Here is a 55,075-nt window from a genome sequence, read left to right as displayed (position 1 = left end):
AACAATGTAATGATGTAATGACAATGTACATTTTTTAAAAGTCAACAACCACTAGGGGGCACTGTAGGCGTGTGTATCCGTATTTGCTACAGCTGGCAGCAACGCAGAAGAAGTAGTGCGTACAGAAGATTTCAAGTGTTATAGTTTGGTCGACTTGTTAGCGTGTTCTATGCTGGTTGTCCGAATAATTGTTGCTTTAATATTCTTGATTCCTCCGATTTCATGAAGCTAAAGTAGCATCAATGTGTTAGGAAAGTGAAGTGTGCATATATTCAGTCTATAATTGTTATCTATTCCAAATTGTGATTTACTTTTTGAGATGAAGCGTCAATTTTTGTTCCCTTATTTTGTTAAATACATTTTTCCCTAAAGCCTAACTTATACCCCAGTGCGACTTATATATGATTTTGTTTTTGATTTATGCTTTTTGTACTGCTGCAACTTATACTCCAGAGTGACTTCTATAGTCCAAAATATATGATGTATATCTAGACTTCTATTAAAGCAGGATTCTCAAACTCAATTTACCTTGAGGCCACTGAAGTCTGGCTGAGTCTGGGCTGTATGGGGTTCCATTTGTGCCAAAAATATGTTTTTGTGTCCACTGTCTATATTTTTGGTCCACTGTCTATGTCTACTGAACAAGTTTATTGAACATTTGTTCACGTATGGACTACTAAGTAATATCTTCCTGTGAAATGACAGGAGCTAAAGACGCTAGCGACTTTTCTGACGACCAGATCCAACAACAAAAGCAAATGTATGCTTAAACGTTTTAAGCATAGTGTAAGCTGAAACAAACCAAAGCTATCATTAAAGAAGAGTGGAAATACTGAAGATATTGCTTAGTAGACATTCAACTTTCATTTTAATGCGGGGGCCACAAAATATTTGGGACACCAATTTATATATATATATATATATATATATATATTTTATTATTTTTTTTAATTCAAAAGAAGCAACATGAAGGAGACAAGATGAGAAATGCAAAAGTCCAATCAGGAAGTTCCACATAAAGCAGTGTTTCATTGGAAGTGTTGTGATCCTGGAACAGGGTGCGTTGTGCTATCACAGTGGGACAGCTGCAAAGCCATTTCACTGGAGCATGCTACCCCTGTGACATCATGCTAATTGGACTGTCAGCATGTTCATTATAACACCAGTGAAATCTAGACAGTAGGAGCACAGGCGCATTCTGCTCCACTAAAATGGTGTTTGTTGCACTCAAACGCAGAGCATTACAGAAATGACTGTGCTTTCAAATCGCACAGAGAAACGTTTGGAGACCGCTGGCATCCAAACCTGAATGACTACAAATCAATTCTCCAAGTTTCTTTGTGAGGCTCATGTGGGGTTTTCAACAGCTCAAGCTGAAGAAACTTTTATTTTGTCAAAGACAAACATGATTCACACCGTTTGTTTCATGCATTTGAGAAGACAAATGTGAATTGTCAATAACAGAACTTCATGGATTCAAGCTCCAAAGCTCCTAAACTGTGATCTGCCAACTGTGCAATTAGAATACAGGATATCCTGTTTACCTGCTGTGTTTTTGTTCTTTCTGAAAATTACTTAGAGTTGTCAAAATTCCCAAAAATTGAATTGTGTGGTGCATGACACACAACTTTTTTTTTTTAGTTGTGAATTTTGCTGTATTTATATAAACTTCTTATAAATACATCACTTGTGTTTTGGAGCAAAACCCTTTTAATCCGTCTGCATTTTTTTTAAAGATTTATCTTGATATAAAATATTAACTATTCTATCTAATTTTCTTTGGGATTGCCCTTCTGTGATGTTATTGACTTCTTGTCAATAAAGTTTTCTAAAGATATCAAGATTAATGTCCAGAATTCCTTCACTTTCACCACATAAAGTGTGTTTGCCATTTTCTAGTGCCGTCCAAATCTACAATTCCAAAATCAAATTCCCTATAAATTTCCCAGAAGTTTCGGCGAAAAGCCAGTGTGCATTGATGCTCACAAGATTGGCAAATAAAGACCATAATGCATTGCGTTTGAGCTATTTTTGAAAAAAAATATATATATATATTTTGTACACACCATCCATTTTTTTTAATCAGAACACAGTGGAGTCATAAATAATATTTGTAAAAATTTCATATCTATTAATTAATTATTATTAATTCAGACCTAGCTTATGTCTATGTTTAAAACAGCTTGCTAGCTTGGTTAGCATTGAGTGTTTTGCAGATACTTGGTTAAATTCTGTCCCCAAACTACTAATAATGTGAATATGATGCTGTTGTCTGTAAAGTTTATGTATCCTATTTGTTTTGTTTGTGTGTTTTTTCTAAGTTAGACAAAGCTTAGTATACTTATCTGCAGTTCTAGGACCTAGCCACTAGCATTATGCTAAAGGGAGATTTATCACCAGTTAGCTTACTTTTGAAAACTACATTTTCTGTTCATCCATTCAGTATTTATTTTGGCAGCACCTAGACAGATATTGGTTAATTAATGATGGAATGATATTTAAGCAACGCACTAAATCTTTTTGCAAAATTGGCATGTATTTGGGATTTTTAAGCAATTTTAGTACAAATTTTTCAGAAATTTAGGTCAACTTCAGCGCTCTTTCGTAGATAAAATAATTGCCAGTCTTTTATCAAATTTAACATTTTGCAAATAGTTTTTGCATTTTCTGCAAATCCCCTCAACAAATAAAGTAAATTGCGTCACCATTTTTACAAAGCATTCACACTAGCATCTAGTTATTTTTCTTTTATTTCTTCTAGCCTTGAGCATGTAAAAAAATAAAAAAATGAACTCTTGACAAGAATATGCCATGAAGTGTAGCCCACCCCTTCCTCCTGCTGCTGGTGCAGGACTCTGTTAATTTAGGGGATAGATGCCTACAGCAACCAGTGGGACTCCATTTTGCAAGTGTCACACATGAGACTCAAACAGCAATTCTGACTCTGTAATCTAATCACTGGCCACTGTAGTAATATCCCACACAGCGCAGGGCCTCAGGAAACTCTTGGGCATACAAGCTATTAATTATGTTAATTCTGTGGCTCACTTAATTGATTACCTTGTTACTTTTGCTAGGTGATAAGGCTCCACTGCACAGAGAGATAATGTCGACACAATGTGAGCATTACCCCACCGGCGCCAGCCGTTTCAGGGATCTTCCTCTTGACTCAATCTTCGAAATAGCAGCATTTTCTGGCTGATGAATTGATGCCAATTTATCTTTCTTTTTCTCGTAATAAGGACCCATGTTTATTAACCATTAGCTGGGCGCAAAAAAAAAAAAGACATGCATGACTGGCGCTAACAGAGCCGAGATGCATTAATAACATAAAGATAAAGGCGACACAGATACTTGAGAGGAAATTTATTTTTCACATCAGCCAATAATGGTCTCCTGTTATAGCCAATTCAACAGTGATAGATTACAAATAACTTATCTAAGACTGTAGCAAAGAGCTGGGTCCCTCACATAGAATAATAAGCAGTGTGCACGCACCCCTCTGCGTAAAGGTCAGCTGAGCAGAGGCTTTTATCAGTGGAATAAATTGATATCAGATTCAGGCTCAGACAGCTGTTATTGGAACACAGCTTCAGGGTGCACATCCTGCTTCTTTCTTCTCATTTCCCTCCGTCTGCTCCTGTTGTCCATTACCTTCCGTTCCTGTCTGACTCGTCCCATTCTCCCTTCCTGGCCACCTCTTTCTCTTTTTCCCAACATTTCTTTTTCTCTGGTTTTCTGTCAGTTGTTTGTAAAAAAAAAAAAAAATAATGACTCTTCCGTCTTGCCTGACTACTTTAGTCCCCATCTCACTCTTTTTTCCAACAACTTTGACCTTGTTAGAGTTGGAGAATGAGGTGTCTATAGCAGCTGTAGGGGGAAAAAAAACTAAAAATAGCTTTTGGTTTGCTTTTTATCTTTAACTCTTAAAGGTATGTTTATATTAAACCTATGTTAAAACGAGGGGAATCAGGGTCCAATTCCCAGGGTCCGTGATGAGCTTCATCCAGTGTGGGTGCTTAGACCAAACCAAGGGGGGCTAAGTCTCCCTGTGCAGGTCCCCAGCCCAGATAAAGTACAGGGTTGTGTCAAGCCGAAAAGTGAACTCTTACTGTTTTATTACATTACACCAGACTATAGGCCAACTGAGAGAGTTGTATTAATTGTAACTTGCATGTAGACAAATAAAAAAAAAACGTTTTTTCTGATTTGTTTTTGTTGTAATGCACAAATCATCAATCAAAACAAGACAAAACCATGACCTAAAAATTAAAACCAAAACATGAAGAAAGTGTATCATTGCATTACTAGTTTTTACACCTCTCCCTCCAAATACTACCAATTTTAAGCACTAAAACCATCCTTATTTCTGAACTATGATTAACTCAAAGTCCCTCTTCCATCAATGTGAGCAAACACAGGTGGAGCCACCATGGAATCTGTAGAAAAAACTAACTGAGGTCCACATTTTCTCCCCACTTGGCCTTCCTGATTGGTTTATTATTCCAAACTTGTGATGGATATTCAGCGTATCAGTGCGTTACAACTGGTTCTTTTACATCATTTGGTTAAAAATAATCTTGGTTGAAATTTTTGGGGTTTTTTGACATGAAATGTGAAACTGAGAAGTTTCAAGCAGCACAATTTTTAGACTCATAGAATTTTTTTAAAGGCTTTTTTAGGTTCAATACCTTTAATGCTTTTGGAGTGGGAGTTGAACATTCTGCTTAAAACCTAAAACTCTGAGTTTGAAAACTTTTTCTTTAAGTTTCCTGGGAAAAAAAAAATGTGTTTATGTTCCATTATGGCTCCTAGAATAAAGTAGCACCACCCACCTCACAGGCACACCTTGTTATTTTACACATCTTATAAAAGCCAATTACCATCCTCCATCATGCTCCATGGCACCATTAAATGAGCTCATTAAAAACCTTTAGGATTACAAATCAAAGTAATTGCCCATTAGGATTTACCTAATTGTTAAAATCTTCCAGGATCTGATGCTTTCTGGCAGAGTTTGTGGCTCTGCGCGGAGCTGCGGCGCTCCGTCTTTGTGGCGTTGCCGGGATGATTGATGCAGGCGAGCTGAGCAGCCGGGATCAGATTTTGATTTACCAACCAAGGCTGGAACAGACGGCGCAGGACCTCACGGAGAACAAGGTTTGCACTTCTAGTTTTAAAGTGTGAAGCAGAGAGACGTTTCATGTGAGTTACTAAAATAAGATGATTCTGCACGACAAAGAAACCATCAAATGGAAAGTTTCTATATTAAAAAATCTGCTTATTACTTACTTGATTCTGGGTTTCTTTGCATTTTTTTTGCATAATTTTCCCGCTCCGACTTGTGTTTTTGTTGCTCACTTAGAGTTGAGCAAAAGTCATGCAGATGGCCTTACTGATAATTTAAGCTTTGGAAACTTTGGTAAAGAAGAGCTCTTAAGAATAATCTTTTCAGCTTTAACAGAAAAAAAAAAAGCAAAACAAATACAAACCATGATCCTTCTACCTCCATGCTTACATAGCCACTCCTTTCATCTTTTAATCCATTGTAAAACTGTTTCCAGTGCTCTTTTTGGCCAAATTTAAGGTTTTCTAGGACATAGTTTCCGCAGAGTGATATTCAATTTGTGGGCGGGACTGATGGTGTGGAGCAACCCCATCCCCTTTTCCCTTCCATGATGCTGAGAGTTTCAGAAACTGTGTCTCCATTACATATGAAACACCGTTTCTATTTAATTATATTTATGCGAATAAACACAAACCAACTCACACAATACGTCATTCAAAAACACGGTGACTCTTTATTTACGTGATCAAAATCACGTAAACTTACTCAAAGTACACGTGTAGTTACACAGTGTTGCGTAACAGCACTTGTCTCCACTTCAGAATCCACTGATTATAGTTGCGTTAACGGTTAAAGAGTTACGGTAGTCAAAAGAATGGAAATACTGGGGCTAAAGTTCTGGTGTTTAAAGGGTTAAAAGTTGCAGGTAAGCTTCTAAAGTCAGCTTTACATAAAACTTTTGAAGCCTTTCTATAGAGGGGAGCTTTTTCTGGATAAAAAAATCATAATAATAATCCTTCCACCTCCATGCTTCATTGTTTCCATGAGCTTATTTCAGTAAAAGCTTTGCTTCACTAATTCTAAGAACGTTCGATCTAAATTTGAAAGAAAACTCAAATAATGTGTTGGGTGTTCGGTCGACCCGTAGTGCCACAAACTTTGATGTCAAACATGCTGAGGCTGCCGTCCTCTGAGACAAACAACACGGTTGGATTCATCTTACAGTTTCTCTACATCCACAGGCTTGACCCTTGACTCCCGTGGAGGCACTTACTTTCACATGCATCATTTATGAATTTTGGCTTAAAATAGACCTCTGCAGTGAAAGAGTGCTTGCTTGTAAAAAGCCATTTTCTCTATAACCCACCCCAGACACACACAAAACTACCCCTAATGCAGAAGTTTGCACAGAAGCAGCCGCAGCTTTGTCTGGTTTTACAGATTCATAGAGATAAATACATCTATTCACTTTGTGTTCACTTTATTCACTGAAGATAGAGGTAGATGGCTCCAATACATGCTGAAGGTCCAGGGTTGATGAAGCCAACAGGACAACATCGTCTGCAAAGAGCAGAGATGAAATCCTGGCTGTGCCTAGAAGTCCTTAAAGATTATGAACAGACCCGGCGATAAAGGGCTGCCCTGCTGGAGTCCAACATGTACGGGAACAGGTCTGACTTACTGCCGGCTATGCAAACCAAGCTCCTGCTCGGGTCATACAGAGACCCAACAGCCTCAGTAAGGCTCCCCGTACTCCCAGAGCACCCTCCACAGGACAACACGGGGAACGCTGTCAAACGCCTTCCCCAAATCCACAAATGGACTGTCAGTCAGTCAGACTTTATCAAGTGTTTTAACATGCTACTCATTAGCCATGTTAGCTGCATTACCATATTCACAATACTTGCAATTGTTTGTAATATGTAATAAAAAAAAAAAAAAAAAAAAAGACTGATACAGCTAAAACAAACATTACTGTACTACAGTAACTAACTAGGGCTGGGTTAAAAAAAAGATTAATCAATTTGAATCAATTTAAGTTTAATAGATCAATATTCGATTCACAAAATATATAAATCGATTTAGCACATAAAACTAAAGTTTCTTATAGGACAGCTAATGCTAACACTCGGTCGACCATAAAAATATATTGCTGACTAATTGAACATCTTTATTGACTAACAGGCATTCATTTTTGAAACTCTTTTAAAGAAATATTTTTAAACTAACTATTTGTGGTCTAAAAAAATGTTTTTTTCCCCTCATACTGTTGTCTTCTTCTTGAATAAAGTGTACTTCTATAGCGCGATCGCCACCTAGTGGCCAAACTGAAACGCCCTCCAGGAGAAGCAGAACAATATTTACAATGTTAATGATCTGAACATTTTGTTAGAACTTCTCCTTTAGAGCAACACTGTATGCTATTAACAATCTCATTATTTCACTAATACATTTTACAATATGTGAACAGTATCAGAATAATATAAATATATTCTAATGACATAGTAGATTTTTGTATTTCCAGATGTTTTTCTAAACAAATGTGTAAACTTAAAACTGAATTGTATTGAAGAATCAAAAGATTTAAAAAAAATTGGAATCAAATTTTCCATAATTGCATAATAACAATGCCGGTTACTCCTGACTTTGCTAGCAACACATAAAAAAACAGACTGATACCTCTAAAACAAACGTTACTGTGACTACGCTAACTCCCCAACCGTGTTAGTAGGAGGTAAAAAAAAAAAACAGTCACACACCGCTACATGTTAGCCACACATTAGTGTATTAACAATGCCTGCAACTTCCAGCCTTGTTTGCAAAAAGTAAAAAAACAGACAGATACCACAAAAACTGTTAGGCTATGCTAATTTTCAATTGCTACACATAAAAAACGGACCGATACTGCAGAAACAAACGTCACTGTGACTACACTAACTCCCAACCGTGTTAGCAGGACATTAGTTTGACACTTCAATACGTTAGCCGCGTTAGCAATCTTTACAATAACACCAAACCTTGTTAGTAACATGTAAAAATACACGGTATGACACCGCTACATGTTAGCATTTTAACGCCTGTAACTCCCATCCTAGCTTGAAACAAAAAATAGACGGATATGCTAACTGTGATTACGCTAACTCCTAGCGTTTTGAGTCAAACGTAAAAAACGCCGTAGGCTATGACAACGTTACACGTTAGCGTATTAGCAATGTTTGTAACATTTATTGAACTTAAAATTAGCATTCTTAAAAAAGAACCAAAAATTAGATTTTTTTTTACAATATTTAGTAAAAATTACTGCAAATGAAGCCACTTTGACTTAAGACATTGTTAGTTCATCTCTTGCTCTGTTCACTCCTTTAATCTATTGAAGTTAAATAAAGTAAAGTTCACCGAATCAAAGGTTTTAATCAAACAATATAGTGAAACTTAAATATCTTTAACTGTGAACAAAATCTCTATTTTGTGGGTTCTTTTATTTAGCTTGTGACAAAAGGCTGTGATTTATCTGACCAGGAGCAAACTGCAGGGTCTAAATATAGAATTTAATTACAGAGAGCCAAATGCAGTTTTTTTTTTCTTTTTTTTATTGCACCTCCTGTGGTCTGAGTTAAACGTCTTGTTATTCTGCAGCCTTACGTATCTAAATGCCCTTGGGATTAGTTATGGAGGCACTAGTTTCCCTCAAACAGTGTGGCCATTTAAATATCACGGTAAATCAGATCTTGCCACAGGGGGTGGAAACCCATTTTTTCCTTACCTTTCATGACTACACACATATATATATATAATGTTCATGCAGTTTATAGACAAGCCTGCAGGCCTGTCTAAATTTAGCAAATGAGGCATGATAGAGATCTGCGCTGAGTGAACTTGTGGGTTAATTGCGTCTGCAGTGAGTCAGAAATTAGACAAGCCCAGATACCCAACGACAACACTGCAGAGGATGCGAGACGGCTGTGTTTCTCGCTCTCGTCTTGGATTTAAAAAAAAAAAAAAAAAAAAAAAAATCACTCAACCTTAAATATTCAGGACGTGCGTTTGTCCTAAATGCAGCCGGTCATGCATAGATTTCCTGCACAGTTCTCGTCTCTCCATGTAGAGAAGTATTTCTAATGCATGTTTGACAGGAAAAAAGGACCTTAAAATGAATATGTTTTTGTCACTTTTGTTATTTTAATGCACTATAAAACGGTAGTCCAAAGTGTTACATTAAAACAGTTTAATATCCTTTCCTGTAAGTGAGACACTACAAATTCAAACTATTAAATACTTGCAAATTTTAAAGATATTGACAAAATTTGAAGATTTGTCATCTTTGCTTTTCGCAAAATTACCACAGTTGAATTTCTTTGGTAGAAAGGAGACAGAAAGGAAACTATTTTTAAAATGAGTCTAAACCTTTTTGCTCCACAATCTTGACGATAGAAACAGTTGATTTAGGACTCAAAAAACTCAAATTTGACGGTATCTTTTGGCTAAAATATTATTTTAAAGTTAAATATTGAGATTTTAAACTGGGATTCATTGTCATTATATTGATAACAAACATGTAGATTTATGTTCTAGGAATAAATGCTGCCTTATGTGCTCCTGATTACCTGGATCAGGTGTGTTTGGCCAATAAGGAGCTTCAATGGCAGGTTGGTTGGAAAACAAGTAGGACACCGGGCCTCGAGGACCGACTTCGGACACCCCTTCTATAGAGCATCCTCAGCCAAGTATCTCTGAGGGTGGGAGGCAGCTCACATCCAGACGGCAGCTCTGGAGACGATTCTGACATCCTGCAAAGAAATTTAAGCAGGAATTCTCCAAAAAGTTCAACAGATGCAAGAATTGTGAAGCTGTTTCAAAATAAAAGCTCCTATGTTCAAATATAACTGATGATTTTGATCAGAATAGCTTTAGATTTCAGTAAAATGATCAACAAATTATCATTTTCAGTTCTTTTGAATCTATCAAATGTTGTGGAACGGTTCTTATTTTTGAAAAAAAAACTTTTATCTTTAGGTTTTTTTCAGTAACATTTTTTCAGTAACATTTAATATATATTTTAATGGTTGGTGACTTGAAAATTATGATGCTGTCATTTGCATTGACTATTTAGAGAAATATTATTTGTATAATTTGGAATGTGTTGTATTAAACTAGTTTTAGCCACTTAATCCAAATGATTTACAATCAAGTATAAAATAAACAAATATAAACCATTTGTTTAAAAGTAGCAAAAATATGTATTAATGAACTGAACATTCAGTTTGTTTTATTAGCTCAATTTTCCCTTTTTGGATGTTTGTGTTGAACTCGTTTTCTAGATTTTGACATCTTAATATAAGACTTCCTGTTAAGTAAAAAAGATTTTCTGCATGAGTAGGTAATATATTTCTGTCTTTTATTAAGTTAGTCTTCTTTTCCTGTTCTTCCTGCAGTATAATCTGTATTTCTTCCTGGATTGTAGCTGTGAGCATTGAGCCCGCTCACCCTCTGGTGTCTCGTGTCCTCCACTGCTGCAGCAACATGGCAGCAGTAATAGAAAGCTATAAAACGCCCCGATATGATGACTAATAACATTTGATTTAAAGGGTGTCAGACAAGCAGCCTCCCTGTACTTATATGGCTAATGCACATAAAAAAATGAAAAGTAAAACTTGGGTAAGTGAAAAATAGTTTATTAGATTGAAAAGGCCGATCAGAACTTGATCCTGCTGAGTCCAGCAAAGCTCCACAAATAATGTATTTTCAATACAAAAATATTTTTTGTTTGTTTTTTTTAGTTAGAATATCTTATTACTCTTCATATAAAACAAACTAACTTGGCAGTAACTTTTCAGTAAGATTTAAATCCCCACTTCAATCATGTTTTGACCTGTTTTAAAAGCAGTGGTCTTTTGATTATGATTTACAGTGTTAAACTCATCAAAGTCAAACTCGTTTTCTAGGACATCGTTTCTGCAGAGCTCTTAAGAAGTTCACTCTCAATGTTGCTGAGAGTTCTCTGTTTACATGCTACCCCGTTAGCTTACAGCCCTTCACACTTTTCATCGGAGTGGTATTTGACGACTTGTTTTAGAGACAATAAACCCAGATCTTGAAAACTCTAACTTTTACAGAATATTATGATGAACCGCCATCGCTGCAAAAATAAATAAATAAATAAATAAAATAACTGTGCAAACAAAAAAGAAAATCTGCTAATAAAAAGAATTAATGTTGCAGATAAAAAAAAAAAAACGCTGATAACGCAAATAAAAAGAACTATTGTTGCAAATTAAAAACAAACACTGATGCAAAAAAATTCTGCAAACAAAAAGAAATGTTATAAAATTAAAAAAAAAACACAGATGCAAAAAAGGTGCAAATAAAAATATTGTTGCAAATTAAAAAGCACAGATGCAGAAAAAACTGCAAATAAAAATAAATGTTACAAATTAAGAAAAACACTGCTGCAAAAATTCTGCAAATAAGGAAATGATGTTGCAAATAAAAAAAAAAAACACTGATGCAAAAAAATGCTGCAAATAAAGAGAAATATTGTTGCGAAATAAAAAAAACGGATGCAAAAAAAAAATTCTGCAAATAAAAAGAAATGTTACAAATAAAAAAAACACTGATGCAAAAAAGCTGAAAATAAAAAGAAATAATGTTGGAAATTAAAAAAAAAACACTGATACAAAGTTGCAAATAAAAAGCCACATAGATATAGATAGATAGATATCTTTATTTGTCACATAGAAGAGTTTTCCAAAAAAAAAATATTTTGGGACCTTTCTGAACTGTTATTTTCAGATCTATTTGCACAATTTTGAGTTGAGTTTTCATTTATTTTTGAATGGTCTCATTACTAGTTACAGACTAGATTGACTAAAGTTTTTTTGTGACTCCTATATAGTTTTCAGGACAAATTTGTGTTAAAGCTTTGATTAAATCTTACTTGAGGAAGATTATGATCCAGAACAATTATAATAGGAGTGCTTTTGTGTTTAGATACAACATTTTGGGGGGAAATGTGTATAAATAGTCCTACTTTAAAAAGTTAAAGATATAAAACTATTATTTTAAGACCTATTTTTCTATTTCTGAGCATTAGATCTAAATATGAATGTTTATAGTTAATTTCATCATTTTATTTTGCCTTTAAAAGACAGGACTTACATATTTTTTTGAAAATCTTACCAAGATAAATACTACTATTCCACTGGAAGTTTTTGCAATTGTAACAAGGGAATTAAATATTTTCTATAGTTTTTAACATATTTTAATCCAATGTTCAGATCACATGAAACACTGAAACAAGCTGTGTGATTTTTTTTTTTTTTGCAGGTGGTAATAAGCAGCAAAAAGGCAGAAAAAAACTGTGGGAATCATCTCACAAGAGCAGCACTACATGCCTAATATATGCACAAAACACACAAACAAAACAGGAGCTATTTCCAGAGCTGAGCAATTGCCCGTGGAGCAGCTGAACAGGAGCGGACCGCACTACTACGAGTGGCGAGGAATACTAATAGGCCGACAAATAGGTCAGGGGGAGCTAAATGAGAACTAACTAGGCCTGGCTAATTATGAAGTAACCAAGTTTGCACCAATCAGGCTCCGGGGCCGCCGAGGCCAGAGCTCTGACTGGTTGTTGGCAGCTAATTAGCTTGTTGTGGTGTCAGTTTCCTGCAAGTGGGTCAGTGGGAGAGGACAGCGGGGGGAGAGGGAGCATCTGAAAGCAGCTCTGCTCAGGAGAAAGAACAGACAGATGTCAGGAGTGACCCCGTCTGGGTTCTTTGTTTTCTTTTTAACCCAGACCTCCAGCTACAGCAGCAACACGTAATGAAAAAAAGGATTTATAAATCAGGAATAGAGCAAAAAAAACACATTTATATTATTTTAAAGAAGTCATTATGACATGTGCACAAGAAAAAAAAAACACTTTCTATTTTATGTGAACTGTATTCAGGGTGTACCCCTCCTTTACCTAAAAGCAGCTGGGATAGGCTCCAGCAACCCATGTGACCCTGAAAGGGATTAAAGAAGTGTTTGGAAGATGGATGCTGTTTATAAACAATAATAAATAGATTTATTTACTACTTTGTGATTACAAATCATCTTATGTAAACAAGATAAACTTGATTTTATAAAAAATGTTTGTTTTTCCCCAACCAGTTAATAGAACAAAGAAATACCCGACTACCAGATCATCATAATCAGTCAATAAAAATGTTTTAATAGTGAGGTGATTTTCACTGGATTTGAAGGTAATTTTCCTGTAATAGTCATCATCAGGTTAAGAAAGACAAGACTAGACCGGACCTGATGTTACTAGACCCAACTAGACGAGACCAGATGAGACCAGAAAAGAAGACAAGACGAGATCAGATGTTACTAGACAAGTCAAGACCAGACCAGACCAGACCAGACCAGATCAGACCAGACCAGACCAGATCAGACCAGACGAGACCGGACCGGACCGGACCAGACGAGACCAGACCGGACCAGATGAGACCGGACCAGACCAGACCAGCAGTTACTAGACAAGTCAAGATCAGACCGGACTGGACCGGACCGGACCGGACCAGACCAGACCAGCAGTTACTAGACAAGTTGAGATCAGACAAGTCCAGATCAGACCAGACCAGACGTGACCGGACAGGACCAGACGAGACCAGACCAGACCAGATGAGACCAGACCAGACCAGACCAGATGAGACCAGACCAGACGTTACTAGACAAGTCGAGATCAGACCAGACAAGACCAGCAGTTACTAGACCAGTCGAGATCAGACCAGACGAGACCGGACCGGACCAGACCAGACCAGACCGGACCAGACCAGACCAGACCAGCAGTTACTAGACAAGTCGAGATCAGACCAGACCAGAAGTTACTAGACAAGTTGAGATCAGACAAGTCCAGATCAGACCGGTCCAGCCCAGCCGAAATGCAAGTCCTTTTAGTGAATCATTCATTAAAATATATGTATAGAATTTGCAGATAAAAAAAATGAATGATAAAAAGTGAATCATTTTGTTACGAAATTAAAACTAAATATTTTATAAATAATAAATAAAAAGTGTATATTATATTTATTTAAAAACAAGGAATTACAACTAGTTATTGTACAAAAAATGAGATAAAAATTGCATCTTTTGATCAAGACATTGTAACTAAACATTTGATAAATAATACATTAAAGTGCATCATATAGTAATTTTAACACAAGAAATTACAAACAATTAATTTACAATAATAAAAAGTACATCCTATAATAATTTTAAAACAAGCAAATACTATTAATTAATTCAAAACTACCAAAAAATGTCTTTGTTGTTAAAGTTTATATATCAGAAAAGAAATTGTGAATTATTAATAGACAGTTAAGCATCAGGACAGTCGGCTGACCTTTAGGCCTGTGCTGCCATCTGCTGGTGGAAGGCTGCACGTGCTGTGTACTGAGCGCGCTCCGACGCAGGATTGTACAGCAGTGCATAACATTTGCTCTGCTGCTTAATCAAGCAGATAATGAGCAATAAGTCCGGAGGCTGTTGGTGTGAGTGTTTCTGTCAAAACTCATGAGGGGGGGGGGGGTCCAGAGAAATATTTATGTCAGACAAACAGATCAATGACGATTAAAAGGTCAAGGGCAGCGCAATGATAGATGCTGCCTGTACGGGTTGATAAATTCCGACCGCGGCGACGAATTCAAAATAAGGAAACATGAAAACGGCGGCAGACCAAATTAAAGGGATTAATGAACTAATCAGGCTTAATCTGTCATAATTAATTCCATAGGAGCGAGTGTGATGAGAGCAAGTCTCCGTTAGCAGATAAATTATTCAACATGAAGAGGAGGTGGACCTCAGGATAAATGAGCCCGGGGAGATCGGAGCAGAAGTCGCGGGCTCGGGCTAATTACAGTCTTTTCTTGGAAACAAGCTCAGGTTAGTCGGCTCCACCTGCAGGGAAAGACGGAAAAATCCACGTAACGTTTGGAGATGCGGACTTTGAGAGAAGAAAACAACAACAAAAAACCAGAAACTTTGAGACTGTAACAGGGTTTATTTCTGTGAATATGGGCCAACTCATTTGATTTTTCTTACATAATTTATGCAGGAATGAAATACAAAAGTGTCCCACGGATGGAAAGTCCAATCAGCTCCTAAATATTAGGAAATATTTGGCTTCTGGAACATTCTCTCTCCGTTTGCAGCAGCTTCGGTTTACAGACTGAATGGAGTCAGCAGGAGAACACTAATATATACAAACCCATTGAAAAGCTGCTTTCCTTCATTAGAAGAAGGTTTCTCTGCAGAGCGGACAGGTGGACTTGTTGCTGGACGTGAACCATTTGTACTGTGGAAAGAGAGAAGGATTGAAGAGGTCAAAACGGCGTTTCTTGTTTTGTCAGGAAAGTGAGGAGATGAAAACGCTCACCAAACACGCCGAGTGGAACTTCTTCTTGCAGGTGCGGCAGGCTTTCTTAGGCAGGGAGTAGTTGGAGCCGTGGATGACGGAGAAGCAGATCATGCAGTCCTCTATGCCCTCGAAGCGCTTGTCCACGTTGTTCTTCCACAGAGCTAACCCCTCCATGATGCTGCCGTTCTGCAGAAACACAGAAAAAACAAAAACATCCTTTCATCGTTTTTCCAACGTGTTCAGTTTTTAGCTAAAATCAAATCACTTGTGGCATTTTCTAGGACATATTTTTTAGAAACTTACCAATGAATTGTAGGTGCAAAACAACCCCACTCCCACTCCCCGTCACCCATTTACACACTGTCCCGCTAGCTTCCAACCCGTCACACCCCTCACCTCACATTGCTGAGCTTGTGGGAAATTTCTACGTCACAAAAACACTTTTCTCGTCCTGATTCACAACAATTTGGATAAAAGAAATACTACTTTGAGATCAATTTTCTTTATAAATCAAATCAATCTTTATTTATCTAGCACTTTTCAAAAAAAGGGCTTTACACCAAAAAGAAAACCGTATAAATAACATAAAATATAAAAATTCAAATTCAAATACAGCCCCATCCATAGACCTATCCACAATACCCCCACCCCTCCCACCCCCTGATGGAAAGCACATAAATAGGCTGTTGGAAATGCTAATAGTTGGTATTTCTACCTCTCAAAGCCAGCCAAACGCAGCATCACAGGAGGGACTCGCCTCAGCACAGCTGGGCGGTGATGGCGGTCCCTGTCCTGAACAGCGGCCGACCCAAATGAGGAAGCACCGGAAATATCATTTAAGAATGAATGCAAATTAAAAATAAGAATGAAAAGTAAAAACAATAAACAATAAAACATTGAAATAAGGAATATTAAAATAAATTGTTAATAATCTAGTGTAAATTCATATAATAAATAAACAAATAGAATAAATAAATAAATAAAAATGGTAAAATTAGCTCAAAGCCGGGATAAAAAGATGGGCCTTGAGCCTTTTCTTAAATGCATCTGTTCTCTGTGCGGCTGTCAGGTCCTCTGGTGACTATTCCATAAACGAGGGCCAAAATACTGAAAAGATTCCTCTCCATACATTTTGGTTTTTACAGTTGGAATGTTTAGACAACCAGTGCCAGAGGATCTTAGGCTCCACGAGGGTTCATATCTAACTAAAAGTTCTGACAAATCATAAAAAGGGTCTTAAAATCAATCCTGATGTCACAAGAACTCATTAAAAACATGGTTTTCATTGGAGTGGATCTATAATGTTGGCAGCTGGAGTCACTTTCGACTAAAAAGCTGCGTTCACACCAGACGTGATTCGTGAGGCAGGAGCGTCGAGCTTAAAAGTTAAATTAATGTAAAGCCGCAATCTTAGTTCAGCAGCAGTGCAATTTGTGCACGTGACATTTTCAGTTTCAAAGTAACAGTTTGAGTGGAACAGATGCGGGTCATTGTGAGTGTCGGGACAGGTGCTACATGTTTCAGGCAGCTTAAAAAAAATCTGCCGTGTTTTGTTTCTAGAGTTCAAAAATCTTGGGAAATTGTCATCTCCCATCGACCAATCAGGGACTCAGATGTGGCTCTTGATGAGTTGATGATGTAATAAGTGGGTGGAGTCCAAAACTAAATCTGATCGTCCTCCTCCAAAACTTTAGGATATTTTTCTTATTTGTATTCAGACAAAAATAAAAAGTTTCTCCAGTTTTAATGATCTCATGGAGGTGAAAAAATAAATAAGTCAAATATCTCAACATCCTCATGTAGCAATAAGGCTAGTAAAGCTTTTAACGGTAGCTCCTCCCACATGCAATTTCCTGTCATGTCATTCCTGCTTAAGACTTCCTTTTTGGATAAACGTCTAAAAGTGAATTTGATGTAGACATTAAGCTTAGTGTGTTTTGAATTAGTATTGAAAAAAATGCTGAAAAATGTATTTTCTTCTTTCTTTTAAAACTAGAGAAAGATTTAACGAGATGATCTGAAAGCCATCAGTTCGCCTCAAAACTTAAAAAATACAAACAAATGTATTTTTAACAAATATAAGATAAAAGCCTGACATTAAGGGTGTTTCTTTCATTTGGATGAGAAAACCCCCCAAAAGTTCCTGATCTCTGCGTACCTGATGCGTCAGGTAGGTGCTGAGCTGCAGCATCCAGTTCCTCCACTGCTGCACGGCCACGCCCACACGCCGGCCGCTCTCCACGGCGATGGAGCCCAGAGGGTGGTTCTGCGGCAGCTGGATCACCAGCTCGATGAAGATGTCGTCGACGGAGTATGTGGCGATGACTTCTCGGGCTGCTTGTCGAGCTTTCACCTGGAAGAGAGCAGATCGGTGCAGAAACGTCAGCAACCGAATCCCAGACGGAAAAGTGAATCACCGGGAATTATGTTTCCAGATTAAAAGTCGTTGCTGGAGAAATAGCGTTGAAGGTGATTTCGGGGATTCTCGTGGGGACTTACAGTCATGCTGTCAAACATTTGCGTGCTGTTGTGGACCGAGGAGATCTCCTGGGCTGACAGGACCGGACTGACGTACTTGATGGTGAACCTCTCCACGGCGGTGCTCACTCTCTTCTCCTGGCTGTTCCACCACAGCCGAACCATGGCGGGCAGGTCCTGCACCGTGCTGTAGTACACGCCGCACGCCAGGTGGGGGAGCTCCCACTCAAACCCCTCCCTTTCTGTTTTTGGGGGGAGAAGAAGGAGGCGGCTCAGCTTGATGAAGAGATGAGGTTTTTGTAGGCGGCGTGCGGATTTACTCACTGTCCACGTGAAGCGTCAGGCTTTCAGTGAAAAAGGTTTTGCCGTCCTTGGTCTCCGAGCCCTGACCCGGGTACGCCGGGTTCTCCGGCATCAGTTTGAAGAGATGAAGGAGGAGCTTCTTCAGGGAGCCGCTCCTTTTGAGGTACTGAGCATAATGGGCGCGCAACTGGAGACAAACGAGAGCGGCGTTTGTGCCAAACATCCACTTTTTACAGGCTAAAGCTACACACACCAGACGTTCTTTAATACACATTTAGCCCATGGCGCTCCATGAGGAACTATTTTGTACATAGATCTGAAAATGGTTGTAGGATTATCCGTAGCTACGACTGAAGGCGGGAGCTTTGACAGCAGACACTTGAAATGCACATTTCCATAGACTTCAATGAAAGGAGTCGCTTGAATTTGCATTTCTGAGGGTGGAGTCAACGTATCTTAAAGTTATGTTCACTTTCACCTTTAACGGGCGTTCAATGGTGACGCATTTGTAGAGATCCAAAATGGACGTAGAATTTTGTAAAGCCACACGTGAATGCATGAGTTTTGAATGCGGAAGTCCAAAACGTGTCAAAGAGTTTTCATTGGTCGCTTGTGTTTACAGGGACAGAGAACGTAGATTAAAGTTACGTTCAATGGTTCAATGGTTTTTTGTACGTAGAGCTCGAAAACGCTCCTTAAATGTGCATGTGAATGTGAGAGATTTCTTTAAGAGGTTCTTGAACGTGCGTAAAATCCTTTTAACCCTATGTTTAATGACACATTTTGTACATTGAGTCAAAAAAAGATCTTGATCTTTGCGTAGCTTTGCGTGAACGCGAGACTTTCTAATGCGGAAGCCTGAAACGCAAATTTCCATAGATTTTTCATTTAAAGCAGTCATTTAAATTCCTATCTCCGACAGCAGAGTCAGTGTAAATTAAAGTTACGTTAATTTTCCTTTTAACAATCTATTTAACAATCTATGGGGATGCATTTTCACATAGATGCAAAAATGGTTGTAGGATTTTGCATAGCTATACAGAAGCCCAAAACACGCGTTTACACAGACTTTTTTTCATTGGTCGCTTGTATTTCCTGGGATGAAAAGAACGTAGCTTAAAGTAATGTTCAATGGCCACGGGTTTTGTCTGGAAACGGTCTTTAGAATGTGCACAGTTACACATGAATTCAATCTTGAAGAGGTTCTTGAATGTGCGTCAGATAACCCACGTTCAACGATCTTAGTCATGCGGGAGTCTGAAACACATATTTACACGTATTTACACAGACTTTTAAATGGAAATGGTTACTTGAAGGTGTTTTTTCGAGTGCGGAGTGAACGCAGCTTACAGTTACATTTAGACCAGGCATGTGATGCACGCTCAAGAATACGCCCCTATTAGCATACCTACAACTGTGACGCGTTTGTGTATCTCTGGAGCCAGAAATGTGTATTTCCGTAGACTTTGTTGAAAGTGGCCACATGAACGGCGGTTGCCGAGGGCGATGTGAACGCAGCTCAACGGTTACTCACGTGGGAAGGGGACGACTTAAAGAAGGTCAGAAGCAGCTTCCACGCCAGCAGGTACCCCAGGATGCAGGAGTACTCCACACTGAGTGGCTGCACCACGGCGAACTCCCCCACCTGGACCCCCGCCAGGATGTTCTCACACAGCTCCTCGCAGGCGGACAGAACGGCCATGAGGGACGCCGGAGGGGACCTGCGGCGGACGGCGGCAGTGAGAGGACGCCAATCCCAACAACCGAGTCCTTTTTTTGATGCTGACTTACAGGCACGGCTCGTCTCGGTCGTCGTCGTCAGACTTGCTGGCGTCTTCTTCGCCGTCACACTCGGGCAGCTGAGGCATCACCCTGCATCGACAGGAACCTTCGTCTTGGCTTAGAAAATCCTGACCGTTTTAAACATCCACTTACAGAAAGAGAACTGTCATATACGGATGCAGGATTTTGCAGGGAAATCTCCCGCTGATCTCCTGGACTTCCTTCATGGATAGAGTTAATCTTTGTATAAGTTGGATTTGCTGTAAATAACAATGATTTAAATACAAATTCTTCTTTTCTAGTTAAATGAGATGTCAAAAGTGCTTTGAAGTTTGTTGCAGCTATTACTGCAGCGGGAGGAGACTTGGGTGGAGTTTGTATGTGAAATTGTAGTGAATTCCGTCTATTTATTGTTCTAAAATTGCAGAATAAGGTTGGGTTACAAAAATATGAACTAAGCAAACCAAATATCACCAGAAGTAAATACAATTTCTAAGTAAAACTATGGAGTGTTTTTGTAAAATGGAAAAAAAATGCTACTTTTGTTCAATTTACTGAAATAAGTCCTAGAAAAAAACCATTTAGTTTTATATGTATATATATATATATATATATATATATATATGGTAGAATAACTGTATCAGTGTATTGTCAGCTTACATGAAAGTTCTGCAAGTCTTCCCTAGTTGTTTATTTCATGTTTATTTCAACAGAACTCCTTACTTGTCCAGCAGGTGGTGCACGGCGACCTGCAGAGGTCTGGCCTTGAACAGCAGCAGGGGGCACAGAGTGTTGAGGAGCGTCTGCAAACTCTCGGGCAGGTTCGTCTTCTGGTCGGCGATGAAGCGTGGCGGCAGCGAGGTTTTTAGGAGCTGCTGCAGCGGAATGTATGTCAGAGCGGATCCCACGGACTGCAGGGCGGCCATCGGGAACGCCGGGTCGTCCGGTTCAGGGAAGGTCTCTGAACGAACGGGAAACGATTCAAGATAGCTGACAAACTGAAAGTACTGGAGTCACCAAAGCGAACAACATCACCGACCGGTGATCTTGACAGGAAGAGGCAACAACAGGCTGTAGATTCCCTCCACGAAGAAATCCGTCCACTCAGCAGTCAGTTCGGGCGGTAACCTCTGTAGCACGTCGGCTGGAGCGCAGGTGAAGAACTGGTGGAGCTTCTCCACGATGGCGGCGCTCTCGCAGACAAACAGCTGCACCCAGGGGTTCCACAGACTGCCAACACTCTCACTGCACGTCTGGGAACAACAAAACCAAACCTTGGAGACGCCGGATTCTCCGGGATGAGAGTAAAACGCCGGATGTTACCTCCAGCCAGGCTAACACGGAGCAGAGCACAAAGTCCCACTGGGTTCCACCCAGAACCGTTGGGTGGTGAACCAGCAGCCAGGACAGGAACCGGATGGTCTCCACCGCCAGGTTCAAGCGCTCACAGGCCACGTCCGCCAGATCACTGAGGAAAGAACGCCGTCCGTCACATGATGAAACACACAACAAAGCCTCTTGCTCAGTCTTTTGCATACTCTGATCTGTCACGATGAAATGTTTATTCATGATTCTGCCGTTTTTAGCCAAAATATTAAAAAAACAGTCATTTTCTAGGACATAGTTTCTTCAGAGCAGCAGGAGTTCATTAGAATTTGACTCGTCCGCTAGTCTCCAATCAAACATTCCAAACAAAAACGGCGAGCAATATCGGAGCTATCCAGCCCTACAGTTTTAAGACAACAAAGACGTTCATGGATCTATTTGTCTGCAAGTAGATGCATCAGAACGGAGCCGAATAGATGCGTCTGTTGTTGGCGCCACCTGCCTATGCTGCGGCGTAGAGTAGTGAGTTTGGTACATCGGAGGAGGGATGACACAGGCTGCACAACAGACGCCGTTTTGCAGAGAAAATGATGTGACCATAACCTCTTATGTCCCGGTAGCTCAAAGTCAAATTAGGCTCAGTCTAGTTTGCTTAGTCAGATTTGAGATTGAGGACTGAAAGTGAACGGAGAAACAAACAAACAAAAAAGTAGAGAAAACAAAACAGCAGCTGTTTTGTAGCTATAAAATGAAGTTTAATTTCATCAAAATGAAGTTTTTTTTAAAATTATTATTTGGGAATTATTAATTTCTAATGGGAATTATTATTATTTAGTATTATTTCTAAATTGGTAAATGAAATGCTTTTAAGACCCCACAGGAAAATATCTGCCCTATAAAACACCAGGATGGGTGTGGGGGGGGGGTAAACTCTTCCTCATTACCAGCTGAGCAGAAACCAGTCTTCTCTGCTGTTCCTCCACTCCATCACTGTGGCGAGAACCGCCTTCACGATGTCCTCCTCCACCTCCGTGTTCGCATGTAGGCAGCAGAGCAGCACCGCCAGACACCCGTGCACATCTGGAAGACACGCCCAGATGTGTTACCCCCCTGGAAACGCCACCTGTACCCTCCCCCTCGTGTGCATTTGGCGGCGGTTTCTCACCGTCGTTCTCTTGCCAGTTGATCAGCCCGGCAGTGGCCAGCGTGATGAGAGTCTCTCTGTCCTTGCTGGTCATCGCCGGGACGATGACTTGGAGCGTGCTCAGTGTGCTTTGGGAGACTGGAAACAGACTGTTTGGAGGGGAAAGTTTCAGTTTACTACGTCAGATCGCCGTCGCTGCTAAAACAAAAAAGCGCTGACCTGTCGGCACGGCCGTACAGCTTCCTGATGGCAGCAATGCAACTTCCTGCTCGGTTGTTGGTGGAGAGGAAGTTCTGCAGAGTCAGAGACCAAAGCCCTCCATCCTGCAGGGACCTTCCAGAAACAAGAGGAAGAACGTCGGAAAATGATTTGATCTCGCTCCGTGAGAGTAAAGCGAGTGGATCTCACTTTGAATAAAGTCTCTCCAGCAGCGTTTGATCAGGAAGTTTGCTGTGGAGTCCGTCCGACAGCCCCCACTCCGTCAGGAGGGCGTGATAGGACGACACCAGGGCGGGGCTGAACTTGAACTCCCGGCACCACTGCAGTGCATACAGCAGCTCCGAAACTGATGGAAACAAGCCCCATAAAGTCAACATTAAAAGTGTTCATGCTTTTATTTTGAAGGTTTCCGCTAGAAGCAGGGCAGTCCCTGTGTCACTTCATCACGAATTTCAAAAGAACCATTTTAATAAATATTGTGTCTTAATTTTTTTTTTTTACATGATCTTGTGGCATTTTTTTAAATGATGGAGAACATATTTAAATTAAATTCAGCCTAAAAACTGCATTTCAGATTATTAATTTATTCAAATCATGTCAACACTGCAACAAAAGCTACAATGTTAAAGGGTTAAATCTTGAATTTTCCGCTCTGAACGACACAAACGCACAAATAAAACAAGGGCTTCTGTGCTGTGTACCTGCAGAAGTCAGGTGCTGCTCAGGCAGAGAAGACTCCGCCTCCTCGTGACCAGCAGACACAGCCGTCTGAGCCGCCCTCCCTAAGAGTGCGCAGACGCAGAGGTGCGCCGGCAGACAGTGAAACTCCCGAAACTTCCACATGTCCCGAGTGGGTTTTTCCCAAACTCCTCTGTAGTTGTTAGAGAGCACAGCAGAGCCGATCCACTAGAACATTTTAAAAAAGAAACGCTGTTTAGGGATTTCAGTCCCATCAAACTCAGAAATGACACCTCCTCTGTGTCTGAAGGATCTCACCTGGGGAGGAAGGGCCTGCCGGATTCTCGTCCATTCCGCCTGGTTGGGCATCAGAAGGTTAAAAAAGCTGCTGATAATGGGAGGAGCTTGGGCGCTAACAGAATAAACCGTCTCGATTAAAGTTTGAACAGCTGCAACTAGAACCTGCAAACTGACCCAAAAAACATGAAGATTTAGAGAAAAAAAATACATTTATGCTACTAAAAAATAATAAAGGGATGAACATGAGTTACCTTCTAACATCCAGAGAGGCTGTGAGCAGATGAGTCTTCACCCAAACGGCTGCGCTGTGCAGGAATCCCCCTTCTGACGGCTCACATTCACAGTCCTGCACCAGCGACTGGACCCCCGCCACACACACCCCCCTCAGCTTCTCTACCACAGGATCTTTCAAAAGAAAACAAAAAACTCATAAATATATATAGGGGAGTCAAACTATAGAGTTAACCGTTATAAATTAATTACAACAAATTTAGCATGTTTTTTTTTTTTTAATTGCATTATTCTTATTTTTATGACCAGGTATTACAGCCACCAGAAAAAGGAAAAAATAAATACATTTACAAGAAAAAAAGCTGTAAAACTAGAAAAAAAGTAGCAATTTTATGAGAATAAAGTATTGACTTGCATAAAAAGAACAAAAAATTACAGAAAAAGTCATAATTTTAGGCGAATAAAGTCTTAAAATTAGAAGAAAAGTTGTAATTATACAAGATTAAAGTCGTATCTTGAAAAAAATGTTTAAAAATGTGCAAAAATTAAGCCGTAAAATTATGAAGAAAAAGTAAAATACTATAAGAGAACAAAGTTATAAAATTATGAGAAATGTCATAATTTTACAGTAATGAAGATCTTATATGAGAAAAATGTAAAAAAAAAATTACGAGAATAAAGTTATAAAATTGTGACAAGAAAACTGCAATTTTATGAGAATAAAGTCGCATTGTAAGGTTTTTTTTAAAGAATGAATTTATAATTTAGTCTACGAGAATAAAGTTGTACAATTATAAGAAAAAAGTTGTAATTTTACAAGCATAATGTGGCAATATTATGATAAAAAAAATGAAAATATTTACAAAATTGTTTTGAGAAAAAAAGTCTTAATTTTACAGAAAGGAAGATATGATAAATCTGATTTTATAGGAGGAAATATGAGGAACAAAAGTTTTTAAAAATGTATGAGATCAAAAGTAATGTAATTTTGAGAAAACGTTTTAAAAATAAATGAGTATATAGTCATAAAAACTATAAGAAAAAGTAATTTTACAATAATAAAGTCGTAATATTATGGGAAAAGGGTATAAAATACCTAGAAATGAGGCTTTTCAGAGCAAATATTTGGTTAGATTAAAAACAGATTAATTTGATGAATTAATTACAAGCTATAATTAACAGAACCAGTTGTTTTTTTTCAGGGATCTTGCGTAGGAACTCACCGGTCAGCCGCGTCTGTCTCTGATCTTGGGCGGTGAGCTGGAAGACGGTGAGCAGCAGCTCCTCGGCGGGGAGCAGCGACAGACAGTCCTGGACCGAGGAGAAGAAGGAGGAGGCCACGTCGCAGATGAAGGAGACCAGCGGCGCGGCGTTGCCCGCGTCCGACAGACTCTTGGTCTCAGACAGAGTGGTGTGGAGCTTCTCCAAGATCTTCTCCAGGTAGACATCTCCGATCAGAGACTCTGCAGAGGAAACTGAGGCTCAAGCAGCTGCTGATGATGTTGATGAAAGACTTTTGTCGTTTTTTTGCCGAGTGGGTTCACCGTTGTTGTGGTTCTGGGACAGAACCAGGCTGATGAGGGTCCAGCTGTGGCCGCCGGTCGTAGACGCTGAAGCGTGGGAGCTGCCCTCCCCCACTCTGCAGAGGTCCTCTGTCAGGTCCAGAAGCTGCTCCCCAAGAACCGAACCTTTCAGCCAATCGCGACAAGTTTTGAGAGTTTCGGAGTCTTTACAAGCCTGTAAGAAGACACAAATGAGCCAAGACACTTCCTGCAGAGCAAATGAAGAGTAAAAAGTGAAATTAAACAGTCGTTTACTCTCTGGATGACTTGCAGGAGGACTCCCCATGGTAAGCCCATCTAAAAAAGACCAACAGAAAGTCTTAAATTTCACCATGTGTAACCGAGTCACCAAAACCAGGAGGAGTGTTACCGTGGTGACGTGGCTGAGGATGCGGGTGATCTCCTGCTGGCTGCAGCAGTGGAAAGAGCTGAAGATCATCTCCACCAGGTGCTCGGTGTCGCGGCGGCCGCTCTCGGCCAGCCACACCACCACTCGCTCCAGGAGGAACTGCACCGCCGGGTTGTTCTTCACCTCCTCCTCAGAGTTCTGCTCTGACAAGGTCTGAAACGATGGGAAGCAACCATCAGTCAGAGCAGACTTCAAAAGGGTAAAAAGTTTGGCTCACCCTGAAGAGTCTGGGCGTGTGGAAGGAGCGCATTAGCCGGGAGAGGAAGACGAGGTGCCGCTCCGAGTTCCTCTCGTTCACGTGCGTCAGACAGATCAGCGCCAGCTGACACACCGTGTCCTCAAAGTGAGGATCCTGCAGCGCCCCGAGAATCTTCTCCTCCACGACCTGCGGCGCCGCCTGAGCAGGCTTCTCCACGCCGTCCTCCTCGGTTATCTCCGCCTTTTCCGGCTTGGAAAAGCAGATCCGGGCGGATTTCTTCTTCTGAACGTGTTTGGTCCTCGTCGTTTCTGGAGAGCGCATCACCTGAACAAAAAAAATGAGGGTTTAGATTTATGGATTTATAGATTTATGGGATGTGAAGGTGAACCGACCTGGAGCAGGGTGGCTAATCCCTCCAAGCGTTGCAGATCTGCTTCCTCATCGTCAACGTAGCGGACGCACAGAACGCCGAGCTCCTCCCAGAAACCTGCTAGAAGACTCTGAAAGACCTCACCGGTGGGAGGAGCTTCACCGTCCCCGCTCAGAGCCGCCCGTCTCTCCCAGGAAAGCAGCATGTGGGTGAGCAGGTAGAAGAGAGGCCCGTTCTGAAGGGAAGCTTCGCTCAGAGCCCGTTCTAGCAGAGGCAGAAGCTGCAGAGCAGAATAGAAACTTAGAAAGTTCCAGTTAAAAAAAAAAAAACAGATCTGCACATTCAGGGTTCCTACCTGCTGTGAAACGAGAACGCTTCTTATTCTGTCGTGGTCGTCCGCAATCTTCAGAACGCCGAACTTTAAACACTCCACAAAGGAGGTCACGATTGCGGCGCTCTCTGATTGGCTGGTGAGAGCGCGCTCACTAGACAGACTGTCACAAACACAAGGAGAGAGTTAGAAATGTTACAAACTGGAATCAACGATAAAACACTCAGTTACAGTGGAGCGATGAGAGAAGATGAGAGAAGTCTGTCAACTATGAGAGACAAAACAAGAGAAAAATATCCAGAAAATCCTATTGTCTCATTTTTGAAGAATTTATTTGTAAATCCTGGTGGAAAGTCAGTATTTGGTCGCCTATAAACAAACAAGATTTCCTGTAATTTCTTCTGTAAGAGGATCCTCTGTCCTCCACTCGTTACCTGTATTAATGGTACCTGTTTGAACTCACTATCTCTATAAAAGACACCAGACAGTCACACTCCAAATTCCACTATGACCAAGACCAAAGAGCTGTCTAAGGACACCAGAAACAAAACTGTTGACCGACATCAGGCTGGGAAGACTGTATCTGCTATAGGTAAGCAGCTTGGTGTGAAGAAATCAACTTATTAGGAAATGGAAGACATACAAGACTACTGATAATCTCCCTCCATCTGGGGCTTCCAGCAAGATCTCACCCTGTGGGGTCAAAATGATCACAAGAACAGTGAGCTAAACTCCTAGAACTACACGGGGGGACCTAGTGAATGACCTGCAGAGAGCTGGGACCAAAGTAACAAAGGCTACTATCAGTAACACACAAATCTTGCAGTGCCAGACGTGTCTCCCTGCTAAAGTCAGTACATGTGCAGGCCCGTCTAAAGTTTGCTAGAGAGCATCTGGATGATCCAGAAGAGGATTGGGAGAATGTCCTATGGTCAGATGAAATCAAAATAGAACTTTTAGGAGTTTTAGCCAAAGAACACCAAACCTACTGTGAAGCATGGAGGTGGAAACATCATGCTTTGGGGCTGTTCTTCAACAAAAGAACCAGGACAACTGATCCATGTAAAGGAAAGAATGAACAGGGCCATGTATGATCAGATTTTGAGTGAAAACCTCCTTCCCTCAACAAGGACATTGAAGATGAAACGTGACCGGGTCTTTTAGAATGACAACTATCCAAAACACTCTGCCCGGGTAATGAAGGAGTGGCTTTGTGAGAAACATTTGAAGGTCCTGGAGGGGCCTAGCCACTCTCCAGATCTCAACCCCATAAAAAATCTTTGGAGGGAGTTGAAAGTTTCTGTTGCCCCAAAACATCACTTCTCCAGAGGAGATCTGCATGGAGGAATGGACCAAAACACCAGCAACAACTTATGAAAACCTTGAAGATTTACAGAAAATGTTTGACTGCTGCCATTGCCAACAAAGGGGTTTATGACAAATTATTTTCCACCATAATTTACAAATAAATTCTTTAAAAATCAGACAATGTGATTTTTCAGGATTTTTCTTTTCTCCTTTTGTCTGTCATAGTTGAGGGGATGAAAATTTAAGACCTCACATCTTTTTAAGTGGGAAAATTTGCACAATTGTTTGCCGATTGAATACTTTTTTGCCCCAGTTTAACTTTTGACCATTTGTCCCAAAATCCTAAAAAATGCTGTTGCCGTTATGGCGAGTTACCCCTGTATGAGCGCAGTGAAGAAGCTGCTGTAGAAGTCCACGTCTGGCTCGGTGACTTCTCCAGGCAACTTGCTGAGCAGCGGCATCAAGTTAGGGTGGAGCGCCTTGGCCATCCCCTTACCGCCCTCCTTCAACACCGCCCAGAGTTTAGGTAAAAAGCCCTTCCTGGCATTCACGTGGGTCCAGCAGTCCTGGAAGAAAAGAAGATTCTTCAGATTAGGAATCTGGAAAAACACTTTCAGATGCTTCCAGTTTGATGGAACGCTCACAGGAATAGTGGAGACGACGTGAAGAACTGCCTCCCACACAGGGGGCAGCACCACCGGATCTGTGTCGTCGATGCTGAGGAGCACGGCGGGACAGAGCCGGCTGGCTTCCGCTTGGACCAGGCCGGGCGTGAACTCGCACAGGGAACAAACCATCTCAAAGAAAGCGCCTCGAACCTGTAGAAAGACAAAAATGTTCTCTAAGAAATGATTATAATAAAGTCTGAAGTAAAGTCCTGCATGCTGAGGTTTTTGAGGTTTTGTCAATCAGTAACAAAAAATCTGTAAACCCAAATTAATTAGGGCTGTAACGAGTTTCTGAATATTCAGATATACGCAATCTGTTCCAGAAAAAAATTGTACAAACATTTGTGACAATTCGCTGATTTGCAATGTTTATAAATATGGTATAATATAATATAAATACACTTCAGGCAGTGTGATTGTCGCTCTAAAAGTGCAGAATAATGTTAGATTTCAAGTATAAACTAAACTAACCAAATAAGCTACAGTTAGAGGTAGTAGATGGATTTTCAAAGTAAAGTGTCAGTTGAAGGTTCTCATTTTCAAATAAAACTTAGTTGTAGTTGAAAAAAAGAAGACTAAAGTTCAGTTTAGTGGAATAATTTCAGAAAAACCAATATTGTTTTTGAAAATTTGAATAAAAAATAATGTACTTTTTGCTCCAGTGTTTTCCTCAGAGGGACCCTCCACATCAGGTCCCTAATTTATTGCTTAAGCCAGACTTCTATGTCTAGTTCCCATCTTTACAGTGTCTTATTTTATGCTTTATTTATTTACTTTTTGTTTTTTGTTTTTTTTATTAAAAAAATGTTTTTAATGTGAAGAACTTTGAGCTGCTTGTGTCAAAAAGTGCTCTACAAAGAAAGTTTTTTTTTTTTTAATTAAGAAAAGTATGAACATTTTTGTGATCAATTGTGTGACATCATACGACTGCCAGCATTAAGAAAAGGAAACACTGGAACGATACTTCTATCTACTGTTACCGTAGTTAGCTAAACTTTGAAGATGGAAAAATTGAACATTTTCAGGATTAATTTTAAAACGACTCAGAGTTTTATTGATTTTGATCTCCTGTTCTAAATAAAAGTATAAAAATTGTGTAAATCGTCTCTGAGTTTAACGGTGAGTTTGCCAATCACATCAACTGTTTAGAATGACGTAGAAATGAAACTATCCCCTTCTATTAGTATAGCTGTCATTCAAAATTTAACCTGAAGGTTTCAAAAGAGTTTAGCTTTGACATTTTTGATTTTAAAATAAACATAACAAGAATTGTGACACATAATTATGATAACTCTTGGAATAAATCTTTTTAGGAAATCGTATGTAGTTTAGTGGAGCTTCAACACATTTTGCCTTTTTCTGGTTCTGGCCCCGTGTTGGTAAGGTGTAAAACTCTGATTAGAAGTTTTGAACAGGAAAATGATCATTCATATAAAGGAAATAGTGAGGTCAAGCCGGGGTGGGATTATACTCCCTTATACTCCATCTCAAGCCATCTATAATTTAATGCTATCTTATGTCTGACATATCATTGTACAGATGTAAATCCTCTGTTGATTGTATTGCACATCCATTATACTTGTTATTGATTGCATATAACAAATCATTAACAAATTCAATCAAAAATCAAATCATCAGAAACCAAAACAAGATAAGTTCATAGCACATTAATTGATTCCTCAACTTTTAAGACATTTTACATTCTGTCTTTGCTTTGTGTTCGAATTTTTTTTTACTTTATTTTGTCTCTACATGTTTGATCTTCACTTTTAAAACAAACAAAAACTTCAATCTCAATTTTTGTGACAGAATTTGTTTACACTTGGAATTGAGTTTTTTTGACAGTTTCAGGTTCATTGTGAATAAAATGAAAATATCTGTAGAGAAAAAGAAGTTGGGCTTCTTATATCAAGCATTGCCACAAATAGAGATTTTAAAATTACCGGTAATGAATGGAACAAATTGGGATAAAAACACATTATTTAACTTTTGTACATCCAGTAAAAAGACAATCATATAGAAACCATTCAAACATAATATATTTAATAGTAAGGATAGTTATCAATATGTGAATCGCTCATCTTGCTTCAAGGATCAATCTGATCGCCATCTAAATAACAATCCACAAAGCAATAAAATCAGTTTATGAATATTTAAGTAATTGTAACAAAACCTACCTGTGGTGATTTGTGTTTGCTGTACTTCCAAAACTTCCCAGAACTTAACAGAGGGGTGAGTCGATCCTCCAGAGCTGCCCTGTCGCTCGGAAGGAGGAGGGAGAGGAGTTTTTTCACGCCCAACAGTGAGCTGGTAAGCATGCGCAGATACTTGGCTTCCCTCTCCTCTGCTGTGACGTTTCTACACATGGAAGCAGAGGCTCAGTCTCCAAGGGATTACACTTGCAAACATGCGGTGGCGAGGACGCTAAACATACTGTGGATCGCTCAACGAGTCGGCCGTTTCGTTCAACAAAATATCCTGAAGAACCTGAAACAAAGAGATTTAAATTTAGTACAATTCAGGAACATGAAGGTTCATTTGCACTAAAAGTGTGACCAAAGCTCACATTGAGGATCTCGTCTTTGCAGAAACCCAGAGCTTCCGGCTGCTTGGCGGGCGAGAACGCCGCCTGGAACGCCTGGCACGCAGCAGAGGCTGCAGGAGAGTAGGTGTCACACTGGGACAGAATCCAGTGACCCATGAGGCTCTTCAGGAAGGGGGCCAAGCTGCGGCGCACCTTCAGCACCAGCTGCTCAAAGGATTGCTGGGTAGCCTCTCTGATGCGACGGTCGTGATCCTGTCAGACACACGGGATGGAGAGACGTTTTAACAAAACAAAACAATTTCTCCTTCTGATTAAATCGGCCCACCATTGATATCTTGCAGTAGATCCTCGGCCAGAACGGTAAAACTCCTTTAACCTCTTCTGCTTCTCTTTCCTGACACATGGATCCAAAGTCCTGCACAGCCTGGGAAGATGAAAAGCAATAAAAAAATACACTGACAAGTGGACTAAAACCCCCACTGAGGCCTCAACGTTTAAGTCCACACTCACTTTCAGCCTGGTGACAACATCCTTCTTGGAGAGTTTCCTCAGCACCATCCGGAAGTCCGCATCCACCAGACTGTCGATGTCCTCCGCGCCGTGGACAGCTGGCACGTAACTCAGCTCAAACGTGGCCGTGGAGCCGAAGCCCACGAATCCCGGGATCACTCCGCCCTCCCGGGTGAGAACCTCCGCAGCTCGGCCGCTGCTGGACGGCTGGACATGGTGGAGGAAAACGCGGACGTGGATTATAAGAATAACGTAAAGTTTAAACCGACAACGGTGGTCAGAGTTTTGATGCTAGTTAAAAGAAAGAAAACACCGCGTTTTCTTTGCTAATAACGGAGAGTTTTCACCGTAACTGTTGTTTAAAAGAACTTACCCGAACATTTCCTTTAGTTCGCTGTTTGTTTTTACCCCCCATGGGGACGTTTTATCCCTTTAAAACACGAAATTCAAAGAAATGTACTTTGAACGGCAGAGAGCGACACTCGGAAGTGAGACCGGAAGTAGTTTAGACGTCACTTCCTGTATTTACAAATCGACAAAAATGTATTATTATTAATGTTATTATTATTAGTTGCTGTTAATGCTTCTAATTTTGTTGTTTTGTATTTCTAAGTTTAACTTTTTAAAGTACATTTCAAAGTAAAGAAACGAAGTTAGACTGTAAGCTAGTAAAGTGATATTTTGCTTTTACTTGTTTTATTTGTTTATTCATTTGGCCCTTTCCTTCCATTTTTGTGTTCGTGCGATATTGCAGTATTGTCAATTTTGTTAATAAAGAGCAAGTGTGTGTATGCTCTATGTTGAATGTGGTCTCTGAATTATTTTTTATTTTTTTGGCTTATATTTCTGAAACGACTTGGTGAAAATAAGGAAGCTTTAACTGGAGAGGGATTTGATGTTCATATAATGATACATTTTCAAAAACGTTTCAAGAAAAAGTTTGCAAAAGTATGAAAATAATATAATAATGAAATGACCAAAAGGGTGAAGAAACCTCAATGCTAAGAGAGAGAAAACATCACTTATTTTTGTATTTCTTACACTGCACCTTTTCCAGTAGAATCATAGTGTTTATTATAAAAGTCTAATGGGTCTCAAATTGACTGGAGATAAAAAGCATAATTTCTAAGTCACAAATCACTGGTATAAACAGAAGATTTAATTCTCGAGGTGAATTTATGTCGTCAATATGCACCATAGTTATCAGTAATTAAGGACAGGATAAAATGTACAAAATGTACCAATGTTTTCACATGAAAAACAGAAAATTCTTTATTGTTGAACTGCAAATCAAACAACTTTCACAAAATATATGTCAAACTAAAAAAAAAAAAAAACGTGTATACATATTGCCATCAGAAATCAAAACATACTACCATAGCACCTTAATTTTTTCCTCAAGCTTTCTAAACATCTGCATTAGTTTGAGAATAAAAGAATAAAACAATCCCAAAAGGAGAAAAATAATCGCTTTGGGACCTGATTTTAGATCTAAATTTATTTCACATTTGAATTCTATTTTAAGACCCACTCCGATCATCTTCTGATCTATTTTAAAAGTGTTCCTGGTGGTCTTTTAATTATGATTATGCTGCATTTAGTCAAAATGGAGAACATCGTTTCTTCAGAGCGGCAGAAGTCCATTAGAAATTTGTCTCAGAAATTGTGGGCGGGACCGTTGGCACAGAGCAACTCCACCCCCACTTCCTATAATAGCTTACCCTACATAAAAGCATCTCACACTCCCAACTGTACAATTCTGAGTCAGATGCCAGCTCGGACTAAGAAAATGAAGATGTGCATGTGGATGCATCAGAATGGGGCGGAGCAGGGAGCTTGTGGCTCCGCCCATCATATTTTCTATCTCACAAATAAGCTCTTTTTTAAACTGCATTTTTTTCCTGATTAATACTCAGAAATGCTATTTTAAATTTTTTTTTGCTGTACGTTTCCTCAATCATCCAAAAAATCTCATAAGAGTAATCTAAAAACACTATTTTCATTAAAGTGGGTCTTTAATTCCTAAATTCAGGTGTGTTGAAGCAAAGCGTAAAGTGTAGGAAAACTATTTTTTTTTCAAATTCAAAATTGTAAGTTCTTCTGAAATGAATTCTATAGATATTTAAGCTAAAAAATCTACAGATTTTTAGCTCCGTGGCATTCTTCAATGGTAACTAAAAATCAAACTTAAAACTGACTTTGATCATTCAATATATTACCTTTATATTTGCCTTAAAATGTTATGCAATCTGTGGTTAAAGTCAAGTCATAATAACTAATGAAAACAGATGTTTAAGAGTTAAACTAATAAATATGCTACCAAGAAGCATCTGACCGTTTCCATGACGACTCCCGTCTGTGGTTTCACATTTGTTTTCAAAGACTCCATGAATAACTATTTCGAGCAACACATCCCCAGGTTTTCCAGAAATATATTAAGTCTTTCTTTTAAAGAGTTTTGCCTTTTTACCCATTTTTATTCACTTCCTATTTTCAAAATAAAAGCCCTGCTTCCCCTTCTGCTCACCACTTGTGTAGTTCCCATCCATTGATATAAAAAACCAGCTGGTTTCAAGCAAACTGATCTTTGGGATTAAATATGAACTTTTGTTCTAACACATTTAAATCACTTAAAAGACTAAGTGTTCCCAACAGGACGTGTTTTAATCATTTTTTAACCAAACTGTGTTTTTTATCAACTCAGAACAGAATTATTGCTTGCATTAATATACTTGGGTTATTTTGTATCCATCAAATCAATGTTTAACCAGAAAAAGAAAATATAGTAAAAACAACCAAAGTATAAAAAAAACTATTTCCAAAATAAAAGCTTGAATTGGAAATATTGAGGAAATTAACATTGGCTCAAAGCTTTTGCTCAATACTGAACTTTACTCATAATCCACATTTACAAAATCTTCCAATCTCTATTATAAATATTAGTTTCTATCAAAAAAAGATTGAAATCTCCTTTTAATCTCTCAAAGAACTTTTGTCTTTAGATGAAAGTGCAAACTTGCAGCTTCCCTTCCTACTTTTAGCATTCCTGTTTAGCAGTTCAGTGCTACAAACATTTAAAAAAGATTTTCTAAAGTATCTTAAATGTAAACGAGGAATAACTGCATCTTGAAAGGAATTAAAATCTCTAAACTCACACCACTGGTCAGCTGGTTCAGATAGATGGAATTGATTGATTTTTTGTCAATCACTGCATTTTGATAGTTTATGTTCAATTTAAATGTATTTTTATGTTTTGTAATTTATTCTGGACTCAGATCATTTCATTCCATTAACAGGCTTCTACCCACAATCATGACATCACAGACTAGCTTTGCTCCACCCTAAGCTCCTCCCATTTTAAAACAAGGCTACTTTACTTCTGAGAAGTTCCATCGTCTGTCAAAAACAAAAAAAGATCCATAAATTACTATGGATGAGCAGCCAGATTGTCCGTTTTCATCTGATCCCAAAGCCCTCTGGAAGACTTTGGCTCAGAGAGATCCCAGCTGGACGTAGCCCCCTGCTGGAAGCGTGGTCAGGCTGGGCGGCGTGGTGAAACGAGGGTCCAGTTTGGGCACAAAGTCTTTAAAGTCTCTGGACGCCTGAGTTCCAAACACGTCCAGCAGCTTTCGGTTCATCAGAGCAAATCTAGGAGGACGAAGAAAACAGAGTGATCCATGAAGAGAGTAAATGACTCTCATGTTCCTGCAGTCACAGCATCAGTTAAGCATAAGCGGCTATATTCTGTAGCGTGCATTCATACCTGCCCTTAGTTAAGCGTAGCAAGAACTTCCAGTATGAAGGCCTGAGATTTTGAACTTCCATCACAGCCTGACAACACAAAAACAAAACTTCACTGAACCTGCAGGAAGAACACAAGCAGGTTTGGAATCCTCCCCATAGACAAATGTACAGAGGAGAACCCACAGGGTCACAACTGGCTGCTGTTCTTTGGAATCTTTTACACATGGTTTGCTTTTTAATTGAAATTTGTTGGCTACTGTTAATTTGTGGGTTAATTTTACCCTAAACGCTCAGAACTGTCTGGATTATCCAAAGTAAAACAAATATTTTTTTTTAAATCAAAATGACTGAATAAATATTCACAAATAGTCTGGAAAAATGTACGACGCTTCTCGTGGGTTATTCTCAACATCTTTTGCTGACGTGTTACTCACAGCCTGGAAACAGATGGCGGTGGAGATGGAGTAGATGATTGTGTCAGCATGGGGGAAGTAGGGGAAATGTCCAGCCTCGATACCTTTGAAGTACATGGTCTGAAGAGACAGGAGGAGATCCGGGTTCAGAAAACTGAATTTTTGTTATGCAAACTAGATTGAGGAGAAACCTGAATTACGTAATTCAGATGGTTTAAAGATTTTTCTATATTTAGGAACGTTCAGAGTTCATCCACCTCCAAACTGTCCATAAACTACAAACATCTGGTGAATTGAAGCCTTTAACATCAGAGTGGTGACACTTGAATAGCACAGATTGTAACTTTTAGGTTTATGGCGTTTATGTCTTCCCCCTTCAACACTTAGAGAGTCATTTGGGTCAATTTTTCACAACATCCAAACAGGAACCAAAGTTCTTGTTTTTATACTAATGTTACTATTATGATAACTATAAACAAGCTTTTTGTTTTTAGCAAAACAAAATTAAGCTTTTTTTTTTTTACTTGAAATAATCTATAATTTTGGTCAGTGATTTCACATGACTTCCTTTCAAAATAAAAGCATTCCTGTGTCAGAATCATCTCAATACAGAAAATCATTCCATTTTTTAATTTTCAGACAAAAAACTAAATCAGAGCTACTTGACTTATATTTTTACTTAACAAACACTTAAAACCCTTGAATTTGTTTAAAAATAGAAAAACCAGCACTCAAAAATCTGTCAAAAAGCTTCTAAGACGCAATGTCCATCAACTATCCTATAACGTGAACACACTCATATTTCTGGAATGTCATTCTCACACTGTCCTCATTTATATCTTCTCACTTTGTAATATTTTGGATGTTCGGTCTGATCAAATGTCTGAGTCTGATTTCAGCGTTTTACCTCCACCAGCTTAGAGAAGAGATACATGGATATTGTTGTGCTTTTGTAGAAGAACATGGAGATTCCAGCCAAGAACCCTGAAGACACACAAGACACGAGACGTATTAAAGGAAAACATTTTTGGGGATTTCTGTGGAGGGATTACGATCCCGTCTCACCAGCTATCAGGGCGTGCAGCTCGTCGTCGATGTTACGGATCCAGCGCAGAAGGCAGCTCGCGCCCTGAATGAAAGTGAGATCATTTTAAAAAACAAGTGGAAAAATGTACAATAACGGATCCACTCTGATGAAAATGTCTTCTTGTGGAATTTTTCTGATAATAAAGACAAATATGAAGAAAATGAAACTTAAAATTGCATTTCTAAGTACATTTTTTAAATCAAATTTTTGCAGCTCTGTAGAAACTATGCCATAGAAAGCGACAGTTTAAAAATTTTGGCTAAAAACGGCAGAATCATAATTAAAAGACCAATGGGAACGCTTTTTAAATACATCAAAAGATGATGGGAGTGGGTCTTTAGGAGGGAAAAAACAGGTGAAATGAGCAGGCGCGGTTCTGAACTCACCTTGTAGATGCTGACAAAAGAGCCTAAGAAGGCTCCCAGCTGGAAGTTGTCTTTGTTGTAGAAAATGGAGGGAAGCCGCGAGGGTTTGGAGAAAATCTGTCTGAAGGCCGACGGCACTTTAATACAACACTGGATAAGATAACCGATACTGAACATCCGGACGAAACCCTGCAGGCAAAACAAACAGACACCGAATTTCCTTGAAAACAGCCTTAAGTTGATCAGAGAGACCAGGACAAGCCTTACTTTAACACAGTAGGAAATGCAGTTGTCTTGGTAATGTTTACAGCATGCGTGTCTTGGACCCCGTTTGCATCTGGAGACAAACACAAATGTAAAACCTGCTGCTGGGCTCCAATACCAGACGATTCCATCAAACTTACATAGATTCTAGAAGCTTTCTGGTTTTGGCGATCAGGTTTCTCCTGCTGGAGCTTTCCGGCGGCAGCGGTGGACGGTTGGGCTCTACGGCAGCGGCCGCCTCCGCGGGCCTCGAACCCTCCGTCAGAGTGGAATGAGTGGGAATCTCCTCTTTCCCAATGATGAATCTGTCACCAAGAAAGCATTTGAAGTTTCATCCACTCCTTGATTGTTTCATTTAAGACAACAGAAATAAAAAAATAAAAAAATGTAAACTTACTTTAATGCAGAAAAGACAAAACCTTTAAGACCGTCGTTACTCCTAGAACAAAGTCAAAGTTGACATTTAATATTGAATTTTCCCTCCATTTATTTGACTGTCTAAAACTACACTTCAATATAATAAAACATTAGACCGTTTTAAGAAAAAAAAAAAAAAATTTTTGAGCCCCCTCGTACTGTCTTACAATATTTCGTGATACTTATTGCATCGTATCACTGCATTGATACCAAATCAGAGTCCACGATTGGTCAAAGTTCTGTGCATTTTGTAAATGGTCGTAAAAACTTCCACAGCTACGGGCAAATGCAGAAGTCTGAAATGAGCATTACATAGACGTTTCATTGGAAGTAGCTACTTGAATGTTCATTTCCATGTAGTGCTGCCACAAACGATTATTTTAATAGTCGACTAATCACCAATTATTTTTTGCGATTAGTCGACTAATCAGGTCATGCACAAAGTGGATGTAAAACAGACATCTTAACCATCATTAGCTTTAAACTAACTTAAAGCCAGATATATAGCATTATTTAAAAAACATGCTAGTGGGATTGCTTTAAGCTGAATTAGGCCAGTTCCTTTAAGCTCGTCCAGTCTTAATGGATGTCATAAAAATAGAATGTATCCATCGTCATGAGTGTGGTAGGTGTATCGTAAAGTATTCGTCAGCTCGGGAAGTATGACGTACCAGTGATGCTGTCGTACTGAACCCTTTTGCTCCTTACTGACTGCAAATAACACACATATGGGTTCAGGTGATTGGGAAATTTACAGGGAATACGCACTCATCGGCTGTGGTGCAGCGGCGGGGCGGTCGACCTCTGATCGCAGGTTTGATTCCCATGCGTCAAAGTGTCCTTGAGCAAGACAATGAATCCCAAACTGCATTTGGTGGAAGGTTGGCACCAGTGTTCGGCAGTGGAGCTGCCATCAGTGTGTGAATGGGTCTGACTGTAAAGCACTGTGCAGGATTTAGGGGTAGATCTAAAAAATGATACAGTGTGCCTGTGTCTCCCTCCTTCATTCTTGTGTGTCTTTTTTAGTGTTCACTTCAACCTCTTACCATGCTGTGTACATGAACATTTTTGCTTAACAGGTTCTACAACTTTGATATTTTGTGTGGATCTAAATCTGGTTTGTCCATTTTTCACCCACAGAGTGCATAGATCAACCTATAGGGGGCAGCTGTGACTAAGCTTTTTAACAAACTCCATCAGCTGGTGGACGATTATAAACCCCTCAGTACTTCCATAGTTTTTCTAAAGCTCATCGTTTTTACAAATAGATCCATGAACATTCAAAATAGGTTCAGAATATTGGATCTGTTTTATCCTAAATGTTCTAACTTTTTCAGAATAGGACAGGGATTCTCAAAGTACGGCCCGTGGGCCGGATCTGGCCCGGCCCCCCAAACAGTTTTGGCTAAATTAGACATTTTTTCCAGTTTATTAGGCTAATTTGGCATTTAGCTAATATTTCAGCTTCATACTAGCTGTTTTGACTAATTTAGGGTTTTTCAGTTTTTAAGGCTAATTTGGAGTTTAGTTAATAATTTCGCTTTATGTTAGCTGTTTTGGCTAAATGACACATTTTCAAATTTTTTAGGCTAATTTGGCATTTAGCTAATATTTCAACCACATGCTAGCTGCGTTGGCTAATTTAGACATTTTTTTTACTTTTTAAGGTTCATTTGTAGTTTAGATAATATTTTAGCATTATGCTAGCTGTTTTGGCTAAATTACACATTTTCTAGTGATTTAGACTAATTTGGCATTTAGCAAATATTTCAGTTACATGCTAGCTGTTTTGGATAACTTAGAATTTTTTGAGTTTTTTCAGCTAATTTGGCACTTCACCAAAATTTTAGCTAGCTATCAGCTTCAGCGTTTTCAACTATTAGCTTCAGTGTTTTTAGCTAACAATTTAAGCATCTTCAGCTATTAATCTATCGCAGCTATTAATCTCTATATCTGCATTTTAAAGTGTCAGAATCATTTTTTCTGTGAAGATTACAAAAATGTATTATTTAAAATTTGGCTATGTGTGGCTTTCTGGAAAACCATGCATTTTTATGTTTAGGCTGTGATTTTCCTACAAACCGACCCCGGCCCCCCATCCGAGAAGAAAATAGTTATGTGGCCCTCACAAGAAAAAGTTTGGGGACCCTTAGAATAGGATAAGAGCGAGTTCACACGATGATTTACACTCTGGATAAATAAGGTTTTCTGGATGAGACTTAAAAATATTAGTGTGTCACAAATCAAGTCTTACCTGAAGAAAAACATGAAGAGTGATGCAGTGATGCAGAACAGCAGCACCTGAGAGAGAAAAACACATGATTTATTTCATCACAACAACACAGTACAGCAAGGTATGTGTTCAAAATGAGACTTTGCCATTAAAAATAAATATTTTTTTGACTTGTTAGCAATGGTAGTTGCTAAATTAAAACATCATATCGCGTGTATTTGATTAAACGTTTAAAAACAGCTTCATATGGGTAAATTTAAACATCCCAGTAAGTTCAAGTCTTGTTCATCAGAATGCTGAAAAAGGTGGTTGGGTAAAGTGGCTCACCTCTCCGTGTTTGATGGGTTTGACAATGCCTCGAGTCGCGGCCATGCGGAACAGCGTTTCTGTTGCCTGGCAACAATGAGAGGCTATTAACCACGCCCACAGTGCACCGAAACAGACCGACTGCTAACGACATTTGAAACTTCACCAAAATAAAAGCAGCTCTTACTAGATTTGCCATGTAAATGGTCAGCAGACCTCTCCTGGGAAGGAAGGACAGCCAGTTAGACCTCCTCAAACTGAACACCAGACAACAAGAAAACTCAGCTGTAGCTCCACCTGCTCTTTCGCTCCAGAAGGATGGCGATGTAGGAGGCAGGGAGGGCGGCGCCGAACCCCGACCAGGAGTAGAACCCTCCAAAAAGTTTTCTGAAATTAAAAAAAAAAAAAGACTTTTGAGTTTCCATTTTCTATAATAAAATCAAACATACATTAATCACGCTTTTCAGGCAACTTAGCAACAAGTATATTTACAATAGGTGAAATTTTTAAGTAGTTAACCTGAATTTTTTACAATTATTATAGATGTTTTAGGACTTTAAAACTCCTTACTGCACACTTTGTACACTTTTCTCAGACGGACATGAATATTTTCACACTTTTCTCTCTTGTTTTAACACTCAAAGTTCAAACTTTTGCAAAAATAACGGGAATGTTTCAACAAATGAAAAGAAAGATCTAATCAAGATCAGAGATTTAAATACATTTTGGGAGCTAAACAGACCTTGTAAAGGAGATTGATTGATTGAACGATTGATTGATTGATTGAACGATTGAACGATTGAACGATTGATTGATTGATTGATTGATTGATTGATTGATTGATTGATTGATGAGGTCTACAGCCAATTAGGACAAAGAACACAATGTGCTAAAAGAAAAAAAAAGAAAAGAAAACTTGGACTAAAATCATTCTGCGAATCTGAGAGACTGCAAAAGGTGAACCGTGATACAGTGAGGGACACTGCATTCCTCAGATGGGACTGACACAGTTTTGTAGAATGTTTGAAGTGTTCATGAGATAAATCAGTGCAGGAATAACTTCTGATCTTTTTGGAACAACAAAACTGTAAACAATTACAATAAACATCTAAAATACAGTCTCAAACAGCTCAAACATGAACAAAGAAATAAACACCTTGCTTTTTTAACATTCAACTTTAATAAAACTGAAGGAAACCCAATTCCACGTCTCACCCATTATATATTAAAGTCTATGGTCTCACCTTAAAATGCAGAAGAAAACAATGAACAGGCTTCCATTAGCTGTTAGGAAGGAGGTCGACCACAGGATCTCTGGAAGAAGCCTTTTGACGTAGTAATCTTTCTTCCGTCTCCGCAGAATGGCTGCTATCTGCAATAAAAAAAGTTAGTGTGCAGCTACAATAAATTATCTACAGCATCAAAGCACCAGAAGTAAAAGTAAAAATACATTTCACATATCTCATTAGACAAGAGTAGAAGGTGTCAAAACTTGCCAAAGAAGCCTGGTTATATGAAGTATTTGACTTAGCCAACCAGTTAAAATGAACTATGAAACTTTTGATGACAAGTATTGATTAACTAGCTACCTTGACCTGAGGGTTCAGCACAGTTACAACAAATATAATAGGTGAACTTGGAGAAATAGTGTTAAAAGGAAGTATAGGTTGTTGGTTCAACCTATTATGCTATGCTAATGTCACATTAGTAAGTGCCTCTATAAAGGTAAATAAAGAGAAAAACTTAAGTTGAGGTTAAAAAATGATCAGATTATTAGATCTACACACATGAGTGGAGTAATAGCAAAATTACATGTCTGACAGCTACAAAGACATAGAAAGCACATTTAAAAGCACCTGAAAAAGACAGATTCACCTCTATTTGTTATATAAATGTCACTGTTATGACACAATCATGTTTTTTAGATTAATTTTGCTGCTGAAAAAAATTGTTTTGTCACAAATAAATATATGAAATATTAAAAAACAGTCAAGAAATATGGGAAACTGCTTCACTGTTCTACTAGAGAAGGTTTATTTTCACGTCGCTTTATATCAGAGTGACCTTAAGTTCAGTATGCTATTTTGCACACAAGTTCTGCAGTTTTCCTTCTAGAACACTCCGTTTTATATTTATGGACTCGCTGCTGCTTTGACGCAAATTGTAGCCTGGCAATTTTATTAATAAAGTTTTGTTTTGAATTTGGTGCAATAAAGTCTTCGTCGTAGCCTTTTTTTAAATTAGTTTGACAGCACATTCGCGAAACGTCACTGACTTGAACATGGACCATTCGGTCTAATCTAGATTAGTTCGCTTCTTAATCAGTTAGCCAAACTTGGTTAGCGCGCTAACTTCAGCTAACTCCCGTGCACTCTGGTTGCGGCGTGGAAAGCCTTACCAGGTACAGAGGGGCGTATATTTTGAAGGAGACGTCCAGAGCGGCACCGGTTATGTCCACGGCGGACCGCACGCACGACGGCTCCCAGGTGTGCCCAACTTCGTAGCAACTGTTAGGTATTTTACTGAGGGCGGCCATGTCTGCGAGCCCGCACAGACCGCAATAAAACCGGTTGTCTCTAGGTGTGTTTGAGATTGTCAGCGCCAGATCGGTACCGGACGCAAGACCGGTACCCCGCATGCGCGAATCAGACGTCACTTCCTCTTTTAACTTTTTTCTACCCAAACTTTATTTGTTCATATGCAAAACAATTTTGGGTAAAACATTCAAAATGAGCTGACAAAAACAAAAATGGCGAAGTGTACAGAAATAAGAACAATGATAGGTAAAAGGTAGTTAAGGGCAAGGCAATTTAAAATAACAATAGTTTTGCTATATTTTGGTAAATTACTGAAGTTTTCTTGTTTTTGTTTGAAATGCTTTTAAGACACTTGAATTTTTCAGAAAAATAATTCAAAAAGATACTTAACGAAGGGCAAGTGTTTTACCATTTACATAAATGAATGAAATGTTTGCACAAAATATTACAAAATGTTATAAAATAAAGTATTTCTGATGAAAACTATAAATTTTGTCATTCTTGTTTTCATAATTAATGTAGAACTGCTAAATTCCACAAAGCACACATTTTTTTCCTTAAAAAAAGGCCACATATTAATTTGGGATTCATCGCGAGTTAACTCTGGACAATGCGATTAATCGCGATTAAATATTTTAATCGCCTGACAGCTCTAATTAATATGTATTAAAAAGTTTACGTCCGCACTGTTTATTTATGCTTGTTTTAAATTAAAATATTTTTACTTTCTTTTAATTTTATTTTAATGATCACATTTTTACTATTTCTTTTGATTGTTTCTTTTAAAGTTTTGTGTAAAGCATTTTGAATTGTCTCTGTACATGAAATGTGCTATACAAATAAACTTGCCTTGCCTTGCCTAACATCTTGTCACATTTTGAGGTAATGACCAAATGCAATGTTTTTAACAAAATTATAACCGTTATTAATTAATCATTAATTAATTATAACTATTATTAGTGGATCTACGCTCGTCAAACGCTTTAATTCAGTCTCATGCACCCATCCCTTTATTTTCCTTAAACTTCTGAACAGGTTGATTGACAGATCCCACAGCAGACAAGAATCTGCGCATGGTGCGTCCACTGAGCTCTGGACATAAGCGAACCCAAACAGCCACTCGGCCCAACTCAGGCTGCTACAAACATTGTCATTTTTATACAATCCGCAGCAAAACAAATCAGTTTTTCAGAGAAAACGTCAACACTATTTAAACAATCGATTATATACGGATCAGTGCCGGTGTTCTATGCTTTCTCTGATAAACTGCTTAGTTTTACTGCTGATATCCGGTGCTCAGTGAACGCACGATGCAGAAACACTCAGCAGCCCTGGGTTCTGTTTCCATTACACATCAAACTTTAACCAAGTTCTAGGAATTTTGAAAAACACAGTTTCGAAATGACACAGTTTCATAATAATGCGATAAAACACAAACCAACTCACGTGATGAGTCATTAAAAACACAGCGATGTGTGTGCTTTTTTTATTTGATAAACTAAAAGGGGAGCATTTGGGTGACGTCACAGCAGTGTGGTGCGAGCGTGCTGCGCTGGCTCGCGCAGTGAGTCCATTGACAGTCTCAGATGCAAGTGAGACGTCTGTTCAGTGGTATTTAAAAGAAGGAACACAAATAGATCCATTGAAGTTTGTCACTGCACTCACGCTGATCCTCGAATGAGAATTCTGCATCGTATTCAGAATGCAGTAGTGCGGCTACAGATGAAGCGATGAGGAAATCTTGGTTATTGATTCTACAGAGGAGATGCACGATTAGCTGTGACGCTGTGGGATCTCTCATGGCGTCCGCTGTGCTGTACTCAGACAGAAGCTTCAGAAGCGCATTTAATCAGAAAAAAGTCAATTTCCATTACAGGTTTGCAAAACGTCCATCCATTTCAATACGCCCCCAAAACCAGGGCAAAAACGTTTTTCGAAAAATTCGATTTGTTTTTTTTACCAGAAATTGTGTTTCCATTAAAGATAACTAATTATCAAAAATCCAACTTGTGAAACTTCAGAGTTAATGGGAAAGCAGGTGGGGTTTTGGGGAAATAAAAGGAGGGGGTTGGTTCACTCAGGCATTTGAGGAGCGCAGGTTGCTCCTCAGACTGTACAACAGCTCAGGGATGCCCTCACACAGATCTGGGAGGAAATGCCACAAGACACCATCCGTCGTCTCATTAGGAGCATGCTGCCACGTTGTCAAGCATGCATACAAGCTCGTGGGGGCCACACAAGATATTGAAAAGCATTTTGAGTTGCAGAAATTCAGTTTTGGAAAAAGTGGACTAGCCTGCCACATCTTCATTTCACTCTGATTTTATGGTGTCTACACAATTGAGCCTCTGTAGGCTGAAGACTTTTATTTCAATTAAAAGACTTGGCATCCTTTTGTTGCTAAGATACTGCCCTGTTGTTATTTGTATAGATATTCAACTTCATATTGAGATCTGATCACCTTGACAATATTCAGATAATCTAATAGTTTTTGCTTATATATATATACATACAGTATGTATGTATATATATATATTTAAAAAAAATCATAAATCTAATATCTTATAAAATAAATCTAATAAAATAATGATTTGATTTGTGATGTTTTATTTCAATAAATGAAACATAAATAAGCAGAATAACTTTATTAGTCCTCCATGTGCAATTCAGTTTAAGCAGCTAATCTAAAGATAAGGTGCAGCAAAACATTCAATAAATGGTTAACAAAGTTTATTGACACATTTGTAAACCTTACTACCAGTTTACTAATATGGTCTTTGTAGATACTACACCAATAAATGACTTACTAGCACCTTATAAGAACATTAATAATGCTTGTTATTGTGTTAAGAAAGCTTGTTAAAGAATCTTATTATAGTGTTACCCACATTTCTGACCAATTTCAGCTTGAACAAAAAGATTGATACACTGACACGTTTCTCTGTAGAGTTCTGATGCATCACATGATCTGCTGCTCTGACCACCTTCACTGTCCTCTGAGGACAAACGGTTCTTCTGGTGAAGCAGATGGAAGCCCTGATCCAAGGATGAAGGCACAGCAGCTGACTGGGCTTGAACAGCACACGTCACAGGACAGTTTTTATCTGACAATAAATCCAGAAATGCTTTTGTTTTTTTATTCAACCTTCATTATCCAGGCAGAACAGATTAACAACATCATTCCGATTTACAACTGTGGCATGACAAAAAGCCAAGACCTTTGAGAAAAGAAAGAGAGGAGTTACAAAAACAATAAATACAATTAAATAGAATCAGGGGAAAAAAACACCACCTAAAGGTGTAAAACCCTAAAGTCCTTACACTGTGTAACTGCAGCAATTATTTTTAAAATGGTTGCTAAGATGTGTTTAAAAATCATCTTGTAAAATCAAAGTGTCCAATCTGAGAGTTTGAAGTTTATGTCATGGAATCAAAGTCAATCAAACAAATAATCAGTCAGTCATAAATAAACTAAAAAAATGCTAACAGAGGAACATATATCCATCCATCCATCTTCTCGACCGCTGCTTCCCTTTCGGGGTCGCGGGGGTGCCGGAGCCTATCCCGGCTACTGAAGGGCGAAGGCGGGGTACACCCTGGACAGGTCGCCAGTCCGTCGCAGAGGAACATATATCTATAAAATATATCAAACGTTGGTGATTATACGACAAGACCAATGGAAAAATAAAAGAACACTTCCACATATATGCAGCTACAGGAGAAAATATGTGAACCCTCAGAATTACTTGTTTTTATGCATAAACTGGATACACAATTGTGTTCTATAAAAGCATTTTTAAAAAATTGGTATGATTTAAGCAGACAATGTTTTTCTCTATCTTTGTGATTTAGATTGATTAATAAAATTATGTGTCCATTTTGTGCAGAAATTGAGGTCCTCCCAAAAGGTTCACATACTGTACTTCTGCATGCATACAGTGCATGACATATGAAATCCATAAAAGGTGAAGTTTGTCAAAAAGATTTAAAATAAAAGCTTGAAAATGAGTCGTAGGAAGCAAACTTTTATAATCCAGCCCCTATTAAACTTGAACTCTTTTTCATTTACATAGTAATCATAATCCAGCTTGTAACTTCCTGAGTTATTTATACCATCAAGGTGATCAGTAGATTTGTGGGCATAGTTTAGTAAATCTGTTATTTTTAACATTTATATTATTGATACTTGCATTTTTTTTCTATTTTATCGTATGGACTTCCAGTGATATTTTCCTTTTTGTTGTGTGAAGGTTGCGAGTGTTTGACAGTGGTGTGATGGTGGTCCAGCTGCAGTCTCACAGTGAAGAGGAAATGATTGCCTCAGCTATGGATAATGTCAGTTTAAAAAAAAAAACATTTTATTGGTATAAATGTTTTATTTTCTGATTTATTTTCTGTATTATTCTCTGTACCTACCAACAGGTTGCTGATAAAGGCTCATTGACGGCTGAGGAGTTTGCAAAACTCTTGGGTCTCTCTGTTCTTCTATCCAAAGAACGGTAAGTAACTATTTAGAAAATATGATTGTCTACGAGTAATAATAACAATAATACATTTTATTTGTTGGACGCCTTTCAAGGGACTCAAGGTCGCCTTACAATAAAAATAAAAAAATAAAAAACATACAGATTTTCACAATAGTAAAATAGTATAAAAATGAAAAACAAAACAATAAAAGAACAGTTAAAATAGCACCAAAGCATATAAATACAGCATCAAATAATGAATTGCAAATCAGGATGGATAAGATAGTAGGAATAAATGCGTTTTGAGATTAAAAGTAAAATCGGGAGGAGGACTTTATAGATGATCCGGTGTGTCACCAGCAGCCAGTGGAGCTGCTGAAGAACCGGTGAGATGTGATGGGAGAAGGGAGTCTAAGAAATAAGGCGAGCTGCGGAGTTTTGGACCAGTTGTAGTTCATGGAGCGTTTTGTGAGGTAAATGAAAAAGAAGAGAATTACAATAATCTAAAGTGACGAGGCTGTGGACAAGGATGGCTGCAGATTTAATCTTTTTTTCCCATTAAAATGCAGCTACACAAAACCGTGTTGTCATGAGTATTTATATATATTGCAGACACTTTTGTTTATAAAATATTTAAAATACATGTGTTATTTTTACTGTAAAAAAAATCACCAACACACTGAAGCTTGTGAAGGAGGGATTTAATGGACTAAATAAGTTGCTTTTAGTTTTTTCAATAGTGATCTAAACACCAGCATAACATTCTAAGGGAGCTAATGGACCACCCAATAAATTGTCCATGTCACTAATAAGCTCTTTTTCAAACAGTATATTTTCATCTGCTCCTGATTCACAACAATGTGAATAAAGAAATACTCCGAAAATTAACTTTTGGCTTATTAATCTTTATTACTTTATTTATTATGCATTTTTACTAGTAAAATGCTACAATAACATGTAAAAAAAAACAGTATTTATAAAATAAAGTTCTGGTTTAGTGTTGAATCTGCTGTATTTATACTACTTATTCAACATGTTTACTCAACAAAAACTGTATGAACAGCCCAAACGAGCAGCAACCTGTTAATTTGAATCTCGTCTTTCTTTCCCATGGCAGTCAGGTTGCAGCTCTGAGATCTGGCCACCAGGTGGCATTGTCTCTCTGTGTTTGTCCTAAAGTTGTGTCAAAAGAACTGAACTGCTTCTGTTTGAAGGAGAAACATTTTAAAAACTGATAAAATCTTTTTTGAATACTTAATATTTTGTGTTTTTGTCACTTAGCCAGTGTTCATGATCTGGTGGACCCGCTATGTTTTGGGTTTTCAAAACGACACAATCAAACAATTTTATGTGAAAATACTTAACATATGTTTATTTGATCACAATTACAAGCCAAATGAACAGTAATCGTAGTTAATATTTGGCCTTGCCAGAACAGGGTGTGTTTGAAAACATGCAGGCATACGGCCCTCGAGGCCTGGAGTTGCCTATCCCATACCTAGAATAATGATAAGACCAGAAATGTTTCTTTCCCCTCTCTGTTGTAAAGCATACATGACATACAGCGTCACACACTTACTTCAGGTTCATCAGATTGTGGTTTTGTAGGTTGGGTGGGTGGGGCACAAGCAATCTCCCCTTGAATTCTCCTCACAACTGCTGCAGAAGCTGGTTTTCATGGAACATCTTATCTTTTGAGGATCTGAGGTCTCACCAGGGCCCTTCCCAGTTCCTCAAGAAAGATTTGTTTTCTCTGGAGCTTGCCCCTGTTCCACTCTGTGTTCAGTACCATCAACATGACAAAGGCGTTGTATGCTAAGATGTCCATCATGTCAAAGAATATCACCAGCAGCCAGCGTAGGGTCCTCCTTCTGCAGCTGTCTGCAGTCACTAGTTTGTCCGAGTTGTCCACCCCTCCTCTTGTAGCATTGTAATCATGATGATCTCAGGCTTTTGATGCTCCTGGTCACAGATTCTCTGGTTCACAGGTTCTAATTGGTGGTCAACCTCCTTAAAGTCCCTGTCAGACTCTGATTTTTCAGCAATATGATCTTCAAATTCTGAAACCTCTTCCTCACATCTTCAGAAGCTTGTCTCTCTTCCAAAATCAGCTGCACGGCCCTCCCAGCAGGTTATCTTTTGGCCATCTTGATCACTTGTAAAAAGCTACTTCACTGGCAAAGCCCTTACTTATAGTGTCACGTCCCTAATTATCAGGAGGGATAGGGAATGAGACAAAAAAATGTTTGATTCCCATAAGACAAAGGGTAAAAGCAGATGGTGATGGTTGCAATAATGTTGCAGCTTTGTGCAGGAACAGGCTCCAGAAAGGAGGAAGATAGAGTGAAGGTACGCAGGAACTATCCACACTGTATTATCCCGAACACCCTGTGTGTAAAATAAATGTGTAGGTTGGGTGTGCAGTATGCAGTCAATGAAAATGTGTTTTGATACAGAAAATGAACCTTCTGAACGGTGTCACATTTCACTGTGATCAACTGAGCTGCAATTGCAGATAAGAACGGTCGCACCGTTAAGGTGGCTTATAAAGTTACATTAGTATTACTGATGAATGGAGCTGGTTGAGAATGTTTAAAGGGGCTTTACTAAAACAAGCAAAATAAAATATTAGTTCATAAGCTCTTTTTGGAAATGTTTACAAATGAAATAGGTTTAAAAGCACAAATGCCCTCTTTTGACTTGTTTAGTCGATCATCATCTCCTCACAGTACTACTAAATACTTCATGGGGTAATAACAGTAGAAGTAAAAAGTTATCATACTGCAGTTTTCAATGAATCTCTACTAAAGTCTCATACAATAAGGAATATTGACACCCCTAGAAAGGCATAATTAAAAAAAAAAAAAAAAAACAATGCTCAAATATATAGAGGGCCATTCTTATTAGAACCACCTAGTACTTTATAGAGTACTAGGTCACAAAGTCTTACGCTATTTTATGGTGCAGTGTTACTGAAATGTCTTAAGAGCAGTAACAGTCAGACCACTTAGCTGATTTTGGCTCTAAATAAAACCTGTTGCTCAAAATAGTCAATCACTATTTTTTCACAGTAGTACTTCAAATAATACTACCACTGAAAATAATGTTTATTTTAACTGTATGTGTTTACTAAAGTATCACATAATGAATAACCTTAGCATAACTAACAGACTTTGGCTTTGAATAAACCTCTTGCTCAAAATAGTATCTTACTACTTGTACTACTTAGTACTTCATAGAGTTCTACTACACAAAGTATCAAATTAGCTTACTGTATAGTTTGTGAGGAGTACACTACTAAACTGTAGGGAAAATTACATTGTAGATATTCTCTTTAAATAAAACCGGTCACTCAAATTAGTAGATCACGGTTTCTTCACAGTAGTACTCAGTACTTAATAGAATATTACTATGCAAATGTAAGTACTTTTGCTGATTAGTATACTGCTAACTTCTCATACAGAGAACAACCTTGACATCACTTAACAGAATGGCTTTGAATACAACCTGTTGCTTAAATTAGTATATTACACTTCTTTTACAGACTACTTAATATTTTGTACTGTACTACCACACAAATTATCAAGTATTTTTGCTGTGTAGTTTTTTTTAGTAATCCATTATTCAAACATCACTAGATATGTAACAGTGATATCCCTTTGAAGAGTTTGACTGTGAATGAAACTTTTTCCTCAAATTAGTAAATTATCATTAATTCTCAGTACTACTTAGTACTTCATACAGTAATACCACCAAAATATGTTTTTTTCTCTGTATACTTTAGCAGACTACTAAAGTTTCATCTAATGAGTACAACTGAAATCACTAGCAGACTTTGGCATTAAATTAAACCTGTTCCTCAAATTAGTAGCTTGCCATTCTTCCCCAGTACTTCTTAGTACTTTATAAACTACACAAAATGTAAAGTTATTTTACAGATAGTATTAAGAGTAATCCACTACTGAAATCTCATAAGACAAGTAACAATTATATAACTTAGCATACTTTGACTGTAAATAAAACATATTCCTCAAACTAGTGTACTAGTGTACTCAGTACTTCATACAGTACTACCACTAAAAACATATTTTACTGTGTAGCTTAGCAGACTACTAAAATAGCATACAATGAGTAAAACTAGCATCACTTAGCAGGATTTGACTTTAAATAAAACCTCACTCGTTAGTAGCTCACCATAGTACTACCTAGTACTATATTAGTACAACCACACAAAGTATCAAGTTGTTTTACTGTTATATTTTTCTTTTTTGTGTATAATCCATTACTAGAATGTCATAAAACACTTGGGACTTGGTTACAGTGACATCCCTTAGCAGGATTTGGTTTTGAATAAAACCTCCCGTTCAAGGTAATAGATCACCATTCCTTCAAAGTACTATTTAGAACTTTATTAAGTACTACCACTGAAATAAGGTTATTTTACTGTATATTTTCTTAGTATTAAAACAAATGTCAGAAGAAGATTTCGTCACATTTTGACTTTTAATAAAACTTGTTTCTTAAATCGGCAGATCACCATTCTTTCACTGTAGTACTTAGTACTATATAGAGTACAGCCGCTCAACATATTTAGTTATTTTACTGCTTATTTTTTGGGTAAGCCATTACTAAAATGTCACGAGACAAGAAACGGTGACATCACTTCGTAGGATTTGGCTTTAAATAAAACCTCACCCTCAAACTATTACATCTTTGCAGTACTACTTAGTAATGGTAGAGTACTACAACAGAAAAGGGAGCTTTTACTGTATAGTTTCTAAGTAATATACTACTGAAGTCTCATACAAGGAAGTTGACATTACTTAACAGAATTTGGCTTTAAATAAAACCTGATGTGCAAATTAGTAAATCACTATTTGTTCACAGTACTACTTAGTACTATAGATATAGTACAAAGTCTAGAGATTTTTTATTGCATATATATTTTTGAGTGATCCATTCCTGAAAATTCTTAAGATAGTGGATATTTGGACTTTAAATATGTTCCTGGTGACCGTACTGCTTAGTACTGAGTACTATTACCACACAAACTATCAATAATTCACTGAATTTAAGATGTAACGGGTTGTTGTGTGTGCCAGCTTGTGTAAATGATGAGATTGATTCTTGTAGAACCAGATTCTGAAATTAGAACAACAATTTGAAGGGAAGATTGGGGGATTTTCCCGAGTACAAACCAAACCTCTACAAACACACGTTTCTCTCTATGTGGCGTAATTTCAAATAAACACAATTTTACAACACTATAAACTCTCAACAAACTCAAATGTCTCAACTTTTTGCGCTAAATTTGGATCTAAATGCTCATACGCTGTGATCCATGCCCATCTGACACCGCTGGAGGCGGTCGGTGTCCTCCGGCTGAATAGCCCGTTTCATTGCGCCAGTTTCGTAAGCGCTCCGCAGCAGCAGCAGCAGCAGCAGCAGCAGCAGCGGCGGCGCCTCCGGAGCGATCCACCGAACATGGCACCGCAGTGTGCGCTCTTCCTGGGCGCTTTGCTCTTGGTTGCAGAGGGGCGGCGCGGCGTGGAGCGGGTTTACCATGTGGGGATCATCGAGGACGTGTGGGATTACGCGCCCAGCGGAAAGAACCTGCTCACCGGGGAACCCATCGAGAGGGACGAGTGAGTTCCTGCGCACCGAGATCTAAACCGAAACCGTGGTTTAGAGGATTTCTGATAAACTCTGAAAAGTCTTCGGCATCTTATCTTTTCTGGCGTCCTCGACTTTCCTGCAAACCTTAAAGGCATCACTCCAACAAACTCTTTGCGTAATTCAAAATCTTTCTTCCTCTAAACTTTTAAGACATTTTAACTCAATATTGTTGTTTAAGAACATTATTAATTTGTAAAGTGACAACTTGAACTAAACAGTTATTCCTTAAAATGACAGATGTTTAACTAAAAGTGAAAGCCACCACCAACAAAAGAACAATACATCTGTTTCATATGTAACTTGAACTCCTTAACTGTTGCACAATGCTGGACTTGCCTGACGGACCTCTGCTATCAATCTGACAGTTTCACTTTTTAACAGGTCCTTGAAGGCACCACAGGAAGTCCTTAAGTCTCCTTTCCTCCCAAAAAACATGAAATATTTAGAATTTGTCATTAAAAGTTTTGTTGAACTGAAGTTTAAACAAATAACAGTTCACTGATGGAACTCCAGCAATTACATTTTTTGCACAAATCTTGTCTAAAAGTAATTCCTAATGTTTTTTTTAATATAAAATATTTTTAAAGTTTTATAGTTAAATATTTCTGACTCAAGGATACATCATTAAAAAATGCTTTATAGTTGGTGCAATGCTGATTTAATCTCTACTGGTTTGTTTTCATCCACAGTATCTCTTTATTTAAGATGTATGTTTGCTTTTTACAGATTAGAAACGAATAATTGAAAGAAGGCAAATCTCTGCTTTAAGAAATTGAATTTTGGTTTAAAATATCTCAAACATTGCAAAATAAAAATTATATATATAATGAAAAGTGCTCCCAAAATGATGAACATATTTTCAGCGTTATCTTATGAACTCTCTAGTGGCCAAGTGCTTTTTTTTGAGTCTTAGTTCTTTGTGATGTTAAAATAAACTGCAGAAAAGGCTGTGGTTGGGGGTAACACAGTTGTCTCAGGTTCTATAACAGCTCATCAGGTCTGGTAAACATACAAGAACTCATTATAGAAAAGCTAAAACTGAAAGCAATTTACTCATTTAGTTGTATGATTTTCTTGTGAAAATTATTTTTGCTTGATCATTATTTCAATTAGCATGCAACCTATACTCCAGAGCGACTATATTTATTTTCCTTTATTTTATTTATTTTTTTGCTTCTGCAGCTTATACTCCAGTGCAACATACTTTATACTCCAGTGTGACTAATACTCCAGTGCAACATACTTTATACTCCGGTGTGACTAATACTCCAGTGCAACTTACTTTATACTAGAGTGTGATTAATACTCTAGTGCAACTTACATTATACTCCGGTGTGACTAGAACTCCAGTGCAACTTACTTTATACTAGAGTGTGATTAATACTCCAGTGCAACTTACATTATACTCCTGTGTGACTAATACTCCAATGTGACTAATACTCCAGTGCAACTTACTTTATACTAGAGTGTAACTAATACTCCAGTGCAACTTACATTATACTCCCGTGTGACTAATACTCCAATGTGACTAATACTCCAGCGCAACTTACTTTATACTAAAGTGTGATTAATACTCCAGTGCAACTTACATTATACTCCTGTGTGACTAATACTCCAGTGCAACTTACTTTATACTAGAGTGTAACTAATACTCCAGTGCAACTTACATTATACTCCTGTGTGACTAATACTCCAATGTGACTAATACTCCAGTGCAACTTACTTTATACTCCT

General features: G+C 38.4%; 2 protein-coding genes across 3 annotated transcripts; both read right to left on the bottom strand.

The window, feature by feature from the left end:
* Positions 1 to 14,243: 14,243 nt before the first annotated feature.
* Positions 14,244 to 32,345, bottom strand: ltn1 (listerin E3 ubiquitin protein ligase 1). 2 transcript variants are annotated; one of them, XM_024265917.2, is made up of 33 exons: positions 32,207 to 32,345; positions 31,834 to 32,040; positions 31,649 to 31,747; positions 31,345 to 31,575; positions 31,213 to 31,265; positions 30,956 to 31,136; positions 28,755 to 28,928; positions 28,486 to 28,676; positions 26,827 to 26,965; positions 26,494 to 26,751; positions 26,120 to 26,425; positions 25,864 to 26,055; positions 25,749 to 25,790; positions 25,476 to 25,668; positions 25,155 to 25,394; positions 23,952 to 24,105; positions 23,719 to 23,869; positions 23,424 to 23,628; positions 22,912 to 23,068; positions 22,723 to 22,836; positions 22,525 to 22,652; positions 22,304 to 22,439; positions 21,357 to 21,501; positions 21,073 to 21,286; positions 20,757 to 20,994; positions 20,043 to 20,123; positions 19,786 to 19,972; positions 18,273 to 18,438; positions 17,970 to 18,190; positions 17,629 to 17,823; positions 15,489 to 15,656; positions 15,321 to 15,407; positions 14,244 to 15,010 (listed from the first exon to the last, which is right to left on the bottom strand). In XM_024265917.2, the coding sequence occupies exons 1-32, from the start codon at positions 32,246 to 32,248 to the stop codon at positions 15,345 to 15,347; spliced, it is 5,271 nt and encodes a 1,756-aa protein (XP_024121685.1). In that variant the 5' UTR covers positions 32,249 to 32,345; the 3' UTR covers positions 14,244 to 15,010; positions 15,321 to 15,344. The 2 variants fall into 2 exon arrangements, with proteins under 2 accessions (XP_024121685.1, XP_024121684.1); XM_024265916.1 differs by lacking the exon at positions 14,244 to 15,010 and having other exon boundaries at positions 15,094 to 15,407.
* A 734-nt stretch (positions 32,346 to 33,079) lies between these two features.
* tmem135 (transmembrane protein 135) lies at positions 33,080 to 43,300 on the bottom strand. The gene is made up of 15 exons (XM_024265914.2): positions 43,061 to 43,300; positions 41,907 to 42,034; positions 40,960 to 41,049; positions 40,850 to 40,883; positions 40,684 to 40,749; positions 40,378 to 40,424; positions 38,104 to 38,145; positions 37,847 to 38,011; positions 37,710 to 37,779; positions 37,464 to 37,631; positions 37,056 to 37,119; positions 36,898 to 36,974; positions 36,012 to 36,110; positions 35,597 to 35,664; positions 33,080 to 35,481 (listed from the first exon to the last, which is right to left on the bottom strand). Exons 1-15 carry the CDS (start codon positions 43,298 to 43,300, stop codon positions 35,325 to 35,327), a joined length of 1,515 nt encoding a protein of 504 aa, XP_024121682.1. The 3' UTR covers positions 33,080 to 35,324.
* Between the last annotated feature and the right edge of the window lie 11,775 nt (positions 43,301 to 55,075).

The sequence above is a fragment of the Oryzias melastigma genome, linkage group LG14, assembly GCF_002922805.2.
Source record: "Oryzias melastigma strain HK-1 linkage group LG14, ASM292280v2, whole genome shotgun sequence".
Lineage (NCBI taxonomy): Eukaryota > Metazoa > Chordata > Actinopteri > Beloniformes > Adrianichthyidae > Oryzias > Oryzias melastigma.
The sequence above is the reverse complement of the archived record's forward strand: the minus strand, read 5'-3'. Positions and strand labels throughout refer to the sequence as shown.

Excerpts from the sequence above, each read along its gene's own strand:
- ltn1 (XM_024265917.2), bottom strand. The coding sequence starts at position 32,248 with ATGGGGGGTAAAAACAAACAGCGAACTAAAGGAAATGTTCGG. Across the intron at positions 31,137-31,212 it reads GACTCGTTGAGCGATCCACA|AAACGTCACAGCAGAGGAGA; the intron begins GTATGTTTAGCG and ends TTCCATGTGTAG. Across the intron at positions 18,191-18,272 it reads CCTGACGCTTCACGTGGACA|AAAGGGAGGGGTTTGAGTGG; the intron begins GTGAGTAAATCC and ends CCCCAAAAACAG.
- tmem135 (XM_024265914.2), bottom strand. The coding sequence starts at position 43,300 with ATGCGGGGTACCGGTCTTGCGTCCGGTACCGATCTGGCGCTGACAATC. Across the intron at positions 40,750-40,849 it reads CCATTTACATGGCAAATCTA|GCAACAGAAACGCTGTTCCG; the intron begins GTAAGAGCTGCT and ends CATTGTTGCCAG. Across the intron at positions 38,012-38,103 it reads TTTGTCTTTTCTGCATTAAA|ATTCATCATTGGGAAAGAGG; the intron begins GTAAGTTTACAT and ends TCTTGGTGACAG.